The 72,089-nt window shown below is 37.3% G+C and overlaps 2 protein-coding genes across 2 annotated transcripts; both read right to left on the bottom strand.

The window, feature by feature from the left end:
• Positions 1-34,403: 34,403 nt before the first annotated feature.
• Positions 34,404-38,227, bottom strand: LOC136206184 (ricin B-like lectin R40G3). Its single transcript, XM_065997141.1, has 4 exons — positions 37,475-38,227; positions 37,061-37,183; positions 34,959-35,187; positions 34,404-34,719 (listed from the first exon to the last, which is right to left on the bottom strand). Coding segments are annotated over exons 1-4 (942 nt in total). The 5' UTR covers positions 38,063-38,227; the 3' UTR covers positions 34,404-34,717.
• An 8,118-nt stretch (positions 38,228-46,345) lies between these two features.
• Positions 46,346-49,123, bottom strand: LOC136206854 (NAC transcription factor 47). Its single transcript, XM_065998046.1, has 3 exons — positions 48,890-49,123; positions 48,492-48,802; positions 46,346-47,217 (listed from the first exon to the last, which is right to left on the bottom strand). The coding sequence occupies exons 1-3, from the start codon at positions 49,056-49,058 to the stop codon at positions 46,588-46,590; spliced, it is 1,110 nt and encodes a 369-aa protein (XP_065854118.1). The 5' UTR covers positions 49,059-49,123; the 3' UTR covers positions 46,346-46,587.
• Between the last annotated feature and the right edge of the window lie 22,966 nt (positions 49,124-72,089).

The following is a 72,089-nucleotide window of genomic DNA, read 5'->3' as shown; positions in this document are numbered from 1 at the left end:
CATAAATAAAACCCGAAAACGCTAAACTAAACTAGACACGACGCAACAAAAATTTAAAAATTATACAATTTTTGTAAGTTTGTCTACCCCTCCTCCTCACACTAAAAATATGCAATAAGTTCCAACATTGCATCACAAACCATAAAGTACAAGTGCAAAAAGTTAGGGTGGAGAAGAAAACTTACGGATTTTATCGCAATCGCCAAAAATTTGATGATTTGCGGTGCAAATTTTATTTATTTATTTATTTATTATTATTATTTTTCAGCTCCATTCGGGATTTTTTAAAAAAAATCTCGAACAGTTTGCTTATCGCGGCCGAGCAGCAGTGCCCAGCGGCGGCCTACGCGCCAGCGCCCAGCGGCAGGCTGGGCGCAGTGCCCAGCGCCCAGCTCGCGGCGAGCAGGGCCCTGCTCGCCGAGCTGGGCCTCTTGGGCCAAAATATATATATATATATATATTTTTAAATTTTATTTTAAACCTGAAAACTTTAAAATAAAAATAAAAATAAAATAAAATAAAATAAAATAAAACTAAACAACTAAAAAAATATTTATTTATTTATTTTTTTTTTTTAAACGAACATTTTTTTTAAAAAAACGTAAAAGAAAACTAAAAAGACTAAACTAAAAAATCAATGTATAATCTAAATAAAATAAATCTGAAAAGTTTTGTTAAAACTTGGGTTGCCTCCCAAGAAGCGCTACGTTATAGTCGGTGAGCTCGACATAGAATTCCCGCCTAGGTGTATGCTTCTACTCGCGTTAGGAACTCGAACTCCTTAACAAATAACCCGTACCTACAAAACGGATTAAGAGCCTCAAATAAGTTTAATGAAAGTAGGAGGCCAAATTTAAACATATTATGAAAAAGTTTGGTTTGCTCCCTTTTGGATTCTCTTGGTAGGTCGAAGAGAATGAAAACTTCTGAACAAGGAGTAAATCCAAACTTTTCGAACTTTTGAGGAAAAGGTAGTTGATATACACAAGCTTCGATTTGATCGTTTATTTCTATCACATGATTTAGAATTTCAGATTTTGAACCGGGGTTGCTTACCGCTTCCGGTTCTTCACTTACCTCGAGTGATGCATGTGATAGTGGACTTAGTTCTACCTTTTTGTCATTCCTCAAAGAGATGGTTTGAGCTGATTCCCTTTATGGGATTTCTATGTTTTCCTTTATGCCTGGGAGAGCATCTCGGGATTGCTTTTGCATCTCATGGTTTATTTGAGCCAATTGGTTGCTCAAGTCCGTGCAAACCTCCTCGTTGATTGTAAGTCGGGTTGATATTCCTTTCAAAAGGGATAGCACCTCATCTCGTGAGCTAGAGGGTTGTGGAGGAACTTGGCTTGCTTGTTCGTAAGGGAACATTCCCAATTCGTTTTCCCTGTGCTCATCAACAAACCTATTTGGAGGCCTCAACATGTTAGGGTTCCCGTAGGACAGATTTGAGTGTTGAGGTCTCCTCCAATCACTACCATAAAAGCTGTAAGAATTGGGGTCAGAATTATACCTTTGGTGATTACCCACAAAACTTACATTTTCATTGGTGTTGAGGCTCAGTTTCGCCATCAAGATATCCATTTTCTCATTTAAGTCGGCCATGGAGGGATTGGGAGCCTCATTCTCCAGGGCATGAATGTATTGTCTTGATGGGATAGTAAACTTTTGAGCTTGCCACTCGACTTTTTCTTGCCAATTCATTGATCAGAGAATGCTGAGAAAAAGTGAAGTTCTAGCACAAAGGTTGATAAGTAACAGTATACAGATATGAACAAGTATAGAAAAGTATAAAGAAATTATATATCAACAAGTATAGACGATATAAACAAAGATATTTACAATGAATGCCTAAACTAACAAATCGACCTTTGGTTCGATATTGCAGAAGAAATAAATCCCCAGCAACGACGCCAAAAACTTGATGCGCCCTCACCTAAGTTAGAGATGAGAACTCACTAAGGGATAAGTGTACCCCGTCGTTATCAAGTAATAAATTTCTGGAAAGTCCAGGTTATCGTCCACAGGATTTATTCCTGCAAGTATCGAGCTACTCGGTCTCGGATGTTATCTAGGCTTAGGGGGGGTTTTGAGTTTATTTTGCTTAAGTTAATCTACTCCTAGGTTGAATTATACTAATCCTAGCTAAGTTATCTGATTCTAGCTAAGTTATTCTATGCCTAATTAAGTTACTCTACCCCTAATTAAGTTAAACTACTCCTAATTGATCTTTCACTAATGCAATTATCCGAAGGAACATGGTATGAACGATAATAATGAAGATAGATTATTAGGTCTATTGAATAAAAACCTAATCTGAGTCACTTGTATTCAAGGCGATTAACCCTACTTACCCTCCTGAAGTTCCTAGCGCGTGATTCCCTAAGGCCGAAACTAGGTCTAAGGCTCAGTAAATTGGCGCTTAATCAACTAAGAGGTCGTCAATCTCCTAGGCTCTGACTAGGTCAGATTCAGCTCGCAATATGTGCCTACTAGATTTTGGGGCTTTTGAATGACTTAAACCAATTGAATAAAGTGTAAGACAGAGATTAAACAAATAATCATAGAACAAAATAAGAGCTAAATTATTATTAAAGGCGAAGATAAATGTCACAAGATACAATAAGTCAAGTTCGGCAACTGTATCAAAGAGTACAAACAAGGAATGATAAAAGGAGATACAAAAATCCCTTTCAGGGAACCTGTTTACTCTGCAGCCGGCGACTTAATCTTAAGGACGGACCTTGATAATTCCTCGAGAAAAAGCTTTGAAGGAGCTTCAATGGAAGTCGAAGAAGATGGGGGAGATGGAGAGGAATTACAAGGGGAAAGCTAAGATAATTTACAAAATTGAAAGATGTCTAAATTACATTGGAAAAACTCTATTTATAGGCGTGGCTCGGCCCTCTTTTTGACCTATTTTCGTGTCCTTATTGGTGTAGGAAGACGTGGGGTCCATCGTGGCTTCGTGGGGGCGGAATTGGTCTTTTTGACCAATTCCCGCAGGCCTGCTCGCCGAGCAGGGCGAGCTGCTCGGCGAGCAGCCCCCCTGCTCACCGAGCAGGCGCCTGGCGGCCTGCTCGGCGAGCAGGCATGGCCTGCTCGGCGAGTAGGCCTCCAGGGGCCTGCTCAGCGAGCAGAAATGGCCCACGGATGCCCGCTCGTCGAGCGTTTTCGCCCGACATGTTCTCGATGCTTGCCGAATGTCGTCGATGTCCTTTTTCGCCCGAACTTACACCTGCGCACGTACAGAAACTCCAGATAACATTAGTCCAAAAGCTAAATTGATCCGTCAATCGCTTATTTTGAGCAAACGCTTTGTTTGGTGCGACTTTTGACGGACCAATTAGCTTCAAAAGATAATGGAATTATACTATGCATGCTATTTTGGCCATAATTGCCTAGATTGGTCATAAAACGAGCCTAAACAACGAAAAATAAATAAAACGTTTCCAATTCCTAATTAACTCACACAAAAGCATTTAAATGCGAGAAATGCTCGCTTATTAACTAAATAATGCTAAAACCCGTCCTAAAACCGTACCCAAAGATAGGGGTTTTTGACCCCTATCACGTATCACACTCGTGATGACTTAAGGAGAAAGTTTCTGCGAAGTTCGCCAACCAATCCGCTATTCGATTACCCTCCCGGCAGGTATGAACAACTCAAACATCCCAATTCTGATTTAACAATTTCTGACAAGCCTCAATAATCCAGTAGTGTCGATGGTTCGCCGTGCTAGGGGAATTGACACAATTAACCACCGCGAGAGCTGTTGAGAAAATTAACTATTAATTTAAAACAATTAAATGAAAAAAAGTGATAACAAGGGAGAAACTTCTGATCGGAGCTCGTCCCTGTGGGGGGCGTCGTTGGGTTCGACGGGGGAAACTCCGATGCCAAAGTCAGTAGAGAATATGAAGAATAAACTGTATTGACAAAGCTTAGAGAATATAGAAAAGTCTGAGTACCTTGATAGCCTAGAATGGTAGGCTATATATAGTTGAGAAGGTCGTAACCTCTAGGTAACTAGAAAGTCCCCATTAATGCTCATTTAATGGCGGTTACAAGTTACTCTTAACCTGGCAGGTAAGACAGTTAATGATCCATTTAATGATCCTTTATGGTCGAGCCGGCGGCTAGCCGTTACCAAGGTGAATGGAGAGATTCGCCTTAGAGATCCGCCAGCGGATCTCCTAGAGCTAGTCCAGGGAGATCCTCCAGCTGACTTCCTTTGCTACGTGGCATACTTAAAGGCAGATATCTCTTTTGGTCCTCATGATAATATCTCGATGTTATCAGAAGCCCCCCGTAAAATGCCTTTAAAGTCCTTTAGGGCTTTTAGACTTCCGCGCGCCGTCATATGCCCCATCATTAATGTGCGCTCTGTTCAACACCATTTGATGGTTGACACGTGTGGTGGCACACTGTCCTAGGCAAGTTTAAAAGAAATCTTTTTCTCCTTCTAATTTCTCTTTCTTCTTCATTTCTTCATCTCTCTCCGTCTTCGAAGCTTTTCCTATAAGTTTTCCAGAGCTCTTCTTCAAACTTCTACGTTTCCATGTAAGTGCCCTTTCCTTTTATCTTGAATGTTTAGAAGTTCATCCTCGTCTTCTGGGTCGACTTCTGAACTTTTTAACTCGTCATCTCCTCCTAAGATTGAAGTAGATTTTAGTTGGACCACTTCATCGTCGGAGGACTCCCAATCTTCTGTAGGTGCGATTAATTCCGGTTTAGCTGAGTTCAATAACTTGGCGCGTAACCATTACCAGACTCGTTCAACCAGAAATCCCTCTTTCTTTTTTTCTGTTTCCGGTGCCGTTCCGGTCGGTGCTCGTAACCGGTTTCTGGGTTCCATGGCCACTTCTTCCCTCCATGCTAAGAAAAAGAATCCTCGAGCGGAGTCCACTCCATCCCGTATGAATGCCGCGGATTTGGCGAAACCGACGGATCGCTTTCCGTGGATCAAAAATTACGAAACCCAACTTGCTGCTTCTCATCAACGCCCCTCCAATCCGCCTAACGGCTTCTTTACCGTATTCTGTAGTCATGTAGAGAGAGGGTTTCGCCTTCCTCTTCCTAAGATGATGGCGGATATCCTCTCATATTTTGACATTGCCGTCAGTCAGCTACATCCTAATGGCTGGCTCGACATGGCCCTAGACTGCTATCTCGCTTCAAATTTAGGCGTTGTTTATACGGGCCGTATTTTTAGGGCCTTTCATAAACCTTCCAAGAGGAAGTCAGAATCCTATCTTACATTTGCCAAATTTGGTGTCTATTCGCCCTTTTACGATAAAATGTCCAACGTTCATAGCTGGGATGAGAGTTTCTTCTATGTGAAGATAAAGGAGGATGAACCGTTAGGTTTCCCTTCAGTTTGGAATTCTCGTCCGCTACATATGGCGGGTGACATGCGGATCTTAACAAGCAGTGATGAAGAGGTGGCGGATCTCATGAAGCAGATCAAGACGGATGCATGGACTTATGCAGATGCCTTAGCCTTCATGATGAGTGACATTCCATTGATTCACCGAGAAGGGGATCAATTTATTTATTCGAAAATTACTCAGTTTGATCAAGGTACCTTTCCGTTACTTCAAAAGTCTTGATTATCTTGATGTCTTCTTTGGCAGGGGTGTATCTAAGGCCAATCACGCTCTTGCAGAGACGCGCAGGAAGCTTTTGGAAGATGAAGCGCGCAAGAAAAGTCAAGCGGCTAATCCTCAAGCCGATACGGGCAAACGTCCTGCAGAGATAGCTGTTGATCCGCCACTGAAGAAGAGGCGGCCCAACACTATGGGTAGTACCAAGATTATGGCGGACGCGATACGATCCGCCAAACCTGCTGAGAAGATTGTTCAGGTAATCCATCTTTTGATTTCCTCTGTTGCTCATCCGATTCTAAAGTGATGTATGGCTCTTCTCTGTTTGTGCAGATGGCGAAGCCTGATATTGGAGGATACTGGTCCGCCAAATTGGGGGCCCAAGGTTCTTTTGAGAACGAATCCCTTCTGAATGATCTGGATGAGGCCTTGGGTCAGGTGGGAGAGGTACAAAGGAACTATAACCAAATCCCTGGGCTAACTCATGTCCAGAAGGGGAAATCGGAGCTTCTTTCGGTGAGTTCAAAAAGAATGTAGATAATGATAATTCCTTCACCTCTTTTTTGCCCTTGGACTAAATCATTTTGTCTTTTATAGCTGTATGCCCGTCTGCGTACTTTGGAAAATGGACTCCTTCAGAACGTGGCGGACAGGGCAACCATTGAAAGGTTAGAAAAAGAGATAGCGAATGCCAATTCCACCATTGCCTCTGCAAACGCGGATCTTGCTTCCGCCACAACGGCTTTAGTTCTTCGGGATGAAGAGATTAAAAGTTTAAAGGCAACGATGGCTTCTGATGCCAAAAGCCATGAGGATGCTCTCGGAGAAGCTGAATACACGGCGGGTGTACAAGCGTTTTACTATGGCGAGATGCTTATGGCGTACTTCTCCCTGGCCCATCCCGAAGTTGACTTCACAGATCCTCTGCTTGCCGTCCCCGAACCAGAAGACGTGGCGAGGTTCAACAAAATGCCAGATGTCAGGGAATACCTTCGCAATTATGTACGGAAATGGATGAAAGGACCCCCGCAGGAGACCAAACCTTCTACCATAGTTGTGGCGGACAATTCTGAAGAGATGCCGCCCAAGGTAGGTACAGAGCCCATTCTTGATTCTGTCCTTCCACTGGGTCCTACTTCTTCGAAGGATAAGGAGGTATCTCCTGGTGGCGGATCTGTGACTGTGGAGAAGAAGGATCCTCAAGCAAGCATCATAGGCGAAGGAAGCAAAAAAGAGGATGCCCCTATTATTATTTAGTTTTTGTTTAAAGATCTTTTTGTAAAAAATCTTCTAAGTACAATTTGGTTAATCCTTTACGCTGTTATCTATTTATTTTACTCTTACATTTACGTAAAGAAGTACTTTGAACATAAGCATGTTTAGGATTTATGTTTGGAGTAGGTGGCCAGCCATACTCCATGGTATGAACCTTTGTGAAGGTTTGAAGCTGTTTTATTCCTTCTTGGAGGAAGTAAAGCTGCCCAGGGGTTCAATTTGCTACCTATCTTTGAGGTGAAATGATCCGCCCGCAGGACTTGTGAATCCCTCTCTGGGAGGGATAAGAGAGTGTAAAGACCTTGCGTCCAAGGATCATTTTAACTCAATCGGTGAACAGGATCCGCCAAGTGGCGGATCTACATTGAATGTGGAGAGCGTTGGATGCCCCCCTTCTTTTTAAGACTGGAATATTGATATTGCAGCAGTAAACTATAAAAAGAACATAGATGATAAAACCAACAATTTTTATTAATGGGAGAAACACCTTATTACAGCAAATAGGTCTTTATAAATGAGCCTCGTTAAAACCTTTAACAAGAAAAACCACATGGGAAAAAGCTTATTAAAGGAAAAAGAGTGCTCAAGACCATGAACATACTTCATTTTTTAACAAAGTATTTGCGGAGGTTTTGGAGATTCCACGTGCGTGGCAGTGTATTGCCCTCCATATCTTGTATTTTGAATGTGGCCGGTCCAACCTTGTCTACTATCTGGTATGGACCTGTCCAGTTGAGCCCCAACTTGCCCTTGCCTTCTCGAGATTGGACTTTGTCAGTTTTGCGAAGCACAAGATCTCCTATCTTTAGATCTACAAGCTTGGCATTTTTATCATGGTAAGCCGCGATCCGCTGTTTGTATGCTGCCATGCGTACATAGGATTGGTTCCTGCGATCCTCAACCTGATCCAAACGCTCCCTTAGTCGTTTGTTGTTGTCCTCTTCACAATAAAAGGCTACCCGATCACTGGGGACTTATATCTCAACTGGGATCACGGCCTCCACTCTATGAGAAAGGGCGAATGGTGTTTCCCCAGTAGCTGTTCTTGGGGTGGTACGATAAGCCCATAAAACACTTGTAAGCTGATCCGCCCACTTCTTGTCATGCTCTCCCAACCTCTTCTTTATCCCCTTAACAATTGTCCGATTGGTAACTTCGGTCATTCCATTGGACTGAGGATAATAAACGGAGGCGAATCTGTTCAGGATGCCCAACCCCTCACAGAAAGCCTTGAATTTGCCATAGTTAAACTGTGTTCCGTTGTCAGTGATAGGGGTCAAAAACCCCTATCTTTGGGTACGGTTTTAGGACGGGTTTTAGCGTTTTTTAGTTAATAAGCGAGCAATTCTCGCATTTAAATGCTTTTGTGTGAGTTAGTTAGAAATTGGAAACGTTTTATTTACTTTTCGTTGTTTAGGCTCGTTTTATGATCAATTTAGGCAAATACGGCCAAAATGGCATGCATATTATAATTCTGTTATCTTTTGAAGCTAATTGATCCGTCAAAAGTCGCACCAAACGAAGCGTTTGCTCAAATAAGCGATTGGCGGGTCAATTTAGCCCTTGGACTAATGTTGTTTGGAGTTTATGTGCGTGTGCAGGTTAAAACATGATCAATTTCAGGCAAAAATCGAGTCTCGGGGACCCCCGGTAGTCGCTCGGTGAATTGAGCATCGGCGCGCAGCCCGGGCGCTGCTCGGCGAGCAGCCCAGGCACCGCCCAGGCACTGCCCAGGCACTGTGCCTGCTCACCGAGCAGGCCGCCAGAGGCCTGCTCGTCGAGCAGGGCGCTGCTCGTCGCGAGTAGCCCTGCTCGCCGAGCAGCTCGCCCTGCTCGGCGAGCAGACCTGCGGGAATTGGTCAAAAAGACCAATTCCGCCCCCACGAAGCCACGATGGACCCCACGACTTCCTACATCAATGAGGACACGAAAATAGGTCAAAAAGAGGGCCGAGACGCGTCTATAAATAGGAATTTTCCATTGTAATTTAGACATCTTTTCGTTTTTGTAAATTATTTTAGCTTTCCCCTTGTAATTCCTCTCATCTTCTCCACCTTCCTCAAACTCCATTGAAGCTCCTTCAAAGCTTTCTACCGAGGAATTATCAAGGTCCGTCCTTAAGATCAAGTCGCCGGCTGCAGAGTAAACAGGTTCCCTGAAAGGGATTTTTGTATCTCTTTTTATCTTTCCATGTTTGTACTCTTTGATACAGTTGCCGAACTTGACTTATTGTATCTTGTGACAATTACCTTCGCCTTTAATAATAATTTAGCTCTTGTTTTGTTCTATGTTTATTGTCTAATTCTTGTCTTACGCTTTATTCAATTGGTTTAACTCATTCAAAAGCCCCAAAATCTAGTAGGCACATATTACGAGCTGAATCTGACCTAGTCAGAGCCTAGGAGATTGACAACCTCTTAGTTGATTAAGCGCCAATTTACTGAGCCTTAGACCTAGTTTCGGCCTTAGGGAATCACGCGCTAGGAACCTCAGGAGGGTAAGTAGGGTTAATCGCCTTGAATACAAGTGACTTAGATTAGGTCTTTATTCAATAGACTTGATAATCTATCTTTATTATTATCGTTCATACCATGTTCCTTCGAATAGTTTCATTAATGAAAGATCAATTAGGGGTAGAGTAACTTAGTTAGGCTTAGAATAATTTAGTTAGAATTAGATAACTTAGTTAGAATTAGATAACTTAGCTAGGATTAGCATAATTCAACCTAGGAGTAGATTAATTAACAAACCAAACTCAAAAACCCCTAAGCCTAGATAATATCCGAGATCGAGTAGCTTGATACTTGCAGAAATAAATCATGTGGACGATAACCTGGACTTAAACCAGAAATTTATTACTTGATAACGACGGGGTACACTTATCCCTCAGACCGGGTTCTTCGCGGAATCCGCATCAAGTTTTTGGCGCCGTTGCCGGGGATTTATTTCTTCTGCAATATCGAACCAAAGGTTGATTTGTTAGTTTAGGCATTCATTGTGAATATCTTTGTTTATATCGTTTATACTTGTTGATATATAATTTCTTTATACGTTTCTATACTTGTTCATATCTGTATACTGTTACTTATCAACTTTTGTGCTAGAACTTCACTTTTTCTCAGCATTCTCTTATCAATGAATTGGCAAGAAAAAGTCGAGTGGCAAGCTCAAAAGTTTACTATCCCATCAAGACAATACATTCATACCCTGGAGAATGAGGCTCCCAATCCCTCCATGGCCGACTTAAATGAGAAAATGGATATCTTGATGGCAAATCTGAGCCTCAACACCAATGAAAGTGTAAGTTTTGTGGGTAATCACCAAAGGTATAATTCTAACCCCAATTCTTACAGCTTTTATGGTAGTGATTGGAGGAGACCTCAACACTCAAATCTGTCCTACGGGAACCCTAACATGTTGAGGCCTCCAAATAGGTTTGTTAATGAGCACAGGGAAAACGAATTGGGAATGTTCCCTTACGAACAAGCAAGCCAAGTTCCTCCACAACCCTCTAGCTCACGAGATGAGGTCCTGTCCCTTTTGAAAGGAATATCAGCCCGACTTACAATCAACGAGGAGGTTTGCAAGGACTTGAGCAACCAACTGGCTCAAATAAACCAAGAGATGCAAAAGCAATCCCGAGATGCTCTCCCAAGCATAAAGGAAAACATAGAAATCCCACAAAGGGAATCAGCTCAAGCCATCTCTTTGAGGAATGACAAAAAGGTAGAACCAAGTCCACTATCACATGCATCACTCGAGGTAAGTGAAGAACCGGAAGCGGTAAGCAACCCCGGTTCAAAATCTGAAATTCTAAATCATGTGGTAGAGATAAAAGATCAAATCAAAACTTGTGTATCTCAATTACCTTTTCCTCAAACGTTAGAAAAGTTTAAGTTTGTTTCATGCTCAGAAGTTTTCATTCTCTTCGACCTACCAAGAGAATCCAAAAGGGAGCAAACCAAACTTTTTCATAATATGTTTAAATTCGGCCTCCTGCTTTCATTAAACTTATTAGAGGCTCTTAATCCGTTTTGTAGGTACGGATTATTTATTCAGGACTTTGAATTCCTAACACGAGTAGAAGCATACACCTAGGCGGGAATTCTATGTCGAGCTCACCGACTATAACGTAGCGCTTCTTGGGAGGCAACCCAAGTTTTAATAAAACTTTTCAGGTTTGTTTTATTTAGATTATGCATTGATCTTTTAGTTTAGTCTTTTTAGTTTTCTTTTACGTTTTTTTAAGTGTTCGTTAAAAAAAAAATAATAATAATAATAATAAATAAATAAATATTTTTTTAGTTGTTTAGTTTTCTTTTCTTTTCTTTTATTTTATTTTATTTTTATTTTTATTTTTATTTTTATTTTTATTTTTATTTTTATTTTTTATTTTTTTTTAAGTTTTCAGGTTTAAAATAAAATTTAAAAAAAAAAAAAAATTGGCCCTAGGAGGCCCAGCTCGGCGAGCAGGGCACTGCCGCCCAGCTCGACGAGCAGGGCACTGCTCGTCGCGAGCTGGGCGTTGGCGCCCAGCCCGCCGCTGGGCACTGCGCCCAGCACGCCGCTGGGCACTGTGCCCAGCCCGCCGCTGGGCGCTGGCGCCCAGCACGCCGCTGGGCACTGGGCCCAGCCTGCCGCTGGGCACTGCGCCCAGCCCGCCGCTGGGCACTGCCGCCCAGCCCGCTGCTCGGCCGCAATAAGCAACGTTTCAGGATTTTTTTCCGAACGAAGCTGAAATAAATAAATAAATAATAATAATAATAAATAAAATAAAAATTTGCCACCGCAATTCGTCAAGATTTTGGCGATTGCGATAAAACCCGTAAGTTTTCTTCTCCACCCTAACTTTTTGCACTTGTACTTTATGGTTTGTGATGCAATGTTGGAACTTATTGCATATTTTTAGTGTGAGGAGGAGGGGTAGACAAACTTACAAAAATTGTATAATTTTTAAATTTTTGTTGCGTCGTGTCTAGTTTAGTTTTGCGTTTTCGGGTTTTATTTAGGTTTTGCATGTTTAGGACCTAAAACCGTGAACCTCCTTCGAATCTAAACTTCGTTATTTGTCCTTGAGGGCTGAGAACCGAATCTAAGATTGCATGACAACTAGTTTAGGTGTAGGACACAATCCCTGTATCTGTAAAAGCATGAGCTAAAGTTTGCATTTAGACCCTACTTTTGAAGAAATGCTAAAATCATTACTTAGGTAGATAACTTAAGAATTGAAGGCATGTGATGTTGAACTTGAGTTTGGGGAAAACTAGTAAATACAAAATTGAAACCCAAAGAATTGTGAGTTGAATTTGAGCCTAAGAGCGAACATCAAAAAGCTCTTTTTCTTGACATTTTTGTGTGAATGCTTTGACTTGTGGAAAGATTGCAGATTTTGCACCTAATACTGTGTTGAACCTACATGCAATGATTTGAGATGATAAACGATGAATCAGCCTCACTAGAATTAACCATTTTCTTTACCTTATTTTCTCTTTTTCATCCACTCTAGGAAGCCCCTTTGAGCCTGTATTTTTGTAGTTTATAGATTTTTCTTTCGTTCTAACCTAATTTTTGCAAGCCATCACTTGGTTTGTTACTTAACCCTAAGTTTTTGCAAAGCTCACATCGAGCCTTTGTTTTCCTCTAGCGCTTTGTCTTTGTTTATGGCATCATAGTAGCAAGCCAAAAGGCTAAGAAGTGATTGAGCATCACTATCCAAAAAGAAAAAAAAAAGAGAAAAACAAAAAAAAGAAAAGAAAAGAGACGAACAAAAAGGAGAACTTCATTCCTCAGTTCTTAAAATCAAAATGTCTCAAGAAAAAAAAAAGAAGAAAGAAATAATGAATAAAAAGCTCAGTCACTTCATATTTGCTAAAGCCACTTGAACTTTGTTTTTCTAGCGCTAGAACTATTAACCCTTGTTGTACCTTTAACCCTCTAACCACATTACAACCCAATTCGATGCTGTTTTTGATATCATCAGAGTCATATAGCATAGTAGAAGAACTCGGATGAACGTGCAAAATCAACGTAATCCTAAGCAAGAACATAAGCCGAGAGTAAACACTTTAGCCACCGAAAATTGTGTGAAATGAGTGAACTACCTATGGTGAGGTGTTTTACTTAGCGATCCCCTCAAGCTCGTTTAATTGAACATGTGTCCTTTTTCTTAAAACATATGACCTATGATAATTGAAATGCGGTTTTTGGATATCGTGTCTCTACTTTGTATTTCCGAATGCATGTAATTACAGATGCTCGAAATTGTGTCAAGCACCTAGTCAAACCGGGAGGTTTTCTAGCTTGCTTGTGATTGCGGGTTTAGTTTTTTAGTTTACTTGGGGACAAGTAAAGTTTTAAGTGCGAGGAGGTTTGATAGGGGTCAAAAACCCCTATCTTTGGGTACGGTTTTAGGACGGGTTTTAGCGTTTTTTAGTTAATAAGCGAGCAATTCTCGCATTTAAATGCTTTTGTGTGAGTTAGTTAGAAATTGGAAACGTTTTATTTACTTTTCGTTGTTTAGGCTCGTTTTATGATCAATTTAGGCAAATACGACCAAAATGGCATGCATATTATAATTCCGTTATCTTTTGAAGCTAATTGATCCGTCAAAAGTCGCATCAAACGAAGCGTTTGCTCAAATAAGCGATTGGCGGGTCAATTTAGCCCTTGGACTAATGTTGTTTGGAGTTTATGTGCGTGTGCAGGTTAAAACATGATCAATTTCAGGCAAAAATCGAGTCTCGGGGACCCCCGGTAGTCGCTCGGCGAATTGAGCATCGGCGCGCAGCCCGGGCGCTGCCAGGCGAGCAGCCCAGGCACTGCCCAGGCACTGCCCAGGCACTGCCCAGGCACCGCCCAGGCACCGCCCAGGCACCGCCCAGGCACCGCCCAGGCACTGTGCCTGCTCGCCGAGCAGGCCACCAGAGGCCTGCTCGGCGAGCAGGCCGCTAGAGGCGTGCTCGCCGAGTAGGGCGCTGCTCGTCGTGAGTAGCCCTGCTCGCCGAGCAGCTCGCCCTGCTCGGCGAGCAGACCTGCGGGAATTGGTCAAAAAGACCAATTCCGCCCCCACGAAGCCACGATGGACCCCACGACTTCCTACATCAATGAGGACATGAAAATAGGTCAAAAAGAGGGCCGAGACGCGTCTATAAATAGGATTTTTCCATTGTAATTTAGACATCTTTTCGTTTTTGTAAATTATTTTAGCTTTCCCCTTGTAATTCCTCTTCATCTTCTCCACCTTCCTCAAACTCCATTGAAGCTCCTTCAAAGCTTTCTACCGAGGAATTATCAAGGTCCGTCCTTAAGATCAAGTAGCCGGCTGCAGAGTAAACAGGTTCCCTGAAAGGGATTTTTGTATCTCCTTTTATCTTTCCATGTTTGTACTCTTTGATACAGTTGCCGAACTTGACTTATTGTATCTTGTGACAATTACCTTCGCCTTTAATAATAATTTAGCTCTTGTTTTGTTCTATGTTTATTGTCTAATTCTTGTCTTACGCTTTATTCAATTGGTTTAACTCATTCAAAAGCCCCAAAATCTAGTAGGCACATATTGCGAGCTGAATCTGACCTAGTCAGAGCCTAGGAGATTGACAACCTCTTAGTTGATTAAGCGCCAATTTACTGAGCCTTAGACCTAGTTTCGGCCTTAGGGAATCACGCGCTAGGAACCTCAGGAGGGTAAGTAGGGTTAATCGCCTTGAATACAAGTGACTTAGATTAGGTCTTTATTCAATAGACTTGATAATCTATCTTTATTATTATCGTTCATACCATGTTCCTTCGAATAGTTTCATTAATGAAAGATCAATTAGGGGTAGAGTAACTTAGTTAGGCTTAGAATAATTTAGTTAGAATTAGATAACTTAGTTAGAATTAGATAACTTAGCTAGGATTAGCATAATTCAACCTAGGAGTAGATTAATTAACAAACCAAACTCAAAACCCCCTAAGCCTAGATAACATCCGAGATCGAGTAGCTTGATACTTGCAGAAATAAATCCTGTGGACGATAACCTAGACTTAAACCAGAAATTTATTACTTGATAACGACGGGGTACACTTATCCCTCAGACCGGGTTCTTCGCGGAATCCGCATCAGTCAGTGATGATGGTATGTGGAATGCCATATCTTCCCACGATGTTGTCCTTGACAAACTCCACCATTTGTTCTGTTGTAATAGAGGAAACAGCCTCGGCTTCTACCCATTTGGTGAAATGGTCTACTGCCACTATTACGTACCTCTTTTGCCGGCGAGTTGGGGGAAATGGGCCAACGATGTCTATTCCCCAGAGGGCGAATGGACGTCCCTCAATGATTGGCTTTTGGATATGTTTGATAGTATGTGACTCATTTGCGTGAATCTGACAATTGTGACAAGATTCTACCAAACTCTGGGCATCTAATTCAGCTGTGGGCCAGTAGAAACCTGCTAACCTGGATTTCTTCAAGATCGTGGCGGAAGCTTCATGTGACCCACAGGATCCCTCGTGTAGCTCCTTGAGGATCTGCTGCCCTTCTTCTGGTAGAATGCATTTCAGCCAAGGATGACTAAAGGATTTTCTGTAAAGACCATCATTGATCAAGGAGAAATAGGCTGATCTCCTAACTATCCTCCGTGCCTCTTCCTTGTCTTCAGGTAATGATCCATTCAGCAGATAATGGCGGATGACCGATCTCCAATCACCTTCCACCGTTGTGAGTAGGGACACTTCTTCAGAGGCAAATGCTGGAGCCATTTTTACTTCAAATGGACAATCCGGGTCCGCCCATTTTTCCTCACAGGAAGCCATTTTGGCCAATTGATCAGCCTCTGTATTGGATTCCCTTGGTATGTGAATCAATTCCCACTTAGTTTCTTTAACTTCAAGGTGATCCAGCAACTTTTTGACTTCTGCTACATATTTGGCCAGAACCTCGTCTTTCACCTCGTAATTCTAGATTACTTGGTTGACCATTAGTTTTGAATCGCTATATATCACGATCCGCTCTGGGGTGATTTCTTGAAGTAGACGTAATCCCAGTATCAGAGCTTCGTACTCAGCAGCATTATTAGTGGCATGGAAATTTAATTTTGCTGCGTATCGCAATCTTATGTAGTGGGGACCTTTGATCACAACTCCCACACCTGCTCCATCCGCCGAGGAAGCTCCATCAGTGTACATCGACCATTCTTCTAACGGAGGCTTGGGATGAGATATCCCTTCGTCAGTGAATTCATTCACGAAGTTCGCCAGGACCTGACTTTTCAAAGATGATCTGCTTTCATATCTTACATCAAATTCGCCCAGGCGAATCGCCCATTCCATCAACCTTCCTGAAGTGTCCGGCTTCTGCAATACCTTTCTCATTGGTATATTGGTTCGAACTATTACAGTATGCGCCTGAAAATATGGCCTAAGGCGAACTGCCGTGGTTACAACAGCCAGTGCCATTTTATCCAGCTTTGAATATCTGGTTTCAGCGTCTTTCAAAACTTTACTCACGTAATAAATTGGGAATTGTTGGCCATCTTCTTCTCGTATCATGACTGTGCATACGGCTTTATCCGTGACCGATACGTACATGTAAAGATCCTCCCCTTTCAAAGGTCGGCTCATCATGGGTGGCTCTGTGAGGAACCGCTTGATTCCTTCAAAGGCATTTTGACAATCCTCATTCCACTCGAATGCTTTTTGTTTCTTGATGACTTCGAAAAAAGGCTGACATCTACGAGCTGAGCAAGAGATAAACCTGCCCAAGGCTATGATACGTCCGTTGAGGCGCTGTACTTCTCTGATATTCTGGGGCGCTTGCATTTTTAGGACTGCTTTGACCTTGTCAGGATTTGGGCTGACTCCTTTTTCGCTGATCATGAATCCTAAAAACTTCCCATATGTTGCCCCGAAAGTGCATTTCTCTGGATTCAACTTGATGTTGTGGTGCCGAAGTACGCCCAATACCTCATTTATATCTTCTGCATGCCTTTCTACAGTTGTGCTTTTAATGATCATATCGTCTACATAGACAGAATAATTACCGCTCTTATTGTCCGCAAATATCTTGTTCATCATCCTCTGATAGGTAGCACCTGCGTTCTTAAGCCCAAAGGGCAAGACTTTAAAACAATAAGTAGCTTGATGCGTCACGAACGAGGTCTTAATTCTATCTGAGGGCTCCATGGGGATTTGATGATAGCTTGACTTCACGTCAGTAAAGGAGTACATTGCGTGACTGGCAGTTCCATCTACAAGCATGTCTATGCATGGCAAAGGATAATTATCCTTGGGGCAAGCTTTATTGAGATCTGTAAAGTCAATGCACATGCGGTAAGATCCACCAGCTTTCTTGACTAGCACGACGTTCGCCAACCACTGTGTGTAGAGTACCTCCTCAATGGCATCCGCCTTCTGGAGCTTGGCGATCTCTTCCTCTATCACCTTTTGCCTTTCCGGACCATGGTTTCTCCGCTTCTGAGCCACAGGAACTGCATCTTTATCGATGTTGAGCTTATGGGTGATCACATCTGGGCTAATTCCTGGGAGAACTTCGTCCTTCCATGCAAAGACATCTTCAGCTTCACAAAGTACTTTGGTGATTGCATCTCTGATCTTGCCCCGTAGCCCCTTAGCTATTCGTACCTGCTTCTCCTCTGCCATAAAGTACATTTCGGTTTCGCCTAAGGCCATTATGACACGCTCCTCTTCATCTTCTTCCTTAGATTGAGGGCGAATCATTAAGGATGCCGAATACGTTTCTTGGGCCACCTTTTGACAACCTTTGACCATCACACCTCCCTTGACCGTGGGAATGTAAAGTGTCAAATGGCGAATAGAGATAAGAGCTGCAACATCGAAGGTAAAAGGTCGTCCGAGGATAATGCTATAAGCTAATTGTCCATCCAAGATCGAGAACTCCAAATCTCCTCTCCAAACTTGATCATTATCAACAAGCTCACAATCCAAAGTAACTTGGACTTTCGTCTGAATGGTATGACCTGTCACTCCCAAAATGTCAACCACCGTCGGCTCCACCTGGACGGGATCAATCTTGAGTCTGGCGAATGCTCCTCGGGTAATGACATTACATTAACTTCCTGTATCAATCATTACCCTCTTCATTTCCCAACCTTCGACCATCATGGTGACGACCAGTGCATCCGCATGGGGTGGAATCTCAAGACCTGCGTCTGAGAAAGGGCGATTTAATGATGTCCTATCAAGGGCGGTCGTCTTCGCCTTTTTCGATGCTGGCTGATAACTAGGTCCTCCTGCTATGACATTGATGGTACCCTTTCCTTTCTTCTTTGGGTCCTCCTTGGATCTATCCTCCTCTTTTCCTTCAGCTTGGATGAACCGATCCAATTTACCTCTTTCAATGAGTCGTTCAATTTCTCGAGCTAACTCCCAGCAAGCATCCGTATCATGGCCATTTTTCCTGTGATACTTACAATAATTTTTAGGATTTTTACCTTTATTGGTGTACTCCCCCCCCTTTTGGCTCGGGGTATGAAATGCTCCGCTTGTGCTGGCTGTTCTCAACCCACATAAGAACTTCACTTTTAGAGGCATTGAGAGGTGTGAAGGAGTACTAGGGCCCTCACTCTATCATCAAAATTCTCCGGATCCGCCCTGGGGCGACCCCTTCGTGGCGATCTACTTGGAGAAGAAGAAGAAGAAGAACTTGAATCAGACGATGGATCTGATAGCGAATGTCTTCCTGCATTACCACGTCCGCTCCCTCCTCTTCCTCCACCATCTCCTCCACCACTTCCTCTGCCTGGGGGAGTTGGACCATTTCCTCCTTGCTGGCCTCCAGACGAGGTGCGTCCAACAGTTCCTGAAGATGGATGTGGCGGTGGTCCACCTATATGAGATGTTTTTTCTGGCCTTTTACTTCTTCTACGACCAGTAGATGGAGGTGATCTGCCACGGCGTGGGGATCCTGCTTGCTTATTTTTATCCTTTTTATGCTTTTTACGAATGGGCTCCTTAAATCCGCCAAGAGACGAATTTGTCTGCGGGCGCCTAGGTACATTTGGTCCATCAAGATTAAACCTTGGAATCTCCGATCCGCCAGGAGGGACCGTATCATTCCTTCGACTTCCCTCGCCAGGAAATAACTCCCTGATAACCGGTCGTCTGCCACCCGATGCCGTAGTAGTTATCATGGAATCAATGTTGTGAGCTTGAAGGAATGAAGAGCTATGGGCACCTGGTCCCAGACCAAAGTTTAATGGAGGTAAAGATGAGACAGCTGACGTAGATATCGTACTCCAACGAGGAGGAAGAGTCATGAACGCCCGGAGGCGGTTCCCAATTTCAAGCCCATATCGTGCCTCGATATCCCGAGCACACATATCGATAAAAGAAACAGTGGGCATGTTTCCATCGATATTTGTTATAGGAGCAGTTGTGTTAGTGCGATCAGCACTAGATGGTGTAATTATCGGTGATTCAGTGTGAACGAAAAACCCTTTATTTGATCAAGGATTCCACGATCACCGCACCAATTGATAACAAGGGAGAAACTTCTGATCGGAGCTCGTCCCTGTGGGGGGCGTCGTTGGGTTCGACGGGGGAAACTCCGATGCCAAAGTCAGTAGAGAATATGAAGAATAAATTGTATTGACAAAGCTTAGAGAATATAGAAAAGTCTGAGTACCTTGATAGCCTAGAATGGTAGGCTATATATAGTTGAGAAGTTCGTAACCTCTAGGTAACTAGAAAGTCCCCATTAATGCTCATTTAATGGCGGTTACAAGTTACTCTTAATCTGGCGGGTAAGACAGTTAATGATCCATTTAATGATCCTTTATGGCCGAGCCGGCGGCCAGCCGTTACCAATGTGAATGGAGAGATTCGCCTTAGAGATCCGCCAGCGGATCTCCTAGAGCTAGTCCAGGGAGATCCTCCAGCTGACTTCCTTTGCTACGTGGCATACTTAAAGGCAGATATCTCTTTTGGTTCTCATGATAATATCTCGATGTTATCAAAAAGGAATTGTTGTGAAGTCCTAATTGACGAATGACTATTTTTATAATTTGTATTATGGAGGAATTGGTTTTTGTAATTTGTAATAAAAGAAAAAAAAAAGAAAAAAGAAAATTGACCATCAAATTCGGTGGTCAAAGGAAGAATTAATTGTGCCAGCAAAATGCTGGCACAATTAATTAGTGGAAGCTTCATCCTTGGCTATAAAAGCCAAGAATGCCCATTTAGTTTGAATATTATGAAAAAAGGGAGAAAGGGAGTAGAGTAATGTAGAGTGATAGAGGCACAATTATACCTTGAGAGTTTCTGAGAATTTATTTTAAATGGTAGTCTAATTATTTTGGGGAGAGATAAAAATAGTAAAGATAATTATTTCGGGGTATTTTCGGAAACATCCGAGTGCTACTATTTTTGTTTTATCTCATTGTAATTCTAGAAAGTTTCTAGAGAACACTCTCTTGTAAACCTCATAAATTCAATAAAATTGTTTTATCGCTTCCGTTAAATTGTCGCAATCAAGAAAAATTCCTAATAACTGGTATCAGAGCTATGGTTCAATGTAGCGTCACGCACCAAATAATTGGGCGTGAAAAAATGGAGAAAATGAGCAAGCAGTTGAGGGAAGGACTGCTGGCAAGGGGAAGCCTCAATGTGTCGTGCAAGAAGTGTGCGCACGTGCAATGGAATTGCATGAACAAGAGGGAAGAGAATGTCAATTTGGCACATCATGTTGATGAAAAAGAATTTATTTATTTTGGAGAGAAGTGCTCCAACAGTAGGGATGGCAACGGGTAGTGTATCCGCGGGTATCCGGCACTACCCGACCCTAATGTGACTACCCGTACCCTGTATAAAAGGATATGGGATCAAAATAATTACCCGTTAGGGTAATGGGACGGGTATGGGAATACCCCCTAACCCGGTACCTGTTACCCGTCATAATTCTTTTATATATTAAAAAAATTATTGTTTTTTAGATGTAATATTTGAGATTTTAAATCCCAACCTTTTATTTTTCAACCATTGAGTGATACCACTAATCTACTTATTCTTATTGATTAAGGTTCAATTTGTTCAATTTTTAGATAAATGATTTATTAAATTTATACTTTGTTAAATTTGTAATATTTTTTATTTTATTTATTGATTTTTAACGGGTAAGGGTACCCGCGAATTAAATGGGAAGGGTATGGGATGCAAAAATATACCCGCTAGGGTAATGGGACGGGTACGGGTAATTAAAAAATAAACGGGTAAGGGTTTGGGATTGGCACTACCTGCGGGTACCCTACCCGTTGCCATCCCTATCCAACAGTTGAAGGTTGATAAGAAGTGCATTAACAAATCGATTCGGTGAGAAGTGTTCTGAGAAGTTGTTTGCGGAGAGAAGTGCTCCGTTAGAAAGGTGATGATGGGAAAGTACATCATATATATATTAAAAAAAGAAAAAAATGAAGGTTTTAAATTAATAGTTAAGGGGAAGATTGTTGAGAAAATTAACTATTAATTTAAAACAATTAAATGAAAAAAAAATTGTTGTGAAGTCCTAATTGATGAAAGACTATTTTTGTAATTTGTATTATTGAGGGATTGGTTTTTGTAATTTGTAATAAAAGAAAAAAAAAAATTGACCACCAAATTCAGTGGTCAAAGGAAGAATTGCTGGCACAATTAATTAGTGGAAGCTTCATCCTTGGCTATAAAAGCCAAGGATGCTCATTTAGTTTGAATATTGTGAAAAAAGGAAGAAAGGGAGTGGAATAATGTAGGGTGAGAGATGCACAATTATACCTTGAGAGTTTCTGAGAATTTATTTTAGAGGGTAGTCTAATTATTTTGGGGAGAGATAAAAATAGTAAAGATAATTATTTCGGGGTATTTTCGGAAACACCCGAGTGCTACTATTTTTTGTTTTATCTCATTGTAACTTTAGAAAGTTTCTAGAGAACACCCTCTTGTAAACCTCATAAATTCAATAAAATTGTTTTATCGCTTCCGCTAAATTGTCGCAATCAAGAAAAATTCCCAACAAGAGCATCCACTTCAAAGACTACGTTCCAATAACCCAATTTCCAAGCCAAGCTAATCCCATAAAACAAACCCCAAAATTCTGCAAGGGCAGCTGTACTTATGCACAGATTACAGTAGAAGCCTCCCAACCAATTTCCCTTTTCATTCCGAATCAGCCCTCCACACGACGCCTCTCTGGGGTTCCCTTTGCTTGCCCCATCGCTGTTTACTTTCACCCATTCCTTCATCGGGGTTTTCCAGAATAAGGATCGAGCTTGTTGAGTCGGGGCTCCCCTATTGTCCAACTCATTCAACCTCTGCATACAACGAAACATTTCTCGAGCCTGACCACTGATAAACTCGGGTTTATCCGTCACTTCCAGCTTAGCCCCATCGAACACCCTCTCGTTTCTCCATCTCCAAATCCACCAACAGCCCACTGCAAAAATAGAGCGCCACTCCACACCATTCCATCGATTGCGGTTCTGAATATTATTTCTGACCCAATTCTGCAAGTTTCCGTCAAAGAACTGCTGACGTAATTTAATTTGTGTATACTTTAATATATATTTTAAGTTATAAACTGTTATTTAGTCCCTGACCTATTTAAAATTTTAACATGTGGTCTCTGACATATTATTCGATCACATTTGACATATGAATTATCACAATTGGTGAAATTTCATCCAATTTTGACCAATACTTGATTAAACCGTTATTCCCTAATATGTGGTGATATTTTGACATATGAATTTGACACGTCGCACATCTTAAAGTTTACTTGCCACATAAATTTTCTCATGTGAAAGTAAGTAATTAGATTAAAAAAGGAAAAAAGAAATAAAAAAACAAATTTGTAAACTAAATTTATCAAGTCTAAGTGACCAAATATCGTCATATATCAATAGGATAATGATTTTGTCAAGTATTGATTTAAATTGGGTGAAATTTCACCAATTGGGATAAATCACGGGTTAAACGTGACCAAATAATAGCTTAAAGGCCAAATGATAAAATTTTGGATAGACCGAGAGTCAAATAGTGGGTTACGCCTATATTTTATGGAATGAGAAATTAATATTGTAAATGTTAATAATAATTATATAAGAATAGTAATAATAATAGTCTCTCTCTAGAGCAAAGTTTTTTCTAGTAGTATTATTATTATTACTACGTAGAACTGGAATAGAATGTAGAATAGATGTTGAAAATATTTTGATAGGTGGTTTTTTATAATATTTCCATGTTTCTCTTTGATTTCAGGCAGGGAATGAAAAATGATTAACAGGTAGTGGGAGGGGAATCAACTCCACTTCTTGTTGGAATGGGATTGCCATTTTCCAATTGACTATATACAACCAACAGTCCCACTCAATTGGACCCTAATAACTAAATGAAATTTAGACCTTCACGTTTAGATCTAGCCAAATAATAATCATACGGTAATAGAATTGCTTAATTGAAAAATTAGTTAACAGAGTTTCTTCTATCTTTTCGGTATTAATCTTTAATAAAATCCCAAAAAACAAGGAACAACCTTAAGAGAGAGAAATTCGCAGAGCCAGAAACCAAACTCGATTCTTCCACTTCGCAGCAGCCATACTTGAACAATATTCTTCTTGGACTTCACCTGAATTCAGTAGAAGAACAGAAAATTAAGTAATTCTATCACCGTGGGATTATTATTTAGATCTAGCTAATTGGGAAATCTTAGAAGTCCAAGTTAATTGTTCACCATTCATATTCCAAGATTTTTTTTTTGATCTTACTTCTTCCAAGATAAATCCACAGATGAAATTGAATAAAAATTCTACCGTAAGACTATTCAAAAGATATTGAGAAACTGAACTTATATGTTGATGATTTTCGGTCTCTGAATGGTTCAATTGCCTCCGTCACCACTCCGATCGAATCTATCTATGGGCTTAGATGCTGAAAATTCTCAGAATAGGCTTTGATGATAACAAAGAAGGAGAAAAAACGAGGAAGGATTGATGGGTATAACAGCAAAATCACAACTTAATTAACCCGTTTAAGTGTTCAATTCAGCAGAGAAAGGAGCTGGGTTAATTTTTTTTCCCGGCCAACTCAGTAGAGAAAGGCGGGAAGCATTCTCCGTCTTTGCAAAAATGGTTACTTGTTTTCCGGAGTTAATTAATGATTAATAAAAGAAAATAGAAGAAACTCTGTTTACTAATTTTTTAATTAAGTAATTCTATCACCATAGGATTATTATTTGGCTAGATCTAAGGATGAAGGTCCAAATTTCACTTGGTCATTAGGGTCCAATTGAACGGGACTGATACAACTAAACAATTACAATCAGAATCTTTAATTCCCATTCCCATTCCAATGAATTATTTTACTTAACCAAACGCATTGTGAGAGTCTCTCTATCCTTTCTATTAATAGAGAACCTTTCTATATCTCTTAATGATTCTTAACTCATTTTTTATTAATAATTTATTATTAGTGAGTTTCTCTCCTTTCACTATTGGTAGAGAAAACAATAATTAATAATTTTAATAATAAAATAATAAGAGTTAATATAAGATTATTGTTGGAGGTGATATATTTTAGTCACTTTTAAATCATTAAGAGTCAATTATTTATATTATTTTTAAAGAGTATACTAAGAGAATGATCGGTAAAATTCCTAGAATGGAAGTAAACTAAAAATGTGTATGGTTATCCTTAGACCACCAACTTTAGGATAATGATAACAGTAATAATGATTGCAAACGGCTAATTAATCAAATAGCGGGGATAAGCATCAAATTTTACTACCCTTTTTGGAAAGTAATTTATTTCGATTTTGCCCCCCATTTGAGGTTAATCCTTATAAGGGTCTTGTTTAACATATTGTTTGGTCAAATCGGCAGACTAGTTACCCGTTCATAAAAAATATATATATATATATATTTTTTAATTCGAAAAAATCAGCGGGTAGACTACCGGTTTCAGTTTTATATATTGAATTTATCAGTTGCGTTCACATTGACCCTGATGACCACGTAAATTTGGTCATTCACCGTTAGATCTAGACGGATTAAAATTCTTAGGTGGAGATTCAAAACATCCTAAGGCTTATATTTAATCTGTCTAAATCTAACGGTGAATGACCAAATTTACGTGGTCATCAGGGTCCATGTGAACGCAACTGTTGAATTTATACTCTAAATATATAGAATATCTCTCGGTTTTCAAAATTTTTAAAAAAAAATTTGAAATTGGTTCCTCTATTTTTGAAAAAAATTTATTTTAATTTCAACATTAACTATTTATTTTTGGACTTATTAATTAAATATTTCCTTACCAAATTAGTTAGTAATGAACATCTGATTCAGTTAAAAATGTTTTATTCTTTTAAATGTGAATTTGAAATTATATTTTTACAGTTTCTTTATACAGTAAAACCTCCATATAGGAATACACTTGGGACCGAGCTATTTGTATAACAATTGAGAGGTTATTACTAAATAGAGTTTAGTATAATAAAAAAATTCAACACATAAAATTTCAAATTGGAGGCATGGTTAAAGAATATGAAATAATACCACTTGAAATTGGTTAAAATTATCATAGGCATGCATGGTTTATATATAATATATAACGATAGACATTAATGGAACAAATTAAATATTTAGAATTTTAATTTAGAGTTTAGGTTTTCAATATATATAATTGGAAGAGTTTTATGGGAAAATACAAACATAAATAAAAATACTAAACATTTATAATTTCAAGTTATAGTATCTGTTTTCAACTCATAGATAATTTCAATATTTTTTTTTTTTAATATTTCACAATTTAGTTTGAATTCTTTTTATATATATATATATATAATTATTACTATATAGAAGCATAATTTCTAAAGGTGAGACTTGAAAAGTGTATAACAAATAACGTTTGGGAGGTTATTCCTATTTATAACTGGCCCGAGTTGGGACCGAGTTTTTTTATAACAAAATAGAGGTTATTCCTATATAGAGGTTTTAATGTAGTCATATTACAGTTTGAATTAACTTTTTCAAGTAAGATCAATTTTAGCCTTACGTTTTTTAAAATTGAAAAAACTGGCTTTATTGTTATTTAACTGTCACATTGAATATTCCAAACGAATTTGTGAATAAATTGAAATAGTTTAATATGTTTTTGTAAATACTAATTCATTTAAAAATGTTTTGTTCGTGATTTTAAAATTATATTTTTTACAGTTTAAATTAGGGTTTTTACCGTTTGAATTAACGTTTCCAAGTAACATCAATTTTAGCCTTACGTTTCTGAAAATTGAAAAAACTGGTTTGACTGTTATTTAACCGTCACATCAAACATTCCAAACGAGTTTATGGATAAGTTGACATAGTTCCATACGTTTTTGGTTAATTATATGTAACTATATTAGTAGTACAATAAAATTTTTTAGAGATTAAACTTAGTAGTATTTTAACATATTTTTATTGTAATTATATTAGTAAACATTAATATATTTTAGACATAATTGAAATTTAAAAGGTCAAAAGTTACAATTAAATAATAGTTAAAACAATCTTTTTAAATTTTCGATAACATTATTTTCGTAGAAACATTAGGTTTAACTTTGTACTGTTTTGTACATTAACACTGATGAGGGCATCCTTTCCTCGAGTATGAGTCCGGAGCCAAGAGAAAAGACCCGGAGAGAGCCACACGCGGAAGACGAGAGCAAAGGCAGCCAGCAGAGCACGCGGGGCGTGCCTCCTAGTGCGCGAAGCGTGGAGAGCCCTGTGTCCGAAGAAAAGTCCAGTAGCTCATGCACGCGGGGCGTGCCTCCTAGTGCGCGGAGCGTGGAGAGCCCTGTGTCCGAAGGAAAGTCCAGTAGCTCATGCACGCGGGGCGTGCCTCCTACTGCGCGGAGCGTGGAGAGCCCTGCTTCCGGAGGAAAGTCCAGTAGCTCATGCACGCGGGGCGTGCCTCTTTATGCGCGGAGCATGGAGCCAACATCCGGAAGGAAGTCTGTCCAGGAGGCCACATACGTGGGGCGTACTCCCAGGAACGCCACACGTGAGATTCGCCAGCATGAGCCTCCAAACTCAGAAGCTCAACCACGCGGGGCATAAAGAGGTCCACACGGAGCGTACCCCACCTGAAGAATACTTCTTCACCAAGTTCTTGTTGTTGGGGACCATTTCTGCTCCACCCCTATTTATTGTTTTGCCACCCCCATTCAATTAATGAATTGCCATAGTTATTTTCTTCCCTAACTTGCCCCTATCAAGTGTGTTATGCTAGAAACCCTATTCAAAGGCTTTTAGTCTTTTCTCTAAATATTTGGATGAAATATATAAGCTCCTCTTTTTGTAATGATAGACAACTTTGAATGAAAATAGCCTCCATTGGAGCCAAGGTTTCATCCTTGTTTGGGTTCTTTCCAACCTTCAAGTTTAACTTGAGAAGTTAATAATCTTTATGAGTTTACGATTAAAACTCTCATCCGACTTCAATCTACATCAAACACTAAATAACCACTTTCTAAAATTAAATAATAAAATTTAAAGATTAATAAAATTTAAAGTTAAATTAAATTTGATAAAAATATATTAGCAAAAGTGACTTGTACGTATCGTATTGAGTAGAAACATGACAACATATATCTAGCATGCCCTGTTTAAACTATAGTCCATATCTCATCATAATATTATTTGACTTAAGCACGATTAATTATCTTCTTTATTTATGAATTAGATTAGAATTGGTCTCAAATCTGTTCTCTTGAACAGCTTCCGTCTGTTTCTTTGAACAGTTTCTTTCTTTCCCTCAATCTCTACCGCAGTTCAATCGGTTGCCTCCATCAGCTACGCAAATCGGCTAATCTTGCTTTGGTCTGTTCCTTTGAACTAATTCCGTCTAATTCTTGGTTCAGTCTTTCTTCCAAACCCTATCGCTGATTTTCCGGTTATCACCATAAACTACTTCTTTGGCCTAAATCTTGCCTCGGATACCACCACTTGACGCTATGCACAAGGGTAAGGGCATTATGACGGCATACGGCCAACTCCGGATAAACGACGAAGATGACGACGGCTTGGTACTGGGGGAGCCGTCTGTACAGAACTCGCCACAGGAGAAGTTCTATGTTCTTGGCCGATTTCTCATGGCTAAGTCGACACACTTCGAGTCAATGAAGAACACATTGGCGGCAATTTGGAGACCCGTTAAAGGGGTAACGATTACGGAAGCGGAGGACAGGTATGTGTTCCAATTTTATCACGCCTTGGATATGGCTAGGGTCCTGAACGATGGCCCGTGGACCTTCAACCAAAATGTGTTAATTGTTCGGAAACTCCTCGACAACGAACAACCTTCTAGAGTAGAACTCAATGACCTTATAATCTGGGTGCAGATCTTTGATCTCCCCATTGGCTTTCAAACTGAAACGAGTTGCCAGGCCATTGGAAATTGTATTGGCAAGTTCGTCGAGTCGGACCCAAAAAATTTTACTGGTCTGCGTCATAGCTTTGTGCGAATAAAGGTAACAATTGATATAAGGGAACCGCTCAGACAGGGGCTAAAGATCAAGAGGGGTGGAGGGGAGTGGATTTGGGTACAATTCCGATACGAGAGGCTACCCCAATTTTGCTTCTTTTGCGGGGTTATAGGTCACGTAGACAGATTTTGTCTCCATTTGTTTGATTCTCAGGGAGACTCAGAGGAAAGAAATTATGATAGTAGCCTCAGGGCACCAAACAGGCGAGCAGGAATCCAGATCGGCAGGGATTGGCTTAGGGAGCCAGAAGAGGACCCTAGATTTGATGGAAACAGTATGATCATTAGCCCAAAGGCAATTACTAAGAAACAAAACACGGCATCAGGAGGGGAAGAAGGGATTATCCTTGATGTTAAGAGACAGAGAACAGCAGAGGAGCCATATATGGAAATCAACTGTGCCGAACAGCCTAAAAACGGAGGGCAAACGGGACCTGTCTTCCAGGCCCGCCAGGGGCAATGAGCATCTTAAGTTGGAACTGCCGAGGAGCGGCCAATCCTCGGACGGTTAATGTCCTTCGGGACTTGGTTCGGGCCCATAAGCCATCGTTTCTATTCCTCATAGAAACCTTGGCAACTGAAGAGAGAGCAATAAACATCGGTATGAGTCTGGGGTTTGAGGGTTTTGCTGTGGTTGAGAGACAAGGCCATGGAGGGGGTCTGGCACTGTTTTGGAAGAACTCTGTTGCTGTTACGGTGATAAATAAATCACTCAATTTTATTGATGTACAGGTTTCAATTCAGAACTTGGAGACTTGGCATTTGACATGCTTTTACGGTTACCCGGAGAGACGAAGAAGGAGGGAATCATGGGATCTACTTCGTTCACTCAGAGGGGACCCAAATATGGTGTGGTGCTGTATTGGAGACTTCAACGACTTACTAAGCCAATCAGAGAAGAAGGGTGGAAATAGGCACCCCAACTGGCTCCTTGAAGGTTTCCAAAGGGCAGTCGACGACTGTGACTTATCTAGCCTATACATGAGGGGGCACCCTTTCACATGGGAGGTGAGCAGAGGGGAAAATAGGTGGATTGAGGAACGCTTGGACATGGCTCTGGTCAATTCAAGATGGAAAGAAATCTTTCAAAATGCAACTCTTCGCAACCTTGTTACAGTTAATTCGGATCACTCTGCTCTATTTCTTGAATTTAAAGTATGGGTAATCAGAAGGACCTTGAAGCGTTTCCGGTTTGAAAACTATTGGCTTCAAGAAGAGGGATGCTCCTCAATCATTCAGCGAACTTGGGCTCTAAACAGAGGGAGTATATCAGATAAAATTCAGAGTTGCACCACTGCCTTGACCGAATGGAGTTTGGGGCTGGACAGAAATTTCAACAGGAAAATAACTGAGCTACGCAAGGAGCTACATCGCCTTCGGGGGAGAACTGACCACTATGGTGTGTCGACCTTTAAAGCCCTTTCTGCACGGTATAATGCGACTCTCCAGCAACAAGCTGATTTCTGGAGACAACGGGCCAAATTATTTTGGATGAGGGACGGCGATAGTAATACAAAATACTTCCATGCACAGGCGTCGGCTAGGAAAAGGAATAATACGTTCGATGCACTTAAAAATTCAGCAGGCAATTGGAAAGGGTGGGGTGACGGCCTTGAAGAGCTACTCTCAGAGTACTTTCAGCAGATATTCACCAGCTCAGATAGTCAGGCTGAGAGGATCCTATCAAGGGTTCGAGCAAGGGTGTCAGAACAGGACATAACGGCACTAATGACCCCTTTTGATAGAAGAGAGGTTAAGGAAGCTTGCTTTTCAATGAATCCGGATAAGAGCCCGGGACCCGACGGCTTAAATCCGACTTTCTTCCAGGCGTTCTGGAATATCATCGGCTCTGACGTCTCCGACACATGCCTGTCAATACTTAATTCATCAAAGATGCCCCCAAACTTGAATGATACCTATATCGTCCTTATTCCTAAGAAAAAAGCAGTGGAAGAAGTAACAGATTTACGCCCTATTTCTCTATGTAACGTTCTATTCAAGATTGTATCAAAAATGCTAGCTAGCCGGTTTAAACAGGTACTGCCTTCTATTATTTCGGAGTCTCAAAACGCATTCCTGCCCGGAAGGCTGATATCAGATAATATAATAGTGGCCTATGAAGCTATGCACAGATTGAAGAATCTTAAACAGGGTCGGCATGGTTTGGCGGCTTTGAAGCTCGACATGAGCAAAGCGTATGATAGAGTCGAGTGGGGATTTTTGCAAAATATGTTATAGGCAATGGGTTTCCTAGAGAGATGGATAGGCTGGATAATGATGGGAGTGACTACGGTGAAGTATACAATTACTATTGGGGGCAGGGATATTGGCCCAATTATTCCTACTCGGGGACTACGACAGGGAGACCCACTATCTCCCTTCTTATTTCTTGTATGCGCTGAAGGTCTATCCATTCTACTGTCTGATCAAGAGCAAGCAGGATGCATACATGGGTGCTTAATTGCGAGATCTGCCCCGAGAATATCCCATCTCTTTTTTGCTGACTGTATGTTGTTTTTCAGGGCTAATTTTGCAGAGGCATCTACAATACATTCATGTTTACAGATATACGAGGAAGCGTCAGGTCAACAAGTGAATTTCAGGAAATCAGCTCTGTTGTTTAGTCAAAATACGGCTACTGATCTGCACAATCAGGTTGGTATGGCACTTGGGGTTCAGGAAGTGAACGACCTTGGCCTTTATCTCGGAGCACCCATTGCGGTTGGCAGAAGTAAATTGCATACCTTCGGATACCTGAAGGATCGCATCCGAGATAGAATTTCAAATTGGAAAGAAAAGTTCCTTTCACGAGCCGGAAAAGAAGTCTTAATCAAGGCTGTCATACAATCGATCCCCACATATGTTATGAGCGTGTTCATGATGCCTGATCAATTCTGTTCTGGGATTGACAGTCTGATCAGCCGGTTTTGGTGGAAGAACACAAATTTCAACAGTAGAGGTATTTTCTAGATAAATTGGAAGCAAATGTGCACATCTAAAGGGCAAGGAGGAAGGGGTTTTAAGGACTTACGGACATTCAATCTGGCTCTTCTCGCCAAGCAAGGGTGGCGGTTACTCCAACATCCGGACTCATTAGTCGCACGGATCATGAAGGCAAAATATTTCCCAACAGTTCCTTTTCTATCAGCAGTGGTGGGTCACAACCCATCCTATATTTGGAGAAGTATGTTGCGGGGAAGAGATTTACTAAAGGTGGGTCTGAGAAGAAAAATTGGCAATGGTACAAGCACTGACATATGGCGAGATACGTGGATCCCTGACCCGATTAATTCACAATTGGAAAGCTTACCGGACCTTACTTTAGGAGATGGCACGGTTAATTCATTACTCACCGTAAATGGTCATTGGAATCTGGAGATACTGTCGTCAGCGTTCAGTATTAGGGACCAGCAACTTATTAAATCCATCCCAAAAAGGGACATGACCAAGGCGGATGGATGGATGTGGATTGGCGAGAGGAATGGCGAATATTCGGTTCGGAGTGGTTATAGGATGTGGATGATTTCCCGTCAGGTCAATATCATTCCTACTGCAATTAATTGGAGAGGGCTATGGAACCTTCCTATTGCACCAAAGATCAAGGACTTTATCTGGAGGTTTCTATCACGATGCTTACCTACATTGGCAAATTTGGCTTGGCGAAACAGTAACTTGGCCAATTTTTGCCCGCTTTGCAATTGCCCTGGGGAGAATGAAGAACATACTTTTATGCTATGTAGTACTGCAGCTGATGTTTGGATTGAGGTCTTTGGGGATAATCGGATGAATAATATTCCATCGTGCACAGATTGGTATATTTCGGGGCTGGAGAGATCAGATACAAGCGTGGTAAAAGCCTCCTGGATTTTATGGGCTATCTGGCGAAACCGAAACCAAAAGGTATAGAATGGAACAACTGATACTGCTGTACAGATTGCCCAATTCGCAGACAGGGAGATGACGAGCTAGAAGTCTGCACAGGAAACAAAACATATTCATAACGGCTCCGGAGCTCCTAACGTTGTTAGATGGCTTTGCCCCATGGATGGATGGTCAGCCTGCAATGTGGACGCAAAAGTCTTCAACGAGGAGGGTTACTGCTCTTTCGGTTTTGTAATCAGGGACAGTCATGGCGTCTGCAACTTTGCCTCCCATGGTAAACTCAACGGATTATACGATCCAATTGTAGCTGAGACAATGGCGGTTAGGGAAGCCCTCACATGGCTGAAGAACCATAATAGGAGCAGAGTGGAGGTCCGGTCTGACTGTTTGTCCGTTGTACAAGCAATCAACAAAGCGGCTATTCATTTGTCTTATTTGAGTGACATAATTTCAGAGTGTATAGAGTTACTACGAGCATTATATAATGTCTCTATTCTTTTTGTTAAACGTTCAGCGAATTCAGCAGCTAATGAGTTAGCTCGGGCTGTTGTTTCTCAGTCTGTCCGTCGGGAGTGGCATAGCCCACCTCCTTTTCTTGTAAACATTCTTTCAGTTGATCTTCAATAATAGTGATTCTTTTATTAAAAAAAAACAAATTGATAAAAATATAGATACCACTTTTGAGCTTTTGCTTATACAATTTCCAAAACCTAACAAACTAAATAACCGTTTGATTACTTTTTAAAATATAAAAATTGAAACCAATAGACACCTACCAGTTTCAACTATTAAAAAAACAAAAAAAAAAATTATTTTTATTTTGAAACCCGATAGCTAATCAACCGGTTTCCTTATAAAATGAAACCAGTAAAAAACCCACCAGTTTCGCCTTTAATTAACAGAGACCCACAATGAATAACATATTAAACCAAAATGCTTACGAGATCCTCATAAAGTCCCAAATGGAGGCAAAATTCCCCCCCCCCTTTTTTTTAAATACAGATTTCTCTTTAACGTATGAAACTTCTCAAATCTATTCTTAGGTAAAGGCTATGCTTACTTTATTTTTTACAAAGTCTTACTTTGTGTGTTTTCACCATTAGATTAATTTTATGCTCCATCATCTAATGGTGAAAACACACCAAGTAATGGTACTTTGTAAAAAACAAAGTAACCATAAAAAGCATCTTATTCTTAACATTCAAATCAATATCAATTTTATTTATACATTATCCAAATTTTGAAAAAATTGGTTCACCATCATCTTTCAAATGTTAATTATATTAAAATATTTAATGTATTACTAACACTATTATAAAAATTATTTTACTAAAATACTAACAACTAAATGTACACATAAATTAATCACAACAAATTTTGTCAAAATGTCCAGAATAATTACTATGTTACTAATACTTATAAATAACAAATAAACATCTTATAAAATTAACTCAATTTATCGACAAATTTGTTTGAAAATATATCATGAGTCAACTAATTATCAAACCAGCTCATTAAAATTTTCTAATCCATATTTTTCGTACTTGAAAATACTAAGATAAATTAAATTTGTATTATTTTGTACATTAGAGCCGAATGTACAGTAAACATTAAAATCAAATTTGGCCTTATCCCTTCCAATAATTTATGAGTAGATTAAAAATTCAGCAGCATAGGGTAAATTATACTCGTAACCCCTCAATTTTAATTTTGATTTTGCTGTTGACCTTTGACTATTACAATAGAATGTAATTTTTCATTGTATCATTAAAATGATATTCTAAACAACTTGATTCTTAAACCTTTTAATTTTGAAATCATCTAAGAATTGCTCAAATAGGAGAGAGAAAATAATTGTTCTGAGTCAGAAAATTTTGATTTGAAAAATGGAAAACGTAATCTCATAAAAAAAACATGGTTTTCAACAACTTTAATTTTTCGACTTTTAAGTCATCAACAGCCCTTCTGATGTCATTTTACGTTCATTAAGAACTTTTATGTTAATAAAGGACGAAGTTTATAGACTTTTATATCCGGTCTTGAACTTCAAGGGGCATAAAGAAAAGTAAAGACAAAGTTGAGAGACTATGGGAGTATTGTAATTTACCCTGCAAGTACCATAGAGGTGATTACTGGAGGAAATTATAAAAACCTTTGATGGCATAATAAAATACAAGCAATTCATAGCATTCTGAACAACATTTTTAGGATAGGTTACACACACATGGCATAATTATATATCATAACCATCAAGTAATTAAGATTATTTATGGTTCGAGCAGCAGGATTTGAGTCTTAGTCTTAGTCACACATCAATCTTTTCATGGTAAAAAGAGTATGTGAGATGAGAACACACCACCTCTCATAAAAGATTGCTGCTGAGTGATAACTTAGCAAATTCAACAGAGCTGCTAGAAACCGCAATACCGGCATATGTGTTCCTTCCTGCATTCAAGGAAAAAAGAAAAAGAGTAATCAGCAAAACAGCAAGTCCATACAAGTGAGCTCTGCCTCTCATATCGATGAATTTGAATGGAATGCTCAACAAATTGATTAAGTGAGGATATTGGATGACGTTTCCTTATTGTTTGCTCAGAAGTCTCGGATTACACGCTTCTGCAGCGTTTAGAAACTTGAGGGTTTTGTGAATTGAATTGTAATATTTTATCAGTTCTGAAACTTACAGTGTGGAGTGATCCTCCATCGCTGGTTATTTCCTTTGTTCCATTGCCAGAGCACAATAGTGGTACCATCATGAACTCCACCAGATTTCTCATCGCCATGGAAAGCATCTAAATTCAGGCGAACATTGTTAACCATCCTTACAGCTCTATATTGGTCTCCCAAATCCTTGCTTTCAGTCCATAGAATAGACTGATCTAAGACATCTGGATTATAAGTTATCAGCTGGACCTGCAGATATGTTTCCATGGGAGAAGTTTAATTTCATCAATATCAACAGCTCCATTTGAGCTACCAAAAAGGTCTCCCCTCTTTCTCCATTGGGGAACCAAACATCAAGGGCACATTATATTAAAATCGAGTCTATGGAAATTGACTGAAAAATCCAACTTTGGACCTTATCCTGCTACTTTATGCAAATTTCTAAATGGTGTGGATGCACAAAACTAAGTTAAAATCATCGTTTTTTCCTCTTAAAATCATCTGCTGGATCGATTCAGATTTTTCCCCAAATATGCAAACTTGAGAAGGCAAAAGAACAAAGTCCACAACCAAAAGAAATTTGGATTGAGAAGCATTATATGTATAAACTCAAAGTTCAAATTGGAAAACCAAACATATATACAAAAATTAAATATAAGCATATTAAAATTGCGAAATTTGGGTAGATTAGAAAAACAAACTAAAAATCACTGCAAGGAATTTGTATCACATCAAATGAACATATATACAAATTATGAGAGGGAGTTCATTTTTAAAGTAAAAGAGAATAAAAGAGACTTTCATACCATGTAAAAGAAGTCCTAACTCCGACAAGAATCCAAGGACTGGACGGCGATAAAAGAAGACAATGTTGGTGGAGACCTGCACTGCATATATATGATATGTCCCTGAGACTGAGACGCTTCCTGTTTGTTTTCTCTTCAATGGATAACAGGAAGCGTCTTAGTCTTAGTCTCAGTCTCAGGGATGACTCATATCATATATATGCAGTGCAGCTCTCCACCAACATTGTCATCTTTTATCGCCGTCCAGTCCTTGGATTCTCGTCGGAGTTAGGACTTCTTTTAATAGTATGAAAGTCTCTTTTATTCTCTTTTACTTTAAAAAAAGTTAACGCTCTCTCATTATTTGTATATATGTTCATTTGATGCGATACAAATTCCTTGCAGTGATTTTTAGTTTGTTTTTCCTAATCTACCCAAAGCTCGTAACTTTAATGTGCCTATATTTGTATATATGTTTGGCTTTCCAATTTGAACTTTGAGTTTATACATATAATGCTTCTCAATCCAAATTTATTTTGGTTGTGGACTTTGTTCTTTTGCCTTACCAAGTTTGCACATTTGGGGAAAAATCGGAATAGATCTAGCCAGCAAATGATTTTAAGAGGAAAAAACGATGATTTTAACTTAGTTTTGTGCAGGAAGAAAATCCATGTCAAGATGTGAGTGCTTTAGCAGATCTCCTGGGCACTCATACCAAATCAGAAGAAAAAAAGATATTCTAGCAGTGATTGCAGAACTTCACTGGCGAAAACGATCCCTTCTAATGAAATTGAGGTTTAGAATTATTAATTACTTGTTTTGTTTATGTTCACAATGAAGTTTTTGTTCTGTAACAGTTGGTTTTATTGATTGATTCATTTTGTGGTCAAGTTGTATGATCAAATGTCTTTGTCAAATGCTATTTGTTTTCTAACTAGTTTACGACCCTAATTAAAAGAAAATCATTCTAGGGATCTTTTGTTGTTTAGATGCATTTAGAGTTCTTTGCTGCACTGAAAGCACAACAAAAAGCTTGATTATTTGTGTTGAGAAGTCATCACTTCAACCAAAACAAGGTCTTACAGAACTCTCAAGACTAGTCACAGCAGATTCTTTTAACATGTGCAGGATACACCATCAAACATACACAGGGTAAACATATCATTAACTATTATAATGAGAAGGATAGACATCAATGTGACAAAAAAAATTATGCCAATGCATTTATAAATCTATTAAAAATGCAGGCAAACTGGTAAACAAAACGATAATGGCATGAAAGTGCAGTGTTAGAAGAATAAATCTCAAGTAACTGGATGATGTAAGAGATGTCTTACAGGGTGACTGGCTCCAGTGGAATGCTTCACGGCTTGACCACTAGCTTTATTAACCAAAGCAAAGCAAGGACAACCCTCTTCATCCTTCACTCTTGTGCTGTATTTCTCATCCTTGAACCAGTTCTACAAAGCAAAAGATCAATCAAAATGTGATTAGCAATTCATACAAATGATAAGCAAAAACATCATAAGGATATAAAAGAATTACAACAGACAAATCAAAAGATCAATAAGCGTCTTAAGTTTCCAATTAATTTCCCAGCCAATTGATTTTGTAGTTAATGGAGAGGCTAGGATCAAAAGGGGGAAAACCTCTGAAGACCTTAATTTTGCATAAAAAAGAAAAATTAACGATCAGTAGCTAGAAAGTCAAAGATAGGTCAAAATTGAAAAGAAAGTTAAGAAATATCATACTTGAAACTGATCAGATGGATCCGACGGTGCTAAAACCACGTTGCCATCTCTGATCGTAAGGCGAAAATTAGGTTCAGCCTTGCAGTAAACCTTGTAAGTAGGCTTATTGGATAAATCAAGACCAGGAGGAGAGCTCGACTGATGACTAAAATGCTGAACGAAAGATGGCATATGGGGCTTAAAAGAATTATGAGTTTGGTTGTGAGTCTCATGTTGTTCATGAGAAATATGAGTCACCTGAGGCGGCGGCGGAGGGTAATCAAAGGAAGAATCAAAATCTTGGCTAGGGTACCCGTGGGTTTGTTGAATTGGCGGAGGCGGCGGTGGTGCGTAATCGTTTGTAGGAAAATGATGAGGTCTGGAACTGGAATCTTCAAAATAGGGCGGTGGCGGAGGTGCGTACTCATTTGAAGGAAAATGATGAGGTCTGGAATCTTCAAAATAGGTCGGTGGCGGAGGTGGTGGAAATTCGTTTTGATTATCGAAAAAAGACGGCGGGGGAGGGCCAGTGTTGGGTGGTGGGTAGTGTGGAGTGTCTTCCTGATCATCACTTCTACGGTGGTGGTGATGGCCGGAGCGGTAATCCATGTCTGGTTGAGTAGGTGGAGAATAGTATTCGTTGAGAATTGAGATATTATTATCAGTGTGAAACGGCTGCAGATTTAATTTCCCAAATTTGTTTATATTCTCCGTGTTTTGGACCAAATGATTTCAAATCCGATCATTGATTTTTGTTACGACGCGTGTTACCATTTTTCGACCAAGAGCTTCTTTAACTTTCCTATTTTTGTTTTTGGAAAAAGCTTCTTTAATGTGATTTGGGGGAGCCGACATCGTATTAATACGATCGATATTTAATCGATTTTTCAAAATTACTAATCATATATTACTTTATTAAATTCGGTTAAATACTAATAGTTTAATTAATTATTTCGGTCGTTTTTTTTAACCCAAAAAATCGGAAGTATCACATAACAGTAGGATTCGCATCCTCAAAAATAGTATTCAACAACCATTCCGGAATTTCGGAAGATACAAAATCGCTAGCATTGGAATAGGTCTGCCTAGCTATTAAATGTGCAGCCCTATTCGTTAAACGAGAAATAAATGACAACTTAAAATCGGAATTGGACCCTAAAATAAAATGACAATCATGAATAAGAGAGCCAAACTCCGAAATATCTTTCCTGCTTGACAAAATCGCATCCACAACTACTTTCGCATCAGACTCAAATTCAACATTTGTGTAATGCAAAGCCATCAACCAAATCATACTTGTTCTGAGTGCTAATGCCCCAACCACACGAGACTCCTTGGATCCTGCCACACAACTGCTGCTACAAAATAAAAAAGCTTCTGATTCATCCCTGACTACCGCTCCCATCCCGCAACTCCCTTCCTCCATGAACAACACCCCATCAACATTGCACTTAATTGAACCTATCGCTGGAGGCTGCCACTTCGGATAGGAACAAAATGTAAAGTGGAGAAACTAGTCAATACCTGCGAAACAGTATGTGACGGGTCTACTGTAGCTGATCGAACCGCGACTGACGCCCCACCATACTGTTGTCGACGGACTGAATGCGCCCCACCATTCGGTCGTTTAATATTTTATTTCAGTTTCTAACTATTAATAAATAATAATAATAAAAGAATTCTAATTTTTATTGTGAGTGGGACGGTGAGTAATTGTGAGTTGAAGAAATTAACAACAGAGAGATGCGTGTGTATTGTGTCTGTATGGTTTTATACAATACACTGATTATTTAACTCTTAGGGCCCGTTTGGTTCGCGGAATAGAGGGGGAATAGAATAGCCTATTCCTAAAGAATAGTTATTCCCACCTTTGGTTGATTTTTTTTATGGAATAACTATTCCATGAAATCTCTATTCATTGATTTCATGGAATAGCTATTCTTCAATTTAGGTTAGGAATAGCTTATTCCTAATATTATATTTTTGTAATTTACAAAATTATCCTCCATTAAATCCTCAATCTTCTCTCTAATCACTTTCCCAAATCTTATAAATTTTGGTCAATCCATAATTTATATCATATAAAACGTGAAAAATGGAAAAATGACGAAAACGTTAAAAAATGTAAAAATACGAAAAATATGAAACACGAAAAATGTGAAAATGTTACAAACACGAGAATATGCAAAAAATAAAATACGCGAAAAACATGAAAACGTGAACAAATGCGAAAAACACGAAGACGCAAAAAAAAACAAACACACGAAAAACACAAAATAGGAATAGCGCGAAAAAGTGACAAAACACGAAATATTAAAAAACGTGAAAAATAAAAACACGAAAATGCGAAAAAATACGAAAAATGCTAAAACACAAAAACGTGACAATATGTGAAAAACATGAAAATGCGAAAAACGCAAACAAAACACGAAAACTTTAAAAACAAAAAAATACAAAAAACATGGAAAAACGTGAATAACACGAAAAAGTAACAAAATACGAAAAATACAAAAACGCGAAAAAAAACAAAAAGGGGAAAAACCGAAAAACTAAAACGTGAAAAATCGAAAAAATGCAAAATAAAACACAATAACATGACAAAACGTGAAAAATACGAAAACGTGAACAAACGGAAAAAACAAGAAAACTTGGGAAACACGGAAAAACATAAAAAAACGTTACAAACGCATTTTTCGTGTTTTTAACACTTTTTCATGTTTTCGTGTTTTTCGATTTTTTCACGTTTTACTTTTTTTTTTCACATTTTCGTGTTTTCCACTTTTTTCATGTTTTTGTGTTTTTTACGGTTTGCACATTTTTTTGTGTTTTTTCATATTTTGCGAGTGTTTTTTTTTTTTTTTGTGTGTTAACACGTTTATATGTTTTCGCGTTTTCACCCTTTTCCACTTTTATCTCATTTTTTTCTTTTGTTTTTGTTTTTTTTACTTCTCTTTTTTCGTGTTTTTTCAATTTTTCCGTTTTCATATTCTTATTGTTGTTTCGTTTTTAATGTATTTTTCGTCTTTCGTGTTTCCCGTTTTTCTATTTTTTATATATTTTTTAAAATAATATATATTAAATATTTGAACAATTTATAGTAAAAAAATAAAATTTTAAAATAAATAAGAAATTACATTTGAGGATAATATTGTCTTTTTAATAAAAAAATTATCTATTCCATTCTACCTTATTCCATCAACCATAGAAATAGTAATTCCTAAGAATTTCTATTCCATTCTCTGCTATCCTATTCCTTTGGAATAACCATTCTATTCCATTCCATTTTATTCCGCGAACCAAACGGCACCTTATGGTTTTACATAATACACTAATAATTAATCATTGACTTTTTAAAAATAATTATATGGTCCATCAATTTTGATTCCGTTAAACTGTTTAGTCATCTATATATAATATAAAACAGTAACGATGGAGCTGAGGTGTCACTTCCTCCTGTTTTACTGATAAAAAATATAATAAAAAATATAATATATTAACTTTAGTTATATTATTATCTTTATTTATAAAAAGATTGTTTTATCCGTACTATATCTAAGAGTTCTACAAAATTTAAATTAATCCCTAAAATCTCTCTAATTCTCTGCATATCTATATCTAAAAGTTCTATATAATTTAAATTAATCCCTAAAATCTCTCTAATTCTCTGCGTATCTATATATAAAATAAAACAGTAACGATGGAGATGAGGGGTCACTTCTTCCCTTTTTTACTGATAAAAAATATAATATATTAACTTTAGTTATATTATTATATTTATTTATACAAATATTATTTTATTCGTACTATATCTAAGAGTTCTACAGAATTTAAATTAATCCCTAAAATCTCTCTAATTCTCTGCATATCTATATCTAAAAGTTCTATATAATAGAATGTAAACTAATCTCTCTAATTCTCTCTTTATCTATATCTAAAAGTTCTACAGAATTTAAATTAATCCCTAAAATCTCTCTAATTCTCTTCATATCTATATCTAAAAGTTCTACATAATTTAAATTAATCCCTAAAATCTCTCTAATTCTCTGCATATCTATATATAATATAAAACAGTAACGATGGAGATGAGGTGTCACTTCCTCCTTTTTTTACTGATAAAAAATATAATATATTAACTTTAGTTATATTATTATATTTATTTATAAAAAGATTAATTTATTCGTACTATATCTAAGAGTTCTACAGAATTTAAATTAATCCATAAAATCTCTCTAATTCTCTGCATATCTATATCTAAAAGATCTATAGAATAGAATGTAAACTAATCCCTAAAATCTCTCTAATTCTCTCCATATCTATATCTAAAAGTTCTACAGAATCTAAATTAATCCCTGAAATCTCTCTAATTCTCTGCATATCTATATATAATATAAAACAGTAACGATGGAGCTGAGGTATCACTTCCTCCTTTTTTACTGATAAAAAATATAATATAAAATATAATATATTAACTTTAGTTATATTATTATATTTATTTATAAAAAGATTATTTTATCCGTACTATATCAAAGAGTTCTACAGAATTTAAATTAATCCCTAAAATCTCTCTAATTCTCTGCATATCTATATATAATATAAAACAGTAACGATGGAGATGAGGGGTCACTTCCTCCTTTTTTTACTGATAAAAAATATAATATATTAACTTTAGTTATATTATTATATTTATTTATAAAAAGATTAATTTATTCGTACTATATCTAATAGTTCTAAAGAATTTAAATTAATCCCTAAAATCTCTTTAATTCTCTGTATATCTATATCTAAAAGTTCTATAGAATAGAATGTAAACTAATTCCTGAAATCTCTCTAATTCTCTCCATATCTATATCTAAAAGTTCTACATAATCTAAATTAATCTCTGAAATCTCTCTAATTCTCTGCATATCTATATTCTATATATAATATAAAACAGTAACGATGGAGCTGAGGTGTCACTTTCTCCTTTTTTACTGATAAAAAATATAATATAAAATATAATATATTAACTTTAGTTATATTATTATATTTATTTATAAAAAGATTATTTTATCCGTACTATATCTAAGAGTTCTACAAAATTTAAATTAATCCCTAAAATCTCTCTAATTCTCTGCATATCTATCTATATATATATATATAATATAAAACAGTAACGATGGAGCTGAGGTGTCACTTCCTCCTTTTTTTTACTGATAAAAAATATAATATATTAACTTTAGTTATATTATTATATTTATTTATAAAAAGATTATTTTATTCGTACTATATCTAAGAGTTCTACAGAATTTAAATTATAATTATTAAATTATATTTTTATTAATATATATATATTAAGATGAATTCGTGCATCGCACGGGTCAAAAACTAGTTATATTAAATTTCTGTCTACAAATATGTTAAAGAATAATTAAACAGATAAAGATAAAATTCTAAAAGACAAAATTGCCCCTAATAAAACTTTGATCTACAAATTTTTGGAAAGCAAGTAAATTTTGTTTGAAGCAGGAAATCTTCTCCTTGTTTCTATATCTAGAAAAAAAAGCCTATCAACTGAAATTAAAGACAAAGTAAAAAATAAACTGAAGGTTATTTGTATATTTTTTTTTTATCTCATTCAATGTTAATATTTGATAGAATGAGACCTTATAATTAAATGATGGACTGATTAGTGGATTTTGTAAAACTATAAGAACTAAATAATTGTTTACCTATATAAATAAATGTATTTTTATATTTTTTTTAACACAATTGACATTCAGTCGGTTTCGGTTAATCGCGGTTTTTGGAATACCATAGCCGTAACCATTAACTATTATTTTTAAAATTAAAAACCGTACAGTAATCCATTAGTTTCGATTAACTTTATTTTCGGTTCAATTTCGATTTGGTTTTCGTTTTTTTTTTATTTTTTAGATTTTTGTGTGCACCCTATTCTCTGGATAAGAATGTGAAGTAGGACCGTTTATTTGTATAAAAAAAATATAGTGTATTTTCTAAATTTTTTTATATTTATTTGCTTAATATGTAAATAAATCAATTAAAAAAACTAAAAACTTGATGGACTCATCTATCTATCGTTCTAAAGGTACGAATCATGAAGATGAGAAAAAAACAGAGAAATGCCGAGAAGAAGATAAGTTAAAGTATGGACTTTGTGCAATGAATTCTCACTGAAGTAGGTTTTCACCCAATAAAGTCACTTTGTTGGGGAAGATTTGGGGTTGGGCTTCTTGTTGCCCAAGACTTGGGTTTCCAGAATTTTCTTTGTTGGGCTCCCACTGGGCATGTTCTTGCTTCATGGGCCTAAAATTAAACCCAGACTAGATTCTGAGCAATTTTTGGACCCGAACAGACGACGTTGAACTTATACGGACAATAACCCGAACGTTAGAATTTGTTAGACTTGAAACTGGAACAGAATAACTCAGTAGCTTAAAATATAATTCGGTCACTATGTGGACCTCGACCCTACTTTTCAGGAATACAAAAGTTGCCTTCGGTTTTAAAACGAGAATCTTTGGGTATCTCCGACATTCACGAGCGGACCTTATGGTTCGTCAAAATTTCCTGACAATAAAATAAAGATAGAAATAAATAGAAATATTTGTAAAAATGTAATATTTTGATAAATTAATAAAAATTTCAATTTTTATTTATTATTTGTCTATTTGCGTATTTTAATTATTTGTACCTATTCTTACTGGCAATCGTCGTTTCTTAGAAACTCGTTATATTTCGATTATAAATTACTTAAAAAATATCTCAGTTAAAATTAACGTTTTAATTTTAATACTTAACATTTACAATTCACGAACTGAACTATAAACATACCGTAATTTAAAACGAAAACTAATAAGATGAGATTTATTAAGTAATCGAAAATAATTTCAAATTAATTAATAAACAGTAATTAAATCCACTAATAAGTGCTAATTCAGATCTAAACGAACTCAACTATATTTATTAAAATAAACACGTTTTTCAAGTAAAAATTCTCATTAAGCCGAATTCATGCCCTTTCAATCCTAATTATTAACGTTCCGAATATATGTCTTTAACGTTTCATCAGAATTTGTAAATTAATTTAAGAAAAAAAGACACGGTTTCACTTAATAAGTCATATTCTAAGTTTAAAATGAAAAATTTAAGACTCGTTCGGATACTAAAACGAAAAAGGTAACAATTTCTGAACAAAAATAGGTTTCTACAAACCCTTTTTTTGATGTTGCTTACTGCTTTAGCAACAAAGCATTCAGACTAATCCTTGATTTTGATTTTCTCCTAAGTTCGGAAGCAACATGCTCTTTTTCGGTATTCTTTCATGGTTTCATTATTTTCATAGATCTTTGAGCGTGCCAAAATTGATAGCGATATTTTCAGAAAAATGCTAATTTCAACATTGATTTATTGGGGTTTTGCGAGCGTTCCAGGGAAGTTGATTCCCAAATTAATTTTGTGTGTTTCATGATTTTTTACTTCTAAAACAAATGATTGGACGAAAGATTTAAGGACTAAAATTATCTTTCTTGGGTTCCTAGTTTAGTACACAAAGCTTTACTAGCTCAAACATTGACGACTAAAATAAATCAACTTAAGAAATTGAATTTTTTTTAATTTTTATTTATGTTTGGAAATTTGATTGCATGAATGGAAAGAGCAAAATGTAATTGAGATGTGACAATGCTGTAAGGAAATTGTGATTAAAAATAAATCAAACTTGAAGCATGAACGAATTAACACTTTGGAAATTATCACAAGCTTAAGAAGCTTAACGATTGCTTGTGAAAATTGTTGAAATCTTGAATTGAAACTTGAATTTAGCAAGTTGGAATCTTTGAATTGAGATGTAATGAAGTTTGTTGTGATTATCTGAAAACTTGGAGAATAAAGGAATACGGTAATTTTGAGAATTAAATAGAGAAAATGGAGAATAATAAGGTTAGATTTTTTTTTTTGGTTTTGATATGTTGTTGCATTGTAAGTTTTCGAGCGAAAGAATCAAGCATTTTTATAGTTACTGGTGGCAGAAATCTATTGGAAGCAGGGTCTTCCACTACTACTCTTTGGCTGGAATTTTTATGGCACGTTCTCAATAATTTGTGGAAACATGATTCCAATCCAAAAATGTCTAATTCTCTCCTTCAATACTACTTCATTTTGGCTTCATAAATAGTCTCTGAACTCGTGAAGACATAAGAGACCAGGATTCCACTATAACTCATCAGGATTCCCACGATTTGTCCGAAAAATTAGTTTTCCAAAGAAAATATGATGCTGAAAAATAGATCTTTTATATTGACCAGTAGTATTCACATGGACCTTAATAACCTTATGATATATTATGCTGTAACAGTTAGATTTTAAGTTATTTGATAACTGTTTGTATTATTTATTAAAATGCATTGATAGATGTGGAGTTTTATTTTTCTTGTTGTCTATCTCTTTTTTGTTTATTTGTTTTGTTTTTGTTTTTTTTTTTTTTGATAAAATGGAATTAAGATTATGTTCCCTATTAAAATCTGTGAACAAGATGAACTTAATTGGCCTCAGGAAAGTTGAATCTCAATACGTGCACCCTAACATATTTTCTACCAAAAAATAATGAAAAGTTGGATATTATGAAAATCAATTATTGGTTGTACGTATGAATTCAGTTTATTATATATCTGTAATCCATTTTAGCTCAAGTGTGAAAGTTGCTATGTCATCTTCTACATCCAAAATTGATTTCATCATCTTATTCAATAATTTAATACAAAGAATTAATGTTGATGTGATCTTATAGATATAGATATACATCAATTGCATATAGATAGAAATATAGTACAACTTTTTTTTTTATTATTCCACAAAAACAATTAAAGTAATAAAGCATATATTATACCATATATATTCATTTCCCAACTGTAAAATCTGATTTTCCCAATTCAATTCACAATTTTTCTCTACAAAAATCATGTAATTATATATATAATTCCAAATCCTAAGTCATTTTCCAACACCTTTTTGACTATCCAATGGTATCTTCTTTTTTGATACCATATAACCACTTCAATTTTTTTTTTGTCATTTTGCACACATAAATATATTTTTTTACACAATTAAGTCCCTCCCTATCTTTTCTTACTTTCAATTCAACCCTGGAACTGAAGATGAGGGCTCAACAGAAGTTGCTGGTTGAGGAAACTATACTGATTAGCCACATGATCAGATTGGTTACTACTGTTAGTGAAACTGCAACAATTCACGAACGTCTTCGACGGGTGACGAGTTAGGTTACACGAAAACTCTTCTTCAGTAACATTTCTGCGTTTCGTGTCTGTTTCCATGCAACATAGATGACGCGCTTCTTCCTCAATGGTGAAAAGTGGTCGTTTGAGCTTGTTATGATCAGGCATTAATGGTGTAGCATTATTCAATTGGGGAAGCTTATTGAAATTGGAATTAGGGTTGGAAAAAGATTGGTCAAAGGTGGGATTAGTAGTATTATTGGGAAGTAATGATGGGTTTGAGTCATGATTAAATTGGTAATTATCTGATAAAATACTACTTAGAAATGAGTAATCCATAGCATCAAGTAGGTTTGAGAAAGAAGATGATTTTTGGGGCAAAATCTTGGGATTTTGCAAGTTTGGTAAGATAGATTGATGTTCATCTTCTTCTAGTTCTTGCTGTTCATGATCATCACTGGCTGTTGAAGGTGTGACTGATGGCTGAGATGCATGATTTTTCTTGTAGATCCGGCAAAGTACCCAATCATCTAGCTGCACAAAAATTAGTCATATTAGCTTGTAATTTATAAACATCTAATAAAGCTTAATTTAGCCCCACTTTTTAGACATTTGAAAGAGAGAAAATATCAAGCTATCATAGATGGGTTGAGTGGAGATTTATTTCAAACCAATTTAATGAATAAGAAAAAAAAGTATTTAGGGGTGTTTGGTTACTCCATTCTTACATCTTGTTTGTCTTTTCACTCTAAAAAGGAGAGTTCTAGGTGTTTGGTTAGACACCACCCGTTTTCCATTTATAGCTGAAAAATAGTTTTTTTTTTATATAAAAAAATGAATCCCTGTTTTTTTGGAAAACATTATTTTCCAACAATAAACGACAAACTGTAACAGCAAATAACAAACAGTAGGTAAACCAAACGGGTAATTAGGAACGAGAAACAACTATGAATGTCTACCCTATCTGTTCCAAAATAAATGACGTTTTAAGAGAATGCACAAGAAATAAGGAATGAAACAAAAAAAATGGCATTCAAAATCTTTTATTCCCTTTTGATAAAATTTCAAATTTGTTTTTATATTTGTCATTGTTATATTTTCAATGAGATTGATTGTTTTTTTTTCAATTTTACCTCTATATTTTATTTTATTCTATAATTATTAATTTTTTAATGTTATGAGAATGTTGAAATCTCAAAACAAGGGCAATTTAGTCTTAATTACTTAATTTCATTGTAATTGCAAGACTAATTAATGTTCCTAAATTCTAGTGAAAATAACAAAAGGGATAAAGAAAAAAAAGGATGAATGGAATAATTATATAAGAATTAAGTAATTAGTAATTAAGTAGGAGGAAAAAGGAATGAAATGAGTAATTATATAAGACAATTAAGTAATTAGTAATTAAAACGTGAGAAAAAGAGGAACGAATGGAGTAATTATATATAAGACAATTAATTAATTTGGATGTTCAGATTTCCCGTTTAAAAAAAAAAATAATCAAGTGGTGGGATCACTTAAAAGTGTCTGAATAATTTCGGATCGATTAATCAAACATACAGTGTTCACATGCACCGGAATTAAAAAGAAAAAAGAAGTTAGATACATGTATTAAAGGAGAAATAGAAAGCATAGTGAGAACAAGTACTTGGAATTAAAGTGTTAATGTTTCAACAAAAATGCACAAGATAACAAAATAGGACAACCATAATTAAATAAAACACGTTATCTATATCTATCTATCTAATTCTAGTCCATGTAATAAAATAAAAAGAAAGTTCAGTTAGAGATAAGTTAAAAAAGCTGACCCTCATAGATGAATCTTTAGGCAGCTTGTTAGGCTTATGGTTATACGTGGTGGGGGCATCAGCCAATCGATACTCATGCATTATCCAATTCGTCTTTATTCCTTTCGGAGGCTTTCCTCTGTAAAACACTAGTGCTTTCTTAACTCCCAGGTTCTGGTTCCCATGATGTCCTTGTCCTGTTATCATCTTGTCCGTCCCAGTTGCTTTCCAGTATCCAGATGCTGCTGCCCTGTTTGGCCTCGCTCCATTTGGGTACTTTCTATCTCTTGGACTGAAGAAGTACCATTCTTTCTCCCCAAACGCTGCTTTAGCTGTATGTATGTATGTTCATTAAATTAATCAAACATAAATTTAAACAACCTTAAACCAAACCATAATTAAATTAGAAAGACAAGAACCTGGTAAGTCCCAAGGATCAAACTTGTAGATATCGACATCGGCAATGATTGAAAGTGGAAAGGGTGTTGAAGTTAGCTTCTTTTTAAGGTAATGGAGGATGAGTTCCTCATCTGTGGGGTGGAATCTGAAACCTGGGGGTAAGTTTGATTCTGGGTTCTTCATACCCATGTCTAAAGTTTTGATCTTTTTTCTATTTGATTAAGAGAGAGAGAGAGGGGATGAAATTTTTGAAAAGAGAGGAAGGGAAGGGAATTTATGGTTGAAGGAATTTGTCGGGACGTGGAAATGGGGATTAGGCCAAATAAGAGAAAGAGGGACAGGTGGGGGTGTTTAGATTAATTTAATTTAATTACTTTTTTTTTTTTTAAATGTATGATTGGGGTTTTCTTTCTTTCTTTCTTTTCAGTTTGTCTTTCATAATAACCAACGTATAACAAAACATGGCGGCTCAATCTCATCTCATCACCTTAATCTCTCACATCATTTTTTTCCGTTAGTTTCAACACACGACACGTGCCATCCACCCCTCTTTTGTCCTTATTGGCATACCTACTTCAAAAAAAAAAAAATAATTAGGGAATACTTATCGTGTTAACTATCATATTGACTTGTTAATGTTCTGAGTCGGGATTTTACTGAATTTAATCAAATTCATTATATATGAACATATGAATTTATATAATTTAAGAAAAAAGGAAAAATCGTATGTTATGATCGAGTTTCAAGAATAATAGTTGCTACTATTTGTTGGATAAGATAAACTCATTGATTTCATATGGTTTTGTTACCGACGTGATTATATATGAACGATAGTTGTTAGTGCTACTAGTGTTTATAACATAATAGGGAGTGGGGAAATTTGAGGAGAAACAAATTGATCGGTTTTTAACTTTAATTCATAATTTTCAAACTAGTCAAATGTTTAAAGGACACTTTAAATATTTTTATGGACCTTGTGAATTATTACTAGTTGACAGTTAGAGTCCATGATTATTTTTTTTTTATCTATGATCCTTAATTATTTTATTTTGAATTAATAATTATAAAATAAATCTAGTAATTAAAACATAATTGAGCCTAATCAAGAGCTTTCGAATCCAAGTTCAACAATCTCAGACTCGGCTCATTATAATGACTCAAGTCGATTCTGAGCTTGAATGGTTTACAAGCTACTCTAGCCTATTAATTAACACATGCTAAGTTTATATCGAGAGATCTTAAGTTCGAATTCCGCTAAATACATCCACATGGAGATAGGGATGGTCTAGGTATAGGTTAGAAATGCGACCGATCAGGACTCAAGATCAAAAGAGGGCTAATTTTTTTAATGTATATATATACTAATCTTTTTATTATAAATATATTATAAAACTCATTTAAATCTTTAAAAATGACTAAATAATATGATATTTTAACTTTAAATTTCTATTTTAAATTTTTAAATATATTTTTTTATTATTAAAAACTTCTTATCTCTTAGTAACACACCCATAAATATCAAGACCAACCCCTACATAAAGAGGTGAGGAATTTTAACTATGAATAACCTGATAGGTGGTCAAAACAAAAGAAACAAAAGTTTAATAGTCGAAACAACACCCAAAGTTAGAAGTAAAAATCAATTTAATCAAAATCCAAATTTAGATATCACACAACCCTTTAAGCTTGTATATTGTGACAAATGGAGTCAAATACAATTTAATTCTTTATGTCTAAATTTGTTAAAATTATACTAATTTATTAAAATTTATAAATTTGAAGATTAAATTAATATCTAAAATTCGATATAGGCCATGTTTTAACAGTTAACTGTTAGCTAATTATCTTTTTCTATTAGCAGATTTGACTAGCTGACTTGACTAGCAGATTGTGTGAACTTGTTTGATAGTAAAACTTAGTTGATTGCTAATAGCTGTATGTGTAAAATGACAAATAATGACATGATAAAACATTTATTTGGAATTAAAAAGTATTAATTAGAAGTAAAAATGTGGCAATGCCCCTCCTCTCTTTGGGTCCGTCTCTTGTGCGGGAAGTATCGGAAAGATAGAATCTTTGGTGGCCCGAAGGAGAGGGTTGTTAGCCGTTCCTTCCTCTGGAAAGGGCTCAGTGTCGTGTTTGCTGAATTCTGTACGGGGATTGGCCTGGAGGTGGGTAATGGTAGATCTATTAGCTTCTGGTATGACACCTGGATTGGTGATAAACCGCTGATTGATGTGTGTAATGCCCCTCCGTCGGCTGATCTCCTTTCCTGGAAAATTGCTGATGTGGTGGACTCGGAGGGAGACTGGATCTGGTCAAAGTTCGACTCTTTCTTTAGTCTGGAGACCCTTCTTAACATTAGAGGAGTGAAGATTAGCAATCAAGAGGAGGATAAGGATAGACATTGTTGGGCCTTGACGAATAATGGTACTTATTCTTGTAAATCGGCCTATGAAGCTTTTACCCCTAATAGGGCTGATCCTCCCTTGGAGATTTGGAAGTCCATATAGTCCCTCAAGATCCCTTACCGTATCAGGAGCTTCCTTTGGCTGGGTATCAAAGACAGGCTCCTTACGAATGCGGATAGGCACAGAAGACACTTGACTGAGTCTAGTGCCTGTAGTAGATGCAGAGGCAATGTGGAAACCTTGTGCCATGCCTTGAGGGATTGCCCAAATAGTAAGAAGATCTGGGAAGGGATCCTCCCTCATCACATCCTCCCTTCCTTCATGGCCTTTTCTGAAGGGGACTGGTTCTCTCAAGGAGCCAAGGGGAACTTGCTGGCCAACATGGAGCACGGTGCCATCCTCTTTGCTATTACTTGTCACCAAATCTGGAAGTGGAGGAATGAAGAATTATTTGCGGGTAAGGTTGTCCTTATTCCTGATTTACTGTTTTTCTTCTCGAAGAAGCTCTTTGTTATTACTAAAAGCTTTGAAAGAGATTCCCTTGTTCGCCCCTCCCCGGATAAAGAGATCCTGCTAGTTGGCTGGAGTAAGCCTAGAGAAGGGTTTGCTAAGTTGAATACTGATGGCTCCTGCCTTAGCAATGGCAGAATTGCTGCTGGAGGAGTTCTTCGGGATGCTGGTGGCAATTGGATGGCGGGGTTTACCCATAACTTGGGGACGGGCTCCTCCTTTTCTGCGGAGCTCTGGGGTATCTTGTCAGGTTTTAAACTCGCCATTCGCATGGGTGTTAAAAAGCTCTCGGTGGAATCTGATAATCTGGAGGCTATTAACAGGATTTCAGATAGCCAGGCTGTTTGTCTGAAGAGCCATAATCTCATCAAAGCTATTTTGAGGCTTCGTCCTGCCTTTGAGTATCTTAATTTCTCCCATATTTTTAGGGAGCAAAACCGCGTGGCGGATCGCTTAGCAGCTGCTGTGCATGGGAGAATGTTAGGTGTTTCTACCCTATCTGTTCCTCCTTCTTTTCTTTTGCCTTCTCTCCTAGAGGATAGGATTGGAGTCAGCCTTCCTAGACTGATCCCGGTGTAGGTTTTTTGTTGGTTTTGTTTTTTTCCTTTCCTTTCTTACCAAAAAAAAAAAAAGAAGTAAAAATGTCCATAAAAGAGATAAAACAATAAGCTAATTGAAAAGTTTTTCAAAATTAGCTTTTTGGACCCAATAAGCTATTTCAAATCTTTCTTCATCAAACATCATAATTAGATGTTTGACTAGTCAAAACCTCTAAAATGGCTCAAACCTTTAATTTTACGTTAAAAAACTCTTTACCAAACAGGATGATAAACTAAATTAATCCTAGTATAAACTTTAGAAATCATTCACCCTTAATTTTTTTAACATTCAAAGTTATGTAGTATATCAAAAAGTTGTACTGTAATCAATACAAACTAATTCTAGTGTGGTACTTGATCAATTGTCTAAACCACTCAAAAAGATACATGTAAGCAGTAACACTAACCTGTCACCAACTTGTTGTCTTGTAGCATTGTAGAAATTTTGGTGTCTATCCATCTCTTCCTCTTTCTCTTTTCTTTTTCTTATTAATTACCATTGGAAGATTTTATTTATATTTTATAGGTTAGCAATATGACATTAATAACTATAAATTTATCTTTTAACACAGTACAATTAATTTAAACTGTGATATTATATATATATATATATTTTAAAGAAGAAGTTCATATATTGTTAAGTTCTTAATTAAACTTAGAGATTTTTATTCTCAGATTTCTATGTAATATTATAATAATAAGCCTCTCATCATATGGATAAGGAGGAAGTTTCAAAGTACTAGGTTTAACACACATCTTCATCCCCTAATAATTTCATACCAAAATAATAAAATAAATAGACAGTCTTTAATATAGGAAAATTAAAGAATTAAAATTTGCAGAGATTTAAAAATAAAACTAGTAATAATAAATTACAGAAGATAATTAAGGGTCCGTTTGGTATGCTGTAATGCAATGTAATGTAATCAAACTTGTAATGTAATGGAATGGAATGGTGATTCCATTACCATGTTTGATTGTTAAATAAAAAAGAAAATAAAGAAATGTAATTACCATTACAATATTTATGTTTGCCTAAATAAATATAATCATAAAATTTTATTTGCACAATTAAAATTAACGAAAAACATGATAACGTGAAAAATGAGATGAAGCGAAAAACGAAAAACACGAAAAATGCAAAAAAGAAAATTGAATCAAAATCAAATACAAAATTAGATTAGCTGAAATCAATTTAATTAGTGCATATATATAAAAAAAAATTACTTTTTTCTCATTTTTAAATTTTCATGTTTTTCTACTTTTTGCGTTTTTAATAATGATAAGGGGTTAGATTGAGGTGTGAGATTTGATAAATGAGAGGTTAGAGAAGCTTTGAGAGTAACAATTAAGATTACATGCTTTGGATGTAATGAGAATTCAACACATTTTTCTATGTAATGGTGATTACAAGCTTTATTGAACAAAATGTAACATATGATTTTCTCATTAAATTCCAATAAAATTAAAAATTGCATCCAAACATAGTAATGAGCTTTTGATGTAATGGGCATTCCATTACGAAGTCCATTACGTCTTACCAAACTTACCCTAAAAGTCTTCAGTTAATATTAATGAATTAATTTAATTATTGAAGTGATCGTTGGAAAAAATTCTACTATACTTTCGGTGAAAGACACTCGTGGAATCAAATAATATCATTTACATATATGTATTCCATTAATTCATAGATATACATCCCTAGTATATAGCAGAAATTCTGGTTATTTGGACAAAATGAAAGGTAAAGAAGTGAACCTAAACCTAAAGCAGTGCATTTAGACAAAATAAAAATAGAAATACCATATATATACATCTTTAAATATTTGGATTATTGAGAAGCAATTAGCCTAAAAAAGAAAAGTGAGTGGGGGAATCTAAAAGCATGAATATAAATTAAATACAGTGAACGCAGACACCAAAGGACAAAAATTATATGGTAAAGAAAAAGACCACTTAGATAAGGTTGTGGATTATAGTATCTATGATTCAGTGTTTAGTGTGTCTTAATTCTTAATTGCCTAACTATATATTCCTTAAAATAGTAAGTGATGATCTGTTCTGTTCACTTGGATGTCATGACACCATTCTTTTGTCCAATTTTACAGAATTGTTAAATCCACTAGATAAAGAGCTTCTTCTTTTTGTGGAAAACAAAAACATATATTATCTAATTCTATCTCTAAAGATATTTTAGTCTCAAGAGATCTAAACATGGACTATTGCATTTATTAGTTTATTTTATTAGTACAATGTATATAGCAAGGGTATTTTAGACATAATTAAACCATTTTGTAACAATCAATTATGTTTGTCATGTGTGTGAGTGAGTGATTTCACATGAAACAAATAATTCTTGTTACCTATTTTATTTTGTTGAGTATCTCATACTATACTTTCTATGTAAAAAAAAATATTGCCCCACCAATGTTTGGCAAATAATTGTTAGGCGATTATTTTTTGATTAACTGTTTTGACTAGCTGATTTTGTAAACTTATTTAGTAAAATTTAACTGATTCTTAATAATTGTTTGTATAAAATGATAAAAAAGACATAGTAAAGCCTTTATTTTGGGGTTAAAAGGTAGTAATTAGAAGTAAAAATATCGTCCAATAGAAATGAAGTAATAAATTAATCGAACAAATCAGCTTTTTAGATTTAATAAGTTATTTCAAATATTTCTCTACCAAACACTGCTATTAAAAGTTTGACTAATCAAAACTTTTAAAGTGGCTCAAACTTTCCGATTTTAGTACTTGATAACTTGTGGAAAAATCCTTGATCGGAGCACTTCCCTGTGAGGCGCCGTTGGGATCGGCCGGGGATACTCCGATGCCAAAGTCAGTAATATTTCTGAGAATAAACTGTAAGCACAAAAGTAGAGAATCAGTAAGTGTACCTTTGATCCTAGGAAGCTGAGATATTTATATAGGTTTCTGTAACCTTCGGCATTAATGGGGAAGCATGTGAAGAGTCATGTCATTACTCATCTTTAATTGCTATCAATTCTCCATTAATCCCAACATTTAGCATCGAAACCCTCAGAGTTGAGGTATTCGAACAGTCAAGTCTTTATTCCCCTTTAATGGCTATTAATTGCCATTTAATTGTATTTATTCCCATTCATGGATGGTAATAAAGGTGCATTTTGGTATTCTTAGATCCGTCAAAGCGTATGTACGCTCTCCTTGAGAGCTATGGCGGGTCTCCACTACTCGCTCTCATCGGGCATATCTCGTTATGGCGTATCTCGCCATGATCCACGTGATGTGGCATAATGCTAGAAACTCCTTCATTTTCTTCATTATTTATATATTCACCCCTGCATTAATCCTGCAATAATTGTCATTAATTCCACATTAATCATGCATAAATATCTCTTTTAGAAGGAATAATGGTTTGCCATTATTTCTATTAATTTTCCCTTATTCCTTATTCAAGAATAATTTGGGTTGTTATCAGTACTTTACCCAAAAAACTCTGGACTAAAACATTTCCCCAAACTTTTGGCATACTATTATATTTCTTCTTAGTCTTATGAAAATAGTAGCCGCATACCACTTTATTTTGTTTTCCATGTTATAGCTAAATACAAGAAAATATTTTATTTTTTAACACAATTCTTTTTTCTTTAATATTTTTTAAAACACAATGTTTTTCGAAAAATAAAAAAGTACTGAGATTTAGAGTTATTAATATGATATTATATAATTCTATTTTAGAGCAATTTGAATGATTAGGGGTAGGAACTGCTTGCAAATAACAAAAATTCTTAACACGTTGCAATTTGAGCATATAGCTGTGAAAAAATAGCCAATTCTTCCTTCGAGTGTAGAACTGACACGAGATGAAAATGAATGGGTGTGTGTGACCATTACATTGCCGAGACAAAAACCAAAAGCAAAAGCATATACAAGTGGACGGAACAAAGATCAGCCGAAAGATCCAAAGAAGGGGACCTTAGGTAATTGGTGATTCATTCAGCTACTTTATTACATTCTCTAAAAAAAAAAAAAAAAACGGTCCGGTCGCACTACGCGTCCCAGCTGAGCGAGGATCCGAGGAGGGATCCTACCATAAGGGTGTACTGGGGGCAAGCCTTCCCCTGCCAATTTATTTGGCAAGAGGCCGCTCCTAAGACTCGAACCCGTGACCTCTTGGTCACACGACAACAACGTTTACCGTTCCGCCAAGGCTCGCCCTCACTTTATTACATTCTCTATAAAAAAAAAAATAATCTGAATTTTTCAGTCTTAATCGATTAACTCTCTACACTTATCCATTAGCCAAATAAAAAGAGCGATATTAATGACTACTTGAGAACATAGTTCAACGACCACCTTTCGTATGCGCTCCTTCTTGGCTAGCTCAAGCCCAAAAAATAGCCCCTACAATTCGGCTAACACAGCATTACAAATCCCCAGATTGACCGAAAACCCTCGAATCCATCCTCCAAGAGCATTTCGAAGAACACCTCTAACGGCAGAGTGGCCCAGATTATCCTTACTTGCTCCATCGCAATTCATCTTACAGCAACCCGTCTCAGGAGGGCGCTAGTTAACCAAAATTTCATGCTTGGGCACACATACATTACTCCCCATTTCAACATAGGAGAATTAAAGTCTTTTACCTCTGAATGGATGAAATTTGTCATGCTACTCCCCGACGAAGGTTCCTTCTCAAAGACTACCACGTTCTGCAAATGATGTAGCCACCACACCGTAGTTGCAAAATAAGAAGCCCAGCTCGCAGAATTCCTCGATCCGTTGTTACACAGGTTCGCAGTCCACCAAGCAGTGTCTGATGCAGTGAAAAAGTTGTTAAAAATTGCAGGGGGTGATAGTTGCATCCAAAACCCCTTCACAACCCTACAATCTCGAGGGATATGCAATATAGTTTCTGATCATCTTCATGTCTAACATTTATCATCTGAGGCTAAGCCCTGTTTCACTCTATTTGTGTTGTAGAGGAGCCGACCATGAAATGCTAACCAACAAAAAAATCGAACCCTTCCCAGAACATTAATTCGCCAGATTTGGCACCTGTAATTTGAGTGATGAAAGTGTATTGTATTACAATTCATATCAATTACAGAATCCTACATATCTATATATACAAAGGTGATGTATAGGCAAAGACATAGGCACAGATATGGGTATTGAGCATGGTCTGTCTGTACCCTATCTTCTACTGTCTTGAAAACAGTACCCTATCCTCTACTGTCTTGAATACAGTAATAATATTGAATTCTGTAACACTCCCCCTCAAGCTGGAGCATAGATATTTATCATGCCCAGCTTGTTACAAATATAGTTTACCCGAACCCCATTTAAGGCTTTAGTAAAAATATCCCCAAGTTGCTCATCCGTCCTGACATAGCCTGTAGAGATAATATTTTGTTCCAGTTTTTCACGGACAAAGTGACAATCTATTTCAATATGCTTGGTTCGTTCATGAAATATTGGATTAGAAGCAATATGAAGCGCGGCTTGGTTGTCACACCATAGTTTTGCTGGAGTATTGACTTTGAATCTAAGTTCAGATAGAAGGTGGCGAATCCATATAATTTCACCAACTGATTGGGACATGGCTCGATATTCGGATTCGGCACTAGAGCGAGATACGACATGATGCTTCTTGCTCTTCCACGAAACTAAGTTTCCTCCAACAAAAACACAATAGCCTGTAGTGGATCTCCGATTTTCCTTATCTCCTGCCCAGTCTGCATCGGAGAAACATTCAATCTGTGTATGGCCATGATTCATATAAAATATTCCTCGTCTAGGTGCTCCTTTCAAGTAACATAAGATCTGTTCTAGTGCAATCCAGTGATCAACATTGGGAGAAGACATAAACTGGCTAACAACACTGACAAAATATGCTATATCAGGTCTAGTCACTATAAGATAGTTCAATTTTCCCACCAACCTTCTATATCTACCAGGATCTTCAAATGGCTCTCCTTTTGATGTGGGATGCGAATTCGGAGTCATGGGCATGTTGAGCGTGCACGGTTTCACTTGTAGTAATAAAAAGATATCGATCCCATAGGGAACGCTTTTTAACGAAAACTTATTTTAATTCAGTTTGATTCACGTTTTAGGTTTATAATATGGAAAATCGTTTAATTGGATTTGGTTTTGAGATTGAATTAATAAGAATCAGATTAGAATATGTAGAATGTTAGAAATCAATTCTGTTTTGAATATGAATTACAAAACAGAAACGTTTAGTGTTTAAAATAAGAGAATAATTGTGTTCGTTTGCATTAAGCAAAGAAAACAACTTTAAACTTTGTATAAACTATAAAAGTGTAATAACGTAAACTTCTTCAATTAAAAGGCTTCGAACCGCAGACAATCTTCCTACGGTCGGGATAGATTGCTACCTTAACCAAATTAATTCTCAAAGAATGAATTTGCCTAAGTGTTCAACAAAGTTTACTTGTAAAGATATTGAATTTAAATATGTTTTAATGAAAACACCAAAACTCACTTCGGATCAATTACAGAAGTGCTACATAAAATTATATTGAATTGCATGAACTTTATTAGATGAAGTATGAATTTGATACAAGTTTACAGAGAATAAAAAGCATGGAAGCATTCAAAACGACATTGGAGTTCCGGGTCGTCAATCCTTTCCTCAAACCTCGTTAGAGTTTGTCAGGCTCCGGGGTCGAATCCGCTACTTAGTCTTCTCACTGAATCTTCAGAATAGAGATGGTTCGTCTACTACCAAAATATAAACTAATAAAAACAGATCTTAATCTAAATCTAAATGCTACTGTGTATGTAATTATTTGATAAACAATGTGTGTACATCATATCGCTTTTTACAAAATCGAACTTCTAACTCTGAATCATTTCTGAGTCAGAGTTTCTGCATAACTTCTGCACTAATCTTAATAATCTCACTCTCTATAAAACTCTGAAATCAACTCTCTATTTATAGATGTTGAAGAGTCATGTTTAGGGGTCGTGTCTGTTGTGAAGAGATGTTTCTATCCACTCGAACGGACGCGTTTCTTTGATTTAAAACATGTGAAGGAAGTGTTGGAAGGTCTGCTGAAGTTACCGAGATTGGTGAATCTCTGCCGAGATTAAGGGGGTAAAATTTGGTCTTCGAAACGAACAGATCAACATGCTAGAAAAAGGCGTGTCGCGACCGAGATTCATGATTTTTCTCCCGTTTCTGACTTCGTTCTCGTCTCCTTATATCGGTGTGCTGAATTCTTCGTCTTTTGGCTCTTTTGTAGGGTTTTTCCTTCGTTTCTGACCTCTTTTCGTTCCTATTTGGATTTTACCAAATATTTAGGTACCTTGCATGAAAGAAACATATTCGGACGTAAAAGTACTCTAAATAGATATAAACAACACAAATTCGTAGCAGAACTGATGTAAATAATGATGATATTTTAGGTATATTTTGGGTTTAACAGGGCGCACTACAAGGCTTAGCTCTAGATTTTCCTGTTTCTGACAACAGATCAAGAACATATTTTCTTTGAGATAGGAAGATTCCTTTTTTACTTCTTGATACTTCAATTCCCAAGAAATATTTTAGAGCTCCCAAATCCTTGGTATGAAATTGGCCATGGAGAAATGTTTTTAGAGATGAAATGCCTGAAAGATCACTTCCTGTAATGACAATATCATCTACATAGACGACAAGGAGAATGATACCTGATGCAGAGTGTTTATAAAAAATAGAGTGATCGCACTTGCACTTCTTCATCCCAAACTTGTCAATTGCTTGACTAAACTTCCCAAACCACGCTCGAGGACTCTGTTTTAGGCTATATAGAGATTTACGAAGACGACAAACCTTGCCATACTCCCCCTGAGCAACAAACCCTGGTGGTTGCTCCATATAGACTTCTTCTTGAAGATCCCCATGTAAGAACGCATTTTTGATATCCAAGTGATGCAAGGGCTAATTAGAGCTGACTGCCAGTGAGATGAAGAGCCGAATGGAGGCCATTTTAGCTACTGGAGAGAACGTATCAGAGTAATCGACCCCATAGGTCTGAGCATACCCCTTTGCTACACGATGCGCTTTTAAACGAGCAACTGAGCCATCAGAATTAAGTTTAACATCATATACCCATCGACATCCAACCGACTTCGTGCCAGAGGGTAAATCTACCAGATCCCAAGTACCATTAGCATCTAAAGCATTCATTTCATCGATCATAGCATTGCGCCATCCAGGGTGTGATAAGGCCTCCGAGACGGATTTAGGAATAGAAGTAGAGTCAAGTGAAGTAACAAAACAACGGGAACCAGAGGAAAGGTTAGTATAAGAAACAAAAGCTGAAAGAGGGTAGGTGCAGGAACATTTACCTTTGCGGAGGGCAATAGGAAGAGCAATGTCATCTTGACTCATGGCGGCGGATCTGATGCCGGAGCAGATATTGGTACTAGACTAGAAGCAGAAGGATGTTGACGTCGAGAATAGACCTGAACAATGGGTGGTTTAGGTGTTGGTGGGGGCACAAACGGTGGAGCATGGGGGACTCGATAGACTAACATATTATCATCGTCCGGAGTAGGAAGTAAATCAGAGGATACATGAAAGAAAGGAAGGCGTTCCATAAAGGTGACATCAGAAGATATGAGATACTTATTGATGAAGGAAAATAAGGCTAACGTATGGCAGCGGAAATATAAAAATTTAACCTATTTCCATTAACCCAAGATCCGTTAATCGTTATTTCATATAAAGAGGGATAGAAGGAAATACCTTTATGAAGTTCTATCTACCGTTGCAATCGAAGTGCCCATAACTCTTACTCCGAGTTCCCGAGCACAAGATTAAACACAACCCAAATCAAGTTAGATATCAACCGTATTAAAACAATCAAGAATAGATTGTCTCTAATAAATCAACACAAGATCAAGGATAAAGAGAAAGAGATGAAATCAATTGAATCGGTAGGAAGCGGTGGATTATTTCGTCCTCGACTAGGGGGGTCGAAATTCTCTCTCTCGGTTGTACTGTGTATGTCGAAAATCATAGGTAGGGGGGTATTTATATTCTCTTGTATCTAAACCCTAGTTAGATAGAATTAGGTTACTGAATAAGAATTTAATTCGGAATATAATTCTTATTTATTATCTATAATTATATCTTAAATATAAAGATAATAATAGTAACCTTATAGGATAATAATAGGAGCAATTTAATCTAATTAAAACTCCTAACTTATTTATCCTTTAATTAATTTAATTCCCAATTATAATCTAATTAGAATTGTTTAAGAATCAAATTAATTATTCATGTAATTCCTTACATGAAAATCGCCCCCCTATATACTGGGCCTTAGTGGACTCAGTTGGGCTTCCATTAATTAATTAACATCTGTTTCTCTTTTGGTCTCCAAGTCTTATGTGTGACCCATTAGGTTCTTATTGCTTCTAGCCGTATGCAACTATTAAATTAATTTTCACAGAATTATATTTAATTTTTGCATAACGGAATGAGTACGCGAAATGTGATTAGCAAATCCGAAACATTCTCCCAGAGCTATAAGAAGACAGGTTGATTCTGTCGTTGACCTTTTCGTATTAGTTACAGTATAATTCGATCCTTTATCAACTACATCCTTGAACTGAATCTTATGACTATGGATAATGTCAAGTCACATATAGCGAGACGTTCATTTTACTTGTACAGGCCGAGTCAACTCCAATTAGATAGGTTAAGTGAAATCTGTATTTCAAGTCTTAAGCTATCACCTTGCAAGGATTTAGAGTCGAGTCTTCCACAAGCGATCCATGGACGTATCTCCCATTTATCGGGAGTGACAAATGCTCAATCCAATGTATAATTATCCTGCAATTACTTCCTGTGATACCCAACGTCTGCTGTTCACACCCCAGAGTCATCTCTGTTATGGATCGTGTTACAACATGATTAAAGCATCACATTCCGTAATCCAGAATCACTAATTAACATTCCTTTGAGTCTGAGGATTACTTATACCTATTAATACCAATGAGATGAACAGGTGACAAGGATGAATCTACCCATCCTGTTATCTTAAGTCGGGTCCCCAATCCTAATGAACTTCTTTTCATTGGATCCGTGTAACTGTCTAGATATCTGTATATATGAAGCTTGTGAGATCAGCTTTCTGTCTCGACAGAAGACATTGTTACATGCAAGTCTCAGCAGTGATATGTCAATCCTAAACATATTACTTGACTTGGGGTGGTTTTAAGTTTATTAGTTTATCATAAAGTTTCGTCTCACTTCATGCTTGTATGAACACTTTATAATCACTTTAAACAAACTTATGGATTTCCTTTTATTAGACTTTATTTAGTTCTTAAAAGGGGATTGCCTTTATATAGTTATGAAACCATATCTCATTAAAACAAACGGTATAAAGAACACTTCATTTACATTAAGTTTGTATCCTAGAACAATTGTCTATAGGACATTAAACCCCAACATACTCCCACTTGGACTAAAGCCAATTGTTTCTACAACTTATCCCAGTAGAACTAAGATGACGATCATGTACTTTATGGGTTAAGGGCTTTGTCAACGGATCTGCAACGTTGTCCTCAGTAGGTACTCTTTCTATTCTCACATCTCCTCTTGCCACAATTTCTCTTACAATGTGGTATCGCTTCAGGTAATGCTTGGATGCATTATGAGACCGTGGTTCCTTTGCTTGCGCAATGGCTCCATTGTTATCACAGTACAGTGTAATGGGATTTACAATGTCAGACACCACACCAAGTTTAGTAATGAACTTCTTAATCCAAACCGCTTCCTTTGCTGCTTCCGCAGCAGCGATATACTCTGACTCGGTCGTAGAGAAAGCTACGCTTCCTTGCTTGGAACTCTTCCAGCTAACCGCGCCCCCATTCAAGATAAACAGGTATCCTGATTGGGATTTAAAATCGTTCTCATCTGTGAGATGACTCGCATATGAAAATCCTTCTATTTTCAGATCCCCTTCTCCGTACACTAGGAACATGTTTTTAGTCCTTCTCAAGTACTTAAGAATGTTCTTGACGGCATTCCAGTGCTCGTCTCCCAGATTACCTTGGTAACGACTCGTTATACTTAACGCGAATGCTACGTCAGGTCTAGTGCAAAGCATAGCATACATAATCAAACCGATTGCACTGGTGTACGGGATTACAGCCATGTGCTTCTTATCATCTTCGGTTTTAGGACATTGATGATTGTTTAACTTTACTCCGTGTACCATGGGTAAGTTACCTCGTTTCGATTCAAGCATGCTAAACCACTTTAGCACCTTTTCGATGTATGTAGCCTGTGAAAGACCAAACAGTCTTCTTGATCTATCTCTGTAGATCTTTATACCAAGTATATAAGCTGCTTCACCAAGGTCTTTCATGGAGAAGTTACCAGATAACCATACTTTTACCGACTGTAGTAGAGCTATGTCATTTCCCATTAATAATATATCGTCCACATATAATATCAGAAATGCAACTGAGCTCCCACTTGCTTTCTTGTAAATGCAAGCTTCTTCGCAATTTTGTTCGAAACCAAATTGTTTTATGGTTTCGTCAAAACGCTTGTTCCAGCTTCTCGATGCTTGCTTGAGTCCATAAATGGATCTTTGAAGTTTGCAAACCTTGTTTGCATCCTTTGATATGAAACCTTCAGGTTGCATCAAATATACATCCTCAAGCAGGTTTCCGTTTAGGAAAGCTGTTTTCACATCCATTTGCCAAATCTCGTAATCGTAGTGAGCGGCAATAGCGAGCATTATTCTGATGGATTTGGACATAGCCACATGAGAGAAAGTTTCGTCATAATCAATTCCTTGTTTCTGACGATATCCTTTCGCTACTAACCTAGCTTTGTAGGTGCTAACCTTTCCATCCATGTCAGTCTTCTTTTTGAAGATCCACCTGCACCCAATGGGTTTTATCCCTTTGGGTGGATCAACCAAAGTCCACACTTGGTTGGTGTACATGGAATCTATCTCAGAATCCATGGCTTCGAGCCATGCTTTAGAATCTGGACTGTTAAAAGCCTCTTTATAGTTTTCGGGTTCTTCGTCTAACACGGGAACCTCATCATCATCTCCCACTAGAAAACCATATCTAATTGGGAGTTCACGAACTCTTTGTGATCTACGAATGGGTGGCATTTGAGTCTCATCTAATGTGACTGCTTCGGGTTCCTCAACCACTTCTGCTGTTTCAGTCGGTGTTTCTTGTTCTTGAACTTCATCAAGTTCAATCATGCTTCCCTTTTCTATTTCTTCGAGAAACTCTTTCTCTAAGAAGGTTGTGTGCTTGGATACTATTACTTTCTGATCATCTGGATGATAGAAGTAATACCCCACAGTTTCCTTAGGGTATCCAATGAAGAAACACTTATCAGATTTAGAATCTAGTTTGTCTGACGCTATGCGTTTGACAAATGCTGAACAACCCCATACTCTCATGAATGAGAATGTGGGTTTCCTACCAACGAACAATTTATATAGTGTGGAACTAGCGGATTTAGTTGGTACTCAATTTAGGGTGAAGAGGGCAGTTTCTAAGGCATAGCCCCAGAATGTCTTTGGAAGTAATGCTATGCTCATCATGGATCGTACCATATCTAGTAAGGTATGGTTCCTCCTCTCGGATACACCATTGTGTTGTGGTGTATAGGGAGGTGTCCATTGCGAGCATATCCCACATTCAGTTAGATAATTCAGAAAATCATCTGAAAGATATTCACCACCTCGATCAGATCGAAGTATCTTTATTTTCTTTCCTAATTGATTTTCTACTTCATTTTTTGAAGCATTTGAATTTCTCAAAAGCTTCGGACTTGTGCTTCATCAAGTAGATATAACCATATCGGGTATGGTCGTCTATGAAGCTTATGAAGTATCTGAATCCTCCTCTTGCTTGGACTGACATAGGACCGCATACATCGGAATGTATTAATCCTAGAATGTCTGATACACGCTCACCTTTATTTCTAAAGGGTGTCTTTGTCATTTTACCTTTTAAACATGCTTCGCATGTTTCCAATGATTCAGGATCAATTGAATTTATAAGCCCATCTTGATGTAGCTTAAGCATGCGTCTTTTGTTTATATGGCCTAAACGACAATGCCACAAGTAAGTTGAATTATCTAGCTTATGTCTTTTGGTATCAATTGCGAAAACAGAAATTTTGTCATCTAGCACATAAATCCCATTTTGTGATATTCCTGAAAAATAGAAAATCTCATCTCTATAAAAATCGCAATGTTTGTCTTTTATTGAAATATGAAAACCGTCGTCAACAAGACGACTAATAGAAATAATGTTACGAGACATTTCTGTAACATACAAACAGTTCCCTAATTCTATTACAAGCCCAGAGGGCAAGCTCAAAGCATAATCTCCAATGGCGAGGGCAACAACTCTTGCTCCATTTCCTACTCGCAAGTTTATGCTCCCTTTCTTCAATTCCCTAGTCCGATTTAGTTCCTGCATATTTGTACAAATATGAGATCCACATCCGGTATCAAGTACCCAAGATTCAGACTGTGAAATTGTATTTATTTTAATATATATACCGGATGTTGAAGTCCCGGCTTCTCCCTTCTTGAGGGTAGCTAGGTACACCAAACAGTTTCTTTTCCAATGCCCTTCTTCACCATAAAAGTGGCACTCTCCTTTGGGCTTCTTCACTTCCTTTCCATTTGTTTCGGTGAGCATAGTGTTGAAACACCTTTCCACAAGATTTTGATTTGACAAAATCATCCATGATTAAAAGGCAATTAAATTTAAATGTTTTGATTTAATTGTACTAATGTGTTTGTTCAATATTGAGTGCAAGAATATATATACAAAGTAAGACAGGACAGAAGTCAGCATAAGCAAAGCTGAGTGGAACGGAAGCAAAGCTGAGTGGAACGAAACTCAGCATGAAAGAATGGAAGCCGAATGGAGTAGAACTCCGTATCAGAAGTTTTAGTCCAAGATGCCAGAACGAAGCTGACTAAAACAAAAGACTTCTTCAGCAGCGTATAAACAGAACGAAGCTGACCAAGAATGAACTCAGCTTAGAAGTTGAACATCCAAAGATAACGAAGAAAGCTGAGTGACAGTCAGGACAGCATAAAGGATCCATTCACTAAAGGACAAAGTCTGCCAATCTTCTGCACCAATAATTGGAACCTCGAAGACACACAAAAGACTAATTCCAAGAGACATGGGTCATTGGATTATTGGTAAAAGACAACTGGCACAAAAAGACAAGCCAGACGCAAGAAGACAAACCTGACGTCTGAAGAAAACAGAGAAAGGGAATGGCAGAGCAGTCTGAAGCTGACCAGAAATTGTTCTCCAAAAGAGCCGTTTTGGTGTTAACGGTAACAACAATTCAAACGATCCAAATCTGCAATTTCCTTCTATAAAAGGACAATGAAGAACCTTGGATCATCACTGAAGCATCAAGAGAAAAATACAAAGAGAGAAAATCTTGAAAGCACTCAAATACAAAAAGATCTTACACCAATTTTTCTATTCTCTGTGTAAATGCTAGATTGATTGTTGTGTAATCATCTAAAGTGTTCTTTAGTCTAAAAAGAACAAGTTTGTGATCAATAGGAATATTGAGAGTGTTAAGCTGAGTGCCTGATTGTAAGCATTCAGTGGTAGAGAAATCTAGGTGCTGGGTTATAGCACTTAGTAGGAGTTGAGTAGACGAATAGAGGAAGGTACTCTTGCATATTCAACTGCCTTGTAATTGGTTTGTGCTCTACCGTTAAAGAGCTCAGTATTGGATTCAAAAAGCCCGGAGGACTCTGGGGACTGGACGTAGGCAGAGAGGCCGAACCAGGATAAGTGATACCGAGTAATCTCTGAACTCTCTTTTATATTGTATGTGTTGTTTGCTATATTTACTCAGCATATAAATTGCCTAAGCTGACCTTGAGTAAATAAGTGGTGCTGAGTTAAGAAGCTGACCTCCAAGAGTGTCAATTCTCAACTCATAAGAAAACAACTTTAGTCAACATCTGACTAAAGCTGTCTTCAAACATATCTCACCAAGCTGACCAAAAGCTGAGTTAATAAACTCTCAAAATAACTTCCAGTCAGCTTAATTAAAACGCGAAAAAGTTATATTAGTTCCTAACCCCCCCTTGGAACTAATTACCAGGGACCAACAAGTGGTATCAGAGCCTAAGCTCACTACTCAAAGATTTAACAATCTTGAGCTGATCCCTAAAAATGGGTGAGAATAGCACTCGGTTCCTTCCAGGAAACCAAACAACACAGATACTCCCTGAGGGACTATCAATCACTAGACCTCCCCTATTCTTTGGGTCAAATTATACATTCTGGAAGAATAGGATGAAAAACTTTATTCAAGCCACAAACATGAGTGCATGGCTTGCAATTGTTCAAGGTCCACATGTGCCATACAAAACTGTTAACGATGAGAAAATTGTTAAAAGTGAGGCTGAGTGGACAGAGGATGACATCAGAAAATTACAAAATAATGCATCGGCTATAAACATGCTTCACTGTGCGTTAGATGCTGCAGAATACAATAAGATTTCAGGTTGCGAGTCAGCACAGGAGATTTGGAAGAAGCTTGAAGTAACCTATGAAGGCACAAGCAAAGTTAAGGAGTCTAAAGTCAATCAACATATGAGACTCTACGAGCTGTTTGAGATGAATGAGAATGAAGACATCTCAGAAATGAACGCAAGGTTCACAAATATTATAAACGAGCTAAAAAGGCTTGGAAAGAACTTCACTGAAGAGGAACAGGTGAAGAAAATTCTGAGAAGTCTGCCTAAGAGTTGGCAAGCAAAGAAAACAGCCGTAGAAGAAGCTCAAGACTTGACTACCTATAAATATGATGAGCTGATTGGATCCCTGCTGACCCATGAAATCTCTATGAAAAACTTTGAAGCTAAAGAGAAAGAAAAATCAGAAGATAAGAAACAAAAGTCACTTGTCATGAAAGCTGACTCGACTGAAGCTGAGTCAACTGATGATGAGGAAATAGCCATATTCACCAGAAAGATGAAGAAGCTGTTCAGAAGGAATGATATAAACGGCAAAAGGTCATTTAGAAGAAATGACAAGTATAAAGCCGAGTCAAGTGACAAGTACAAGAAGGACAACTCGAAGTCTGTCACATGCTTTGAGTGTCATCAAACTGGGCACATCAAGTCAAGCTGTCCCAACCTCAAAAAGGAGAAGAAGGGAAGCAAAAAGGCTATGGTAGCCACATGGAGTGACAGTGATGTGTCAACATCATCCGAAGCTGAGCAAAATGAAACAGCCAACATATGTTTCATGGCATATGATGGAGCTGACCAATCCCAATCTGAGCAAGCTGACCTCTCTGAAGATTTCGAGCAGGAGGAAAACAACAATGAGGTAACATCCTTACTTTTGCTTAGAAATGAAATGGTAAATGCCCTGAGTGACTTATATACACTAACTAAGAAGTGTAACAAAAAGATTAAGGCACTCAGCAGGCGCTATGATGAGATTGAAGAGGTCAAACTGAGTGACCTCCGATATCTTCTCCAGGACAACTCTGACTTGCATACCAACATGCAAATCTTACATAAGTTTGTCACAGAGGTCCAATCTGAGTCAAGGAAACTTAGAAAGGATATCACAATGTTACAGAGTCAAGGGAAGGGCTCAAATGGAAATAAACCCCATGCTGAGTACGCAAATACTAGTCAGCATAAGCAATTCACTCAATGTGAGTGTTGTGGAAAAAGGGGGCACACAAAGGATGTGTGTTGGCATAACAAGCGGATTGTCCAATGTGACTTCTGCGGAAGAAAATGGCATACCACAAAAGTATGTTGGCATGCCCAACACAATAATGCTGACCATACTCAGTTCAACCCACAAAGGGTACCTTTTTGTGATTTCTGTGGTAAGCCAGGTCACACCATAAAAGTATGCCGTCACAAGTTAAAATATGATTTTGCACCTGTTTATACTAACAAGAAAGGACCCAAAAGGAATTGGATACCTAAAAATGAATAGTTTAAACTGCAGGTCAGCTTGACATGCGTGGAGAAGTCAAAACTATGGTATATAGACAGCGCATGCTCAAGGCATATGACGGGTGATGAAACTCAGTTCATCACACTAGAGCTTAAACGAGGTGGAAGTGTAAGCTTTGGAGACAACAAGAAGGGTAAGATAGTCGGCTCAGGTACTATCGGAGGTAACCCAACCATTGAGTCTGTCTCCTTAGTTAAAGGTCTCAAATACAATCTGCTGAGTGTAGCTCAGCTTTGCAAAAACGGCAGAAAGGTTGTATTTGATGATACTAAGTGTCAAATACTCGAAGGAAATACAAATGAATTGATTTTAACTGCCCCTCGTGTAGAAAATGTATACATGTTAAACCTGGAAAAACAGTTTTCTAAAAACATATGCTTGGTATCTAAAGAGGACAACTCCTGGCTATAGCATAGAAGACTTGGGCATGTCAGCATGGACCTTCTTGCCAAATTAGCTAGAAAGCAATTAGTTGAGGGATTACCCAAATTAAAGTTTGAAAAAGATCAACTGTGTAAAGCCTGTCAGCAAGGCAAACAAACTAAAAAGTCATTTCATAGCAAAAATATTGTCTCAACCAAAAGACCATTGGAATTACTACACTTGGATCTTTTCGGACTTATCCAGCCACTCAGCTTGGGAGGTAAGAAATTTTCCTTGGTTATTGTAGATGATTTCTCTCGGTACACTTAGATCATCTTGCTGAGCAGCAAGGATGAGACTTTTCAGATGTTTACCACACTGATTAAAAAGCTTGAAAATGACAAAGACCTAAGAGTAGCTCACATTAGAAGCGACAATGGTGGAGAATTCAAAAACCAACAGTTTGATGAATTCTGTGAAACCAGTGGTATTGACCACAACTTCTCTGCTCCTAGAACACCTCAACAAAATGGGGTCGTTGAAAGGAAAAATAGAACTATTGTCGAAATAGCTAGGACAATGCTGAGTGAAAATAGGCTCCCAAAGTACTTCTGGGGTGAAGCTGTTCACACGGCATGTTACATACTGAATAGGGCTCTAGTTAGACCTATACTTAAGAAAACCCCATGTGAGCTTTGGAAAGGACGAAAGCCCAACATTGGATACTTTCGTGCCTTTGGGTGTAAATGCTTTATACTCAATACAAAAGACAACCTTGCTAAATTTGATGCTAAAGCTGACGATGCGATCTTTTTAGGGTACTCAACAAACAATAAAGCATATAGAGTATTTAACAAACGAACTCAGGTTGTAGAAGAGTCTGTGCATGTTGAGTTCGATGAAACTGACCCTACAGGTAAGTCAGCTCAGCCTGAAGAAGATGAACCAAGCTCAGCTTTCGCTGATCAACCAGAAGCCTCTGTGTCATCTATACAGGAGCTGACCCAAGGTAAGCAAGAAATTGAAATATCATTTGCTGACCAATCCATTCCTGTAGAGATTGTAGAAACACCTCTTCCAAACGACTCAACATTGCCCAAGGAAATAAAGATCCCAAGAGGACATACAGAACAGGCCATTCTTGATGCTGCCAACAACAAGTTGATGACCAGAGATCAGCTTAGAAAATACCTTAGCAATGTTGCCTTCGTCTCAATGCTTGAGCCAAAGAATTTTGCTGATCCTGAGCAAGATGAATATTGGATAAATGCCATGCAAGAAGAACTTGACCAATTCACCAGAAATGAGGTATGGGATCTAGTACCTAGACCTAGGAATCAAAAGCCCATAGGAACCAAGTGGGTCTTTAGAAATAAACTAGATGAGCATGGAAATGTGATTAGAAACAAAGCTCGACTTGTAGCCCAAGGCTATAGTCAGCAAGAAGGTATAGACTATGGAGAAACATTTGCACCTGTTGCTAGGCTAGAAGCTATACGTATATTGTGTGCCTATGCTAGTTTCATGAATTTTAAACTATACCAAATGGATGTGAAAAGTGCATTTCTTAATGGCTTTATAAACGAAGAGGTATATGTTAATCAACCTCCTGGGTTTGAAGATTCAAAGTTTCCAAACCACGTTTATAAACTCAAAAAGGCCTTGTATGGCCTGAAACAAGCTCCAAGAGCTTGGTATGAGAGGTTGACCAATTTCCTGCTGACCAGGAACTATGTCAGAGGAAAAGCTGACACAACCTTGTTTATTAAGAAAAAGGGTAAACATACCCTACTTGCACAAATATACGTAGATGATATAATATTTGGTGCCACTGACGAGTCTTTGTGCAAAGAATTTAGTTAACAGATGCAAACTGAGTTTGAAATGTCAATGATGGGTGAACTAAACTTCTTCCTTGGACTTCAAATCAAGCAAGGTAAGAATAGAATCTTTATAAGTCAGTCTAAGTACACCAAGGAAATGTTAAAGAAATTCAGCATGGTAGATTGCAAACCAATATCAACCCCCCATGGGTACTGATACTGTCCTATGCAAGGATGAGAAGAGTAAGTCAGTTGATAGTAAACTCTATCGAGGTATGATATGCTCTTTACTCTATCTCACTGCTAGTCGACCTGATATTCAGTACTCAGTATGCTATTGTGCTAGATATCAAGCTGACCCCAGGGAATCTCATCTAACTGCTGTAAAAAGAATTTTTAGATACTTGCAAAGCTCAGTTGATGCAGGTCTATGGTGTCCAACTTCAAATGACTTCACACTCATTGGATATACTGATGCTG

The sequence above is a fragment of the Euphorbia lathyris genome, chromosome 9 (genome assembly GCF_963576675.1).
Source record: "Euphorbia lathyris chromosome 9, ddEupLath1.1, whole genome shotgun sequence".
Taxonomy (NCBI): domain Eukaryota; kingdom Viridiplantae; phylum Streptophyta; class Magnoliopsida; order Malpighiales; family Euphorbiaceae; genus Euphorbia; species Euphorbia lathyris.
Note: the sequence above shows the minus strand (reverse complement) of the source record. Positions and strands in the feature narration are given on the sequence as shown.

Excerpts from the sequence above, each read along its gene's own strand:
- LOC136206184 (XM_065997141.1), bottom strand. The coding sequence starts at position 38,062 with ATGGATTACCGCTCCGGCCATCACCACCACCGTAGAAGTGATGATCAG. Across the intron at positions 37,184-37,474 it reads ATCCATCTGATCAGTTTCAA|AACTGGTTCAAGGATGAGAA; the intron begins GTATGATATTTC and ends TTTGCTTTGTAG. Across the intron at positions 35,188-37,060 it reads CCACTGGAGCCAGTCACCCT|GTCCAGCTGATAACTTATAA; the intron begins GTAAGACATCTC and ends ACATATCTGCAG.
- LOC136206854 (XM_065998046.1), bottom strand. The coding sequence starts at position 49,058 with ATGGGTATGAAGAACCCAGAATCAAACTTACCCCCAGGTTTCAGATTC. Across the intron at positions 48,803-48,889 it reads TGATCCTTGGGACTTACCAG|CTAAAGCAGCGTTTGGGGAG; the intron begins GTTCTTGTCTTT and ends ACATACATACAG. Across the intron at positions 47,218-48,491 it reads CTAAAGATTCATCTATGAGG|CTAGATGATTGGGTACTTTG; the intron begins GTCAGCTTTTTT and ends ATTTTTGTGCAG.